This window comes from Aulostomus chinensis, chromosome 11 (genome assembly GCF_037954235.1).
Source record: "Aulostomus chinensis isolate RoL2024-O1b breed Wild chromosome 11, RoL_Achi_v1.0, whole genome shotgun sequence".
Lineage (NCBI taxonomy): Eukaryota > Metazoa > Chordata > Actinopteri > Syngnathiformes > Aulostomidae > Aulostomus > Aulostomus chinensis.
The window spans coordinates 1352265-1413212 of NC_141330.1; the positions used below are offsets into that span (position 1 = coordinate 1352265).

Here is a 60948-nt window from a genome sequence, read left to right on the forward strand (position 1 = left end):
GAAACAGTCATCACTTTAATCAGCCTCTCAGATTAAATATTTCTAATCTAAATATTTTATATATATATATATATATATATATATATATATATATATATATATATATTATTAAATATGACTGAATGAGCTGCTGAGCCAATAGACAGCACATCGAATGTCCCCTGGACAGTTTTACACAGCTTTCACAGTTGACAGTTATGCATGAATGTGGAAGCTCCCAGGCGGAGCTGTGTGATCCGTGTTGAAGGGTGCAGCCTGGTTGAAGAACCTGTTCACGTTCGTGAACCTCAGGCGCTGAGCACGGCTCGGTGTTGCTGTAACACTGATTTGAGCACATTCTAAATGTCGAGTTGCCCAATCAGATTCCTCGGTTGGTACAGTGATACTTGAATTATGTGATTTCTACTCAGCTGCTTTCACAGTTTAATTTCTAACACCTGGAAATCCTGTCTTTTCTTACCAGACTGTCTTCATATTTCCCAGACATCAGTGAAAGGTCAGGCGTCACCCTCTCATCCTGCTAATCCGTTCTGCTGCACCACCTGAGGTGTCACCGACAGGTCGGGGGAATCTGCACTCGTGGACCCTCCCCTGACCAGAGTTACAAGTGCATACCTGAGTTTGCCTGCAAAGTTTGTTGATTTATGTGAGACCTGTAACTCGACCTGCTGAGATGAAGCGATGGGGAACGAGAGCTCTTATGGAGGAGGACAAGATGAGACACGTCTGGATGTACGGTAGCTGAGATCTTTCATGCTGGAGGTTGAGACCTAGAATAATAGGCTTCCTCCAAAATGAAGGTAAATAACCTGTAACCAGTGGAGGCGCTATTTCCAGTCAGAACGACCGGGGGTGCGGCGTTCCTGTCGCTGCTGAGTTCACGGCTTCTCTTTGACGCCTGTGGTCTCAAATAGTTCAGATTCCCCCAAATCAAAACAGCATTCCATCTTTTACGTTTGGGAAGAAAAGACAAACTCCGATGATGGATGTTGATAGAACTGTGACATCTCTTATCTGACTTCAGAGCAGCAGGTGGAGGAGGCGCTCAGAGGCAGGCAAACGCCTCCCCCAGCCCAGTCTCCTGTTACAGTGTCTCCTTGTTCATTCAAGGCACCTCCACACCCCGCATCCTCAAACTGAACAGTCTGGACTCCTCAGTTCACTGACGCCAGACAATAATAGATGAAGAAAACTGCCGGCATTCTCTTCTTTTTACTCCTCAAATAATCGAGGAAGCGACTGAATCCTGTGGTGATTTGGTTCCACGTTTCCTCCACGTATCTGCTGTGTTGTCTGCACAGTCACAGAAAATGAGGCAGTGATATTTTTCTGATCCGTGCACTCGCTCATGGCTACCGCCTCGTTTCCACACATGCATCTGGAGTCTGTCACTCTCACATCTATAATTCACAGCAAATCTGTTAATTTCCCATGAAAGCCTCCTTGATCGCTGGTGTGTTTACAAAGCCCTTTTGTTTATTTACCTGTACATTCTGTATCTCTATGTGAAAAAAAACATTACTTTTGCATTAGATTTCCGCGAAGCAATGGATAGAGTGCTGGCAAAAACAAGCTGATGGGCTACGAGTGAGCTAAGAGGCTTCTGCGATCTCTCCAAAAACACATATTAGCTTCTCTACCGGGCTAATAAGCATTTCTGTCACCTTGCGTGGGCGTGTCCTATATATTCTTCTTTACTGTGTTGACAGTGATTAAAGGAACATACCAACTTTTAGTGAAAGTCTCTTATTGTTCATCTTCACCAGAGCAAGACCAGAAGATGGAGACCCTCTAGGAAGCTTAAATACAGGCTAGTTAGCTTAGCACAATGGCTGGTAGTGGGTGGAAAGTGTTAGTGTAGCTCCGTCTCTAGAATGAGGAGACGTTGTAGTGGTAGAATCAGACACGTAGCCGGAACTACTTTCCTGACTGGGAGCAGTGATTTGACGCAGCACCTCCAAAGCTCCACTGGAACTTGGGTCAACAGAACCAAAGGTTTGTTGAGGACTAGAAGAGCGACTGCTGCTACTGATGATGAGGAGGAGGATTCCTGCTGGACACACCAGCATCCTGGACCTGAGCTAGCTGATGCTAACACTTCCACCCACTACCAGCCATTGGGCTAAGCTAACTAGCATCCTGGACCTGAGCTAGCTGATGCTAACACTTCCAACCCACTGCCATTCACTGTGCTAAGCTAGCTAACTTGGACCCGAGCTAGCTGATGTTAACACTTCCCACCTGCTACCATTCACTGTGCTAAGGTAACTAGCGTCCTAGATCTGAGCTAGCTGATGCTAACACTTCCAACCCACTGCCATTCACTGTGCTAAGCTAACTTGCCTGGGTCTCAGCTCCCTGGAGGTGGGGCTCTGGGATGATGGACAGTAAAAGTTGGCATCTTCCTTTAAGAGTAAGTTGTTGATTTCTAACTTTTTTTTTAACTGAGATGATGATAGAACCCAACCTGTCACACCCTAAGCTGGATATTTTGGATAATTTTATGCCTTTAATGGATAGGGTTAGACGAGTTCAGGACCACCTTAACAAGCACAATCCCTGGGGGCGGGGCAAAGAGTGACCCTGCCTTACACACTGAGGAGGCAGGTCTGGTGGGTGTGACCCAGCAGAGCAAAAGCGCAAATGTAAGACTCTGTCACCAAGCTTCCTTCCATGCTCACACACTCACACTCACACACACACACACACACACACACACACACCACCCGTCTCTGCACTGAGGACACCCGGGTGTGTGTGCGCGAGAGAGACAAGTGTGTCCAACTTCCTCTGCTGGGACTTTTCCTCCAACACAGCCTCATTCAGCTTCTCCTCCTGCTGGCACCGGTCAGGAATCATGACAGACGCAGCAACCAACATGCGGCTGAAGCTGCCGGTCACCTGTTTCATCCTGCAGATCATCCTCATCATCCTCTTTGGCACTCTGGTGCAGTACAACTACGAGACAGATGCCAAGGAATGGCACCATCAGACGAACCACTCTGACTATGAGAATGACTTCTACTACCGCTATGCAAGTGAGTTCAGGGGTCAGGGGTCACGAAACCATGCTGGGATGGATCCCGCTCTTCTGACACGATGAGTAAAGATGTCAAAGTTAAAGCTTAACAACGAGAGACTCAATTTACAAGAGCTTTACATTAAAGTCACTTGTAACTTTATTGGAGAAAAAAGTGAACTACAATTCTCATGATGCAACTCCACCTCTGTCCTCAGAGGAGAAGTAACTCACTTTGATCTAAACTGTAAACTAAAGACTTGAAATCTCTGAGGGTGGCAGGTTTTGGTGGTAAAATAATGAAATACTTCCTGATTTATTTTGACAAAACCAAACCAAAAAAAGACTTCTTTGAGCTTTGAATTCTGCGTGATGATTAAAAGGTTGACAACACGCCACATTTGAGGGCTGACAACTTCGGTACAACGTTCATAAACTTTCTTTTATAGCATCTTTCCTACAGAAATTCCAGCTCAGGATTTTTTTAGAACAACTGGAAAGAACAGAAATAACATGCAAAAAGAAAATTAAAATTGTGAAAAGAGAGTAAAACACTTCATGATTATAAAGAATTTAAAATAAAATTGCAACTAACACAAGACTGAAGACTAAAATACATCAAATAAGTAAAAGGTGCAGCGTTGGGCCCAGGACTCGAACCCAGACAAAAGGGTGTGTATTTTATTCAGCAGGACTGCAGTTTTTCAGCAGCGTGAATGAGAGTTCCACTCATCAGAGGGAATTATCTGTGTTTGCTGCCAGGAGGGAGACGAGTTTTCTCATGATAGCGAACTCGTTCCTCGAGTCCACTTCACTCACAAAACCCACGTTCGTGGACAGAGAATGTGATGCTAGCACTAGCGGCCAGCGTCAGCGCGCTGTCACAGCTGTATATGGCTCTTGAAATGGCTGTTGCGGGCATCGTCATGGTGACGTCCAGTATTTGCTGAGCCAGAAGTACCAACTGAACAGTGTGGAAGCTCGCAGGTTTACAGTTTATACTAATTTCTGTGTGAATTTTCAGCTGAAAGTCTGGTGTGAAACGGCTGGAACCCATAAACCCTTGTTTTAGTCATGGCCTCTCATTCCATGTGACCTGCAAATCGGCGTATCATCGGTATCCTCGGAATCTGGTCATTTTATTCCAATATCATGCGTCTCTAACAAACATGGTCACTGGTTCAGCTCTTGTTCTCTGGATGGGAACATTGTGTTGCTGAGCTGCAGTTCTGTGGTTAATTGGACCGGTTCTGTAGTCTTCCAGTCCGCTGGCGACCCGTTGATCTCGTTAACGTCCTGATTTACATGGTTTGATGGTGTAGACGAACAAAAAAAACCAAAACTCTTTTGAAAAGGAAATACTCTGATTACAGAGAGCTCCTCATTACCGGTGTACTGGTTTCATTGATTATGTTTATCCTGACACACAAAACCAATCTTGTCCCTAAATCAGCCGTTGTGTCTGGGTCGTAATTGCACCACTGCATCGTTGACATAACGGCTGTGGGACTGTACATTTATCATTGGTCTAGTCATCGCAGTAACACTTGTTCTATGAAATCAGCACTGAGAGTAATAACGCTGTACAACACAGTGTAACTCTACTATCTATGCTTGATCTAGGTGGTAAATTAGAGGTCAACCCTGAAATCTGGGAGTAAAAATACTGCAGCTGATACTGCATGTTTATCCCCTCCATTGAAGAAAAAACAAGAAATATAAAATAACATAAATTTAGAAAAAAGGAGAGGAAAAAAGTCATAAAGCAAAAAGTGTGCATCAGCGTCAAGTGTTTTTGTGTCCTGAATTGAAGCTCTAAACAGATACGCGCAAATATCGACAACTTCCTGCTGCCAGTGGCGGTGGCTCCGCCCAGACGAAACGCTGCCTGTGACTGCAAAGCTTGTGTTTAGTTGCATATCTCATGTAGTACAGAGTAGTAGAGGAGGGTGGGTACTTATTCACTCAGTTCCACCTTAACAAATCCAGCGAAGCTGAGGGCGCGTGGGCGCGTCTTAACACGTTTGTGTGGTTTTCTCAGAGTGAAGGGTTCCTCCAGGCTGAGCAGACAGGAACGAGGATGAAGGGATGAATTCTGTCCTTTAATCTTCCTGCGCTCCTGCAGGCAACCCGTAGTCCTCCTCCACCTTCCTCTCAGCCCACCTGACCTCCAGGCATAAATACCGCCGCCGTGACTCCAGGAACACGAATAAACACAACGTCTGTGAGGGAGAGGAGCCGAGCAGGGGCTTACCTTGAGTCTTTCACCTCCCGGTTAGGAAAATAAGAGCAGGGTGTAAAGGTCCAGTGGACTGAATGATTTCAGATAATCTTTAACTTGATGCCTTCGCAGTGGCCAGCTCACACTCTTGAAGGCTTTGATAGCAGTCCTGGAGTGGAAACAGGTGCGTTTTCTCTGTGCATCCATCTGTTCAGGGTCCTATGGTCACATGTTGTCTGTTTATATCTTCATGGAACAGAAGACAGTCAGGTGGTGTCACTGATGTGAGCAGAGGACAATCATTCCTGCCGAGGGCCAAATATCCTCACGTCCCTGTGTTTCAGTCGCAGACGGCAACCTGAATCCCACTGTGGTGACTGAACAGTCACCAGGAAGATGTGGCTCCCGTTTTCAAAAATGTTACATAAGACAATTAAATAACTTGTAAATTTGAGTTGAGGTTTCAAATGTTGAGTTACTCAGGAACTCAACCTGACGCCGCTTCCTTCCCCTTGATGTTGTCTGTCTGTCAGCAGGACAACAAAAACCTCCGAGCACAAACTTTAGCTTGAGCTAAAGAGCATTTTCATAGTCCCCTAATGACATAAACAACCCACAGATGCTCCAACAGAAAGAAAGTTATTAAGTAAAGAAAACCTGTGACATTTTGTTTAATCAGAATTTTTAATTTTTTAATATTTTTAAACATATAAAACTGTTCTCATCATGAGAAATCTGGTGACAGTAAGACAGCAGTTGTCATTGCTTGCGCCTCCTCCTGGGTATCTCTGCCCATATCTGGGCCAGAAGGCCAGCGGGGACACTGGCAACACCTACGCCTGGCTATGCCAATTAACCGTCACCACGGCAACGGCAGCAACAGCACAGTGCAATATTGTGTCCTTGGTACTTTGGGACAAATAGAGGAGTGCTCAGCGAGCGTGTGAAGCAGGACAAAGAGGGTAGGCGGAAGGGCGAGGGTGCTAGTTGACAGGGTTCTTTCTTCAAAAATGGTAGCAAGTAATGAAGTTCCATGATAACCTCAGTATCGCTACGTTCCTAAATACCATCCTCAGTTTAGCTGATACGGGTTTTTGGGGGAGATTTATGCAACCCTGCCTCAGCAAAATATACTTTTCTTTCAAAAGATTTGGAACTTTACTTTTCATACTTAATAACTGGTATGTGAAAACAGAGTTCTACTATTACTGCAACTATGTGCTACTACTACTACTACTTCTACTACTATTACCATAACTACCAGTAGCTTTTTTTAGGCTATTTTTAAATTTCATCTAATCACAAGTAGTCAAGTAAAAGAAGATGTAGGTTTGACTGTCATAGTAGTGCAGATAAAGTTGGAACGTTGATGCAAATGCAGATAAAGTTACTGACTGTTAAAGAGTCAGCAAGCCTTGCTCTCATAGTTCTGTGGTGTTTTAAAGAATATTAGCAAATGCTGTTAACTAGAGGTAGTTAGCTCATTTTCGCTCCCTGAGCTAGCACACATACAAACAACCTAGTGAGCTAACGGACACTCTTATTATTCTTTTAGTTAAGGAAATCACAATTTTTCTCTTATAATTTGGCCGTATGAACACAAAACCATTAAAGAATAAAGTCTTGTCTGCGTAGAGGTGCAAATTCTCACGTGATTATGTGTATTTCCTATTGTACCTGAAGTAAGATTTCTAAAAAACAGTCTTGGTAGTGGACCAAGTATTGAGCCTTGTGGGACTCCTCAATTGAATCCAGTGAAATATACACAATTTACAATTTTATCCAGAAAGTAGAAAAGAATCTGAATCTACTGGATCCATTGAGGTTACAACGAACACCACGTTCTTCAGACTCAGACTTGTTTTTCCACCCTTTACAGGTTTCCAGGATGTGCATGTGATGATCTTCATCGGTTTTGGTTTCCTTATGACCTTCCTGCAGCGCTACGGCTTCAGCAGCGTGGGCTTCAACTTCCTGATCGCAGCCTTTTCTCTGCAGTGGGCCACACTCATGCAGGGCTTCTTCCACGGCATGCACGGAGGCAAGATCCACATCGGAATTGAGAGGTGTGTGTGGCGAATCTTTCCTATCATGTTGCCCATGTCCTGAACTGGATAGACTCTCTCATCGCTCTGTCGATTTCAGTATGATCAACGCTGATTTCTGCACCGGCTCTGTGTTGATCTCCTTTGGAGCTGTTCTGGGTAAAACCAGCCCAGTGCAGCTGCTGATCATGGCCATGTTCGAGGTCACGTTGTTTGCCGTTAATGAATTCATCGTCTTGTCTGCTCTGGGGGTGAGTTCTCGCAGGACAGCAGAATCTGGTGCATGAATTGATGAATCGCATCTCATCTTCAACTCCTCTGGTCTGAAAACTGAGCTAAGTTTCTTTCAGGCCAAAGATGCTGGCGGCTCCATGACCATCCACACCTTTGGGGCCTACTTTGGCCTAATGGTGACCCGAATCCTGTACCGGCCTAACCTGGACAAAAGCAAACACAGGAACAGTTCGGTCTACCACTCCGACATGTTCGCCATGATCGGTAAACATCTTGCACTGCAGGATTTGTTTAAAAAATAGTTTACTGTTGAGAAAAGAAGATGATTTTTTTTCTAGTTACATAAACTCAGATTTGAAAAATACTTCAGCTTGTGCTTCCCTCTAGTGGTTCTCTGATGTAACTGTCAATCATCAGGCTCACAAATACTGAGACAGTGTGAGAGGAGGACGAGAGATGTGAGGAGGAGTTCCAGTAGCCATCAGGGTGGGGGACTAAACAGAGGAACATTGGCAAATGCTACAAACCTTATTTTGAAGGGTTGAGAACATTCCCCCAAATCAGGTTCCCAGTGGCAACTGTTATTCACTCTGATTTTCTTGCAAAATCCATTGTGTCACACATGTTGGGCAATGGAATGAGTTCATTTTGTTCTGGTTAGTTTAGAACCCACTGGAGATCAGGAATCATTCAGAACTATGTACTAGAGAGATATGCAGTACCATCGGTACTCTGGCATATCTGGCCTGTATATGGGCCACTGAACTCTGGGGTTTACACACCCTTTTAACCAAGTATTATTATCTTGGGATGGTATAGAAGAGCTCTCTGTGGGTGTTAAGCTAATGGTTCAACTAGAGGCTGGTGAGGGCACCAGCTGGTGGGCCTGACAGAACCAAGGTCCTCTTTCACAGTGAGTTGCTCCCACCCATGTTCTTGTTATGACCAATCACTTTGTTCTTGAGAGTGAAAGCATTTATTCACATCTCGTCTGATGTTGTTGGTGTGAAACCTCTGAATCACTCACTCTTCCCCTTTTAGGTACCATCTACCTGTGGATGTTCTGGCCCAGCTTCAACTCGGCCATCACAGCTCACGGGGACGACCAGCACCGCACCGCCATGAACACCTACTACTCCCTGGCAGCCTGCACTCTGGCCACATTTGGCATGTCTGCGCTGACGGCCCACGACGGCAAACTGGACATGGTGAGAACTTTAGAGTCATCGTCTTCTGGACTAGAAGGTGTTCCTCAAAATCAGAAACAGAATCACGAGATGAATCTGTTGATGACAAAGACCTGTAACCCTCCATGCGTCCTTCCCTTCCTTCCTCGGCTTGTTGATGATTTTGTCTCCTCCTCAGGTCCACGTCCAAAATGCTGCCCTGGCCGGTGGAGTCGCCGTGGGAACGGCTGGTGAAATGATGCTGACGCCTTTTGGTTCCATGATCGTTGGCTTCTTGGCTGGAATCGTCTCGGTTCTGGGCTTCAAGTACCTCTCAGTACGTCCCACCTGGCGGGATGCTGCCCCTGTCCTGGGTGTGCTCCCCAAACGGGACATTTCCAAGTTCAGAAACTGTCTGAACTTGAAGCAACACCTTACACCAAAAACGTATTTTCTACTTTTCAGTGACTCAGTGTTAGATGTTCTGACCATTTCCCTCCTGCATCACTTCTTTGTGACTCCAGAATGCAGAAAGAGCCAGCCACGTATATATTTAGCTTAAAGCTAATCTAGCCGCAAACTAATGTATGTTTACAGACGCTCAAGGTCGCTGTCTGATATAATCAATATGTGCTCGTTCTCCAGCCGTGAGCTCAGCAATCGATCAACGGTGGACAACGGTGAACCCGTGCGTTCAGTCAAACTCGCTCATGCTAGTTAGTTTTTAGCTCAAATCAAAGAGTTGATGGATGATCGAGTATCCGGCTGGATTACGAAGACCTGGATGACGCTGGAGAGACGCTCATTCAAATGATAGTATTTAGGGAAACCATCACTTGCTGGCCTGATCATCCACCTAAATATCAGTGAGGGAGTTGGATGTGATTCCAAGAGATTTGTGAAACAGTAAAATGCTTCAAATAAAAGTGATGTCAAGTAAAAAGACTTATTCGATGTTGTCCAGTTTGATCATCTCCTCTTCCTCTCCTCCTCTCAGCCCATCCTGGAGGAGAAGCTGAAGATCCAGGACACCTGTGGGGTTCATAACCTGCACGGCATGCCCGGTGTCCTGGGCGCCATCGTAGGAGCCGTCACTGCTGCCTTGGCAACCATAGACATTTATGAAGCGGGGTAAGAATTTATCATGAAGTCATCACTGAGCAGAGACCAGGAGTAGTACTGCATCCCCTGACATCTTTTCCTTCTTTGATGCAACTTAGCAAGTAATAATCGTGAACGCATCGTATTCACGCTGTGAGACTGAAGAGCAGAAACGCGACGGCCGCTGTTAAAAAAATCAGCAATTACAATTAAAAAGAGCACCTTTGTGCAAAAGCTTAAATCTGAGTGTTTGGAACAGGAAAAGGAATTCAGTTCCAGAGTGAAATACTCAATGCTCGCCATCGGCGTGACTCTGTCGGGTCACATGGTTCCTCTAATGTCCGCGGCCCCACTCAGATGAGCTGAGAGTTGGCAGCAATTCATTTAATACAAATTAGTACTTTGTACCACTGATGTAACTGTGGACATACCCTTAAGACTTTGGTACTCGGCGTTCCCAGAAACCAATGGGCTGCATCTCATCAACACCTCAGGTAGGTGCAGCTCCGTCTCACATGACGGCTGATTAGAAGCTCAGCGAACCCTGTTGACCAATCGCACCTCAGACCAATCAGCTCTCTTCTGGACTCCGCAGGAGAGGAACTATCTTCAGCTGTAGAGTAACGAGGCTGCAAACCCACTCAAATTGTTACATAATCTTTCAATTTGGAGTGCAAATCTGTCACCACAAACATGCGAAACGCCCCGGAAATTCACAGCGTCTCCTGGTGGGCGGAGCAACAACATGGACTCGTGTTTGTGAGACTAACTGGAGGAGATAAATCCTCTCCAGTCAGGGAGACACGGCAAGGCCAAACCCACCAGCAGGCGGTTCGGCCTGAGGAGCAGCATTTCTCACTGGATCACCGGATCACTGGATCCAGTTTGAGCAAGCGACGGTTCGACTGTGTTCACAAAACTTCAGTTTAACCTCGACTTTGTCCAGATTCTTCCTGGTTTAATGTGGAAACTGCGCACAGAAGCTTTAGTTTATTAGCATGCTCACACACACTCACACACACACACACCATAGCTCAAGGTTAGTCATAGCAGGTTTACGGGATTCATCCCTGCTGCGACCTGCTACAGCTGGTGGTTTAACTCCTTCACGCCCGAGGCCAAACCCGTCTGTTGTCTCTGTGTGTCTCAGGATGGAAGACGTGTTTCCAGACGTGGCGAACGGGAGCACTGACGCATCGTTCCAAGGTGTCCGGCAGGCCATCTCCCTGGCTGTCACCCTGGGCATCGCCCTGCTGGGGGGGCTCATCGTCGGTGGGTTGCTCTCATAGGTGGAACCACTGGAGGAACCACCAGAATGCTTCAGCTTCTCAGGTGTTGTGATGTCACTGAGTTTGTCCCTGTCGTGTCTCTGTGGTCTTAGGGTTCATTCTGAAGCTTCCCATCTTTGGCGCTCCTCCTGACACCATCTGCTATGAGGACAGCGTCTACTGGGAGGTCAGTTCTTCCCCACGACCCGCGGAACAGCAGTGTGCTTCTGATTATAAAGAACAAAAGATGCACCAGAACCTGCAGGCTCTGTTAATCAGTTAGAGACTAGTGGGGCTCTTAGGGTTAGGGTAAGGGATATCCATCCATCCATCCATCCATCCATCATCCATCCATCCCTCCATGTTCCCCCTCTTCTCCTGTGAGGGTGGTGGGGGTGGAGCCTATCCCAGCAGCCTTCCCCCTGGACAGGTCACCAGTCCATGGCAGGGCCAACACATAGAGACAGACAACCATTGGCTCTCCCAGCCACGCCTACGGTCAATTTAGAGTCTGGATTAACCTGGTCCCTCTTGATGTCTTTGGACTGTGGAGGAAGCTGGAGTACCAGAGAGAACCCAGCAGGAACAGGGAGAACATGGAGACTCACCCAGAAAGACCCCGTGCTGCAGCCGGGGCTCCACCCACAACCTTCTTGCTGGGGGCCACAGTGAGGACCACTGCTCCACCCACAACCTTCTTGATGGGGGCCACAGTGAGGACCACTGCTCCACCCACAACCTTCTTGCTGGGGGCCACAGGGAGGACCACTGCTCCACCGGGCCGCCCTCGATCAAAAATATTCCTCATCAATGGCAAATTATGTTGTTCAAGTTTAGCTATGGAATTTAATTAGAAATCATTTTGAAACTAAAATGGTTTTGCTTTTCTGTGACGTCAAATTTATTATTTAAGATGCCGAGATAAAAGTGATGCTCATCACAACTTAAATGAATGAAGAGAGATTAAATATCTTATAAAAACAACAGAACAACACGGTCGTTCCAGGAACTTCATGTTTACTGCAGCAGTGGAGCGTTCATGTGATTCAGCCACTAGATGGCGGTGTCGCACCGCCAGACGTCCGTCCTGGTGGATGCAGCAGCAGCGCTGAGCAACAGGCAGGTGGCGCAACTTCACCTCCTGATGAGAGCAAATGAGAATGAAGTCTCTAGGCTGACGTCATTCAGAGTCCCCGTGCAATTCCACGACGCGACACGCAACATGTCTGCAGCTGTGACGCATGCGCCTGCTTATAGAAGTTGACCTGGTAGAAAATATTTCGAGTACTGTGTTCATATTTCATCCCATTATTTTACTACAATGAACTCGAATAGGAATGTTATATTAAATATTATCAGCTCAGACAAATTTTGTCCATGAATGACGAAGGAAAATCACAGTTAATGAAGATCACATTTATGTCAGTCCACCAGCAAATATAATTATTGTTTACATTATATATTATATTGTTTATATTATTGTTAATATAATTATTGTTATAGTTGATATCATTATTATTATTATTGTTAATATAATTATTGTTATATTTAATATCATTATTGTAATATCATTTTAATTAATATCATTATTATTATTATTTATATAATCATTATTGTTATTGTTATTAATGTCATTATAGTTAATATCGTTATTGTTAATACCATTGTTGTTATTTTTACTATCATTATTATTATTATTAATATAATCATTATTGTTATTATTAACATTATTATTATTATTATAATATCATTATTATTAGTAGTAATAATATCACCATTATTATTATTGTTAATTCATCATTATTATTATTAATAATAATAATGATATTAATAATAATGATATTATTATTAATATCGTTATTATTAATAATAATAATATCAATATTATTATTATTATTATTTATATCATCATTATTATTATTGTTAATATCGTTATTATTCTTGTTGATTCCATTGTTGTTTATTTTTACTGTCATTGTTGTTAGAAAGCCTTTATTTTTACTGGCCTTTGAGAATTTGAACTCCACCACCAAAGAATGAACAGAGGAAGGCTGCAGCAAACACAGACCTGTTAGTTGTTCATCGTTTGCTGTCAAACGCTGACGTTAAGTCAAAGCCAGCCTCCAGCCTGTTTGAATCAAAATCCAGATTCAAGAGAGACACACATGGAAAACCTCAGAAAACCACAATTAGACTGAGAGTTGTTCGGTAAAAGGTCGTGAGTTTGAGCCCCGACCAAAACTGACTGATCTGGTTCTGTGTCTCAGGTGCCTGGAGATGAGGAGGGTCCTGAAGACCAGCTGACCACCGTGAGGACGGAAGAGTTGGAGAAGCTCAACAGTTAGACACACACACAGACAGACAGACAGACACACACGCAGACACACACACACAGACACACACATGCAGACAGACAGACAGACACACACACACAGACAGAGACACAGACACACACACACACACACACACAGACAGACACACACACAAAAACACACACACACACACGCAGACACACATACACACACACACACACACACACACACACACACACACACACACACACACACACTGTGAGGTTTTTACATCCGAGCACTTGAGACGTCACCTGTAGCTTGTAAATCATCGTGTTTGCCCTCCTGCTGACAATCAGAAATTCCCTTTTTTTTTTTTTGCTCTGGAACTATGAATAGATGAGTGTTGTGTCAGCTTCAACCACTAGAGGTCGCCATGCAGGTCGCCAGGCCCGCCAAGAAGCTCGGAGGAAATCATGAATCTCTTTGATTAAAGACGCCAGTCGTTGCCTGAGATGCTGTTACAGGATTTATTTTCCTACGCAAGTTTAAACCAAAGACAACTAAACCTGCATTTGATGAATAAATCCTAATTAACCTAAAAAAAAAAAAAGTTGAAATGAAATCGTTTAAAATGGTTACACTTTTCTATTTTGTCCAGGAAAGACAAAGCGGAGGCATAATGGTTTTATGTGTTTCATCTCCAAGGTTTGGGATTTTAATGTGATTTTATTTTTTCTTATCAAACTTATGAGTTAGAATAGAAATATTTTACTTTATATCATGTGTATGTCAAATGTTATTTTAGATTGGGAGAAACATATTTTCTAGCAGCTGAATACTGAATTTCTGTCTACAAAAAGTATTTTTAAACACAAAATTGTAATTTTTTTTGTTGAATAAACGGTTGAAGTGTGTTGGCCGGGTGCTCTTCCAGGTTACCAGACCATCAAGACATCAGCATCAAGGCGAACATGTTGTCCTCTGTGGGTCCTTTATGAGGTTTGGAGGTTTCTGGAGGGCCTTCAACGCTCAGCCCTCATCTTTAGCCCTGTTTTTTGTCTTGAAGGCTGCGGGAGTTATTTCAGTCACAGCTGAAAGGGTTAAAGCCTTCAATCCAGACAGGGTTTGTCTTTCACCACTTAATTAACACAGTTTCATTTTGGGGGATCAAACGGCCAAAGGAAGCGGGTGTCCTGGTTAGATACGGTCTCCTCGGGTCCGTGTATGAGGGGTGACAAATGCCACCGCTCAGGCGGACACACGCTCCCCACGAAACGACATCTATGAATAAATATTAAAAACTGTATGAGGGATGATTCTCAGTTTGTTCAGTGACTGTGAACCATCAGGCGTAACAACATTGCGACCCATTATAGCATAAATATGAACATATTTCCCTGCTGAAGGCCGAGACGCTGGTGTGAGTTTTATGGTCCTGCTACACGCATCCAAAAATGTCCATTAAAAAGGAATAAAAAAGAAAAGAAGAATGAAAATAAAACAGCCTGTAACAGGTGGAGGAGGAAAGCTTTAATATGAGGAAAGAGCGACTGTCACAGGACGGAGGCTTCCTGTTGGAAACGAACAGAACCGTAACTTTAACGAGGAAATTCACACGTCGCTTTAAAAACTACTCCATGATGCGGATGTGCTGAATAAATGCAATTAAATAAATCTCCCTTTCTGCCAGAGATGTAACTGGAACTCATAAATACAATATTTAACCCGTTCTGCATTAAAACCTCCCATCATCCTCTGCTCCGCTCTCACACTAATCCACTAATCTCATCTGTCGTTGTCACATCCTGAATATTTATGGCCGCGATCATCCTCCTCCTCCTCTCCTCACAATGTCCTTCCTGTTGGTTGGCCTGCCTGTGCGTGGCATCAATCGCCCCTCATAGCCAGGGCCTCTCGCGGGCTGCAGGGGCCTAATCTGACCCCCCACCCGGTCTGGTGATGGTACCTCAGCGTGAACGAGCGCTGCAGCTTTTTCCCAGGGACCAGAGGACAGGTGGACAGCTGTTTACTGAATAGACGCTGGTGCTGAAGAGCTTAATTGAGCTTCATAGCACTAATTAAAATGCAGAGAAAAATAATCTTGATGATGGTAATTATTCTATTGTCTAATGTGTCTTAAAGAGATTGGCTTGTTTGCTAAACGCTGAAAGGCCCGATGACTAAAAATAGAACTCTCCCGTGGTCGTCTTTATTAATTGCATGTAGAGCAATGAACATATTACCAGAAATCTTCATGATAATTATTTTAACTTCTGCTGCCTCAGATACGTTTGGTTGTGAGCTGGTAAAATTAGAACGACTGCATAAGAACAAGCCATTAAAGACTGACAAACAAATTGTCTCCAGTTCTATTTTAATGGGTTTATGTGACACATCTGAGACAGCTTCACTACACAAAGAGTCACTGAAGAATGTGACCGATGACATCATCGCTGCCTGGACGATGGGGTCATCGGCCCTTTTTGTTGAATTTAGGTTTGAAAACTGTCCTCCTGGTTCCTGAGGACTGATTTCATCACAAACCTTTATTTTGAAATTTAAGCTCACAAAAAAATGATTGAACAAAGATGTTTTAGGATTTAAGCAGAGAAATTGCACACACACACACACACACACACACACGTGTGCGCACAATCAGACAGCAGCAGTGGAACTGGTTCGTCTGGATTGCCACGGCGAGTAAAGTTAGACTTAGACTTAGACTTGGACTTAGACTTGGACTTAGACTTGGACTTAGACTTGGACTTCCTTTATTGTCATTGCACAAAAAAACACGACAGTGAGATTTTGGCAACGAAATGCCGTTGCTTGGCTCCCGGATTCCGACAGGGGTGGAACTGCAGGGCAGTTTAAAACTTAAATTCAAAGTAATAAAAGTTGAGGGAGCCGTGAGTTTTGCTCCCCAAACGTTGCCATTAAACACATCAATCGTTTTCATCAAACCAGGGACAGAAACGTCACAACCCATGCCCAGCATGATTGTGGGTTACAGGAATACAGCCACCATCTTGGCTGTGGTGGTGCGGCCCGGCCGGCCCGGCGCCCTCCCTCAGCACCACCTGGGCCCCCCGGGGCTCAGCATCCAGCTCCCTGTGTGACGGCCGTATTTAACACTGCTGTGGAGGGGGACATAATGGGTTAATAGGCTCCCTGAGGACTCTGGGGCCCCCGGGGGAGCGTTCAGGCCGCTCGGGGCCCTGCGGAGGTTGTAACGGGCCAAGGGTCAAACCACTGAGACGCTTCGGCTCATACGACCCTTCAAACGTAGACTCCTGCGTTCGAGGGTTTTATTAGACAGGAAGAGATTTATTCCATCCTGACACGGATACGCGGGCAACACTCGTGACATCACACTGGCTCCTCAACATTGAAAACGAAAACATTACAAAAAAAACAAACGTGCAAATTTGCTGAATAATTACTAAAAGAAGAGGAGTCAAGTGCAGGTAGATGTGAGAAATTCCTTGACTTTGGGAGCGCAGCAGCTTCCTCCCTCGGCGCCAAGGAGCAGGAGTTCAGTCCTGCTGTTCAACCGGTGTCAGACTGACGCTTTCATTACGCACAGTCATCAAAATATTCATTTGGTTCATGATATTAATTGTGTTTCCATTCGTTGACAGGTGAGTTTTAAGTGAACTGTGGAAATTGTGTTCCCATCGACTTCTTTGGACGACATAAAATAGGCTGCCAGTAGATGGCAGTATAGGCAATGGCGCATAGAAGAAGGCGAGACTTTATTTTTAGCATAAACTGGAGGCCTGGAGGAACCTTCAGCTGGAGGAGCTGGAACCCCACCAGCTGCTAAATCCAACATAAATTAGGGGCCTTTAAAATAAACCTGCCATTTCTATCAACCCTTTCCAATGTGGGACTTGAAAATACGTTGACGAGAACTTGACCGTCATCATAAAAATACACCGTCACTTTCTGGAGGATTGGTTAAGGAAATCTGGTTTTGTCCCGATGCAAACATTTTTTTGTCGTTTCATTTTCATTACATCACCAACAGTCCTGGATGTTCTGGTGCTGGATGTGTTGGTGCTGGATGTGTTGGTGCTGGATGTGTTGGTGCTGGATGTGTTGGTGCTGGATGTTCTGGTGCTGGATGTGTTGGTGCTGGATGTTCTGGTGCTGGATGTGTTGGTGCTGGATGTGTTGGTGCTGGATGTTCTGGTGCTGGATGTGTTGGTGCTGGATGTGTTGGTGCTGGATGTGTTGGTACTGGATGTTCTGGTGCTGGATGTTCTGGTCCTGGATGTGTTGGTGCTGGATGTTCTGGTGCTGGATGTGTTGGTGCTGGATGTGTTGGTGCTGGATGTGTTGGACCTAGATGTGCTGGTGCTGGATGTGTTGGTCCTGAATGTGTTGGTGCTGGATGTTCTGGTCCTGGATGTGTTGGTGCTGGATGTGTTGGTGCTGGATGTGTTGGTGCTGGATGTTCTGGTCCTGGATGTGTTGGTGCTGGATGTGTTGGTGCTGGATGTGTTGGTGCTGGATGTGTTGGTGCTGGATGTTCTGGTCCTGGATGTGTTGGTGCTGGATGTTCTGGTGCTGGATGTTCTGGTCCTGGATGTGTTGGTGCTGGATGTGTTGGTCCTGGATGTGCTGGTGTTTTTGCTGCAGTTCTTTCCTGCTGACTCGTGTAACCTGCCATCAGACGATGGTGCGTCTGCAATCACACTCATCAGCGTTAATTCAGCTCTCTAACAGTTTGGAGGAGTCACCCGAGACGCCGCAGTGTCGCCCTAATCAGCTCCCGTCAACATGTCAAGTATCATCATGGAAAATATGGAAATCTGGAAACCTTCATTTAGCGCTGTGTTTATCTTTCAGGTGATATCCCAGAGCAAAGGTGCGGCTGCGGCCTCCACTGTTCTGGTGAAGGTGGAGCAGGGCTGTCCTGAGGGGGACGGACTAAATGCAGGAAGTTGCTCATCTGGAGGGTTGCAGCCTCTTGACTGAGGGGAAATTGCCTTCAGTGCTCCACGAGCACTTGGGAGTGCTTCACTTGAGTTTCCTCCTCGCCGTATGAATGCCGAATCAACAAAAGTGCTGCCACTGGCTGCTCATCCGGGGCACTAACATGTTAGCCTCCGCCAGCCGGCCCATGAATCCGGTGTGCCGGGAGCCCCCCCAACTCCCTTCTAACCACCAAAAGTCTTGAGGACTGTGATTTACTGCTGCTCAGAAATCTACTGTTACCAGCTGCTTTTGACGCTCGTGCTGCTAGAACACTTTCACACTGAGTGTTTGTCAGATTGTAGCGGCAGAATGTGTTAACTCTCATGTTCGAGGGGATGGAGGTGATATATGAGTGAATTAAACACACCATTACCTTGAATAACATTATGGATTTCTCTCAAATAAATGGACTGTATAGTCTTTTTCTACCTTTCCTGCTTCATAATGTTTCCACATCCACTCACTGATGGCGGTGGCTGTCATGATTAGGGCTTCTCTCTCTGACAAATGTCTATATTCTACACTAATAACCTTTTTTTTTAACCTAAATTAAAGATTCAAACATTCAGCGTCACATATCCGAAGGAACACTTCCTGCCACGTCCCGAGCAGCGTTCCTCTGAGGGTCGGGGTCACGCGTTCGTGTTGTTCCTCAGGCACATCTGTGACAAAGCAAATCCAAACTTAAAACCCTTCAGATGGATCAAAAAACAATGGCTGACGATTAGGAAGCTACAGAAATGACATTCATCCGGTGGCTGAATGGCCATTGTGAGGGTGCGATCTCACCCGGGGTAGAGCGGGCGGCCTTTAATCCCGGTGCTCCTGCGAGGTCCCGGCTGACTAACAAGGCCTCCCTCCGGACCCATTACAGCGCAAAACCAACAAAGGCAGTTATTACACACTTCTCATGAAAGACACCAGGGGTTAAGGGGGGCAACCTGGACACCACCAGAACAAAAGAGCACTGACCGGCTCCTCCCCTCTCCACCGCCACCATCAACCATCCACTCACACCCTCACCTCCACCAAACCCCCACCCAGCAGCCACTTTGTGGAAGTGCGTGACTCGAGGGGGTCAGAGGAGGTCGGGAGAGGTTGGGGGCTTCATGGCCGGTTAATTGAATGAGCCCATTGAGGAAGGATGTGGCCGAGAGCGGCTATAGGAAGTCACGCTAGGCTAGCGGGGAGAAGAGCGCCTCACCCCTGCTGAAGCTACCCGTGACGCCTGAGTAGGTGTAGAACTTGAACCAGGAGGATTGCCACAAACCTGAAAGGGCCCACAAAGCAACCACAAAACAGTTCATCACGTTTACTTAGAAGAAAATTTGCCTCCCACAAAAGAAACTTCATGCTCATGGATGTGTCAGAGCTTCAAAGTGTAGCAGACAAAACTAACAGATGCACGAGTCGGAGCACAGAACCTTCTAGCTGTTTTTCTCTCTTGCTCTGCCCAACATGTGACCAGTGAACACTTGTCCTTCACTACGACTGTCGGTCTGTATCGAGTCACTCCTGCAACCACCAGGGGGCACCACTTATTAAGTGGGAGGCACTGAAAGCCTTGAGAGACCCTCTCCTGGAAACAGGAGGAAGTTGTGTCCATGGTTACGTCAAATCTTGCTAGGCTACATTTCTATTTTTGCTAATCGTGTTTTCATGCTAGTTTGTGACTCTGACGAGGTCCGTCGTCTTTTTAACCGTCGCTGGAACTGCAGAAGATCCACGGAACAAAAAGCCTCCACGATAGAATAGAGGCGCTTTCAACGATGCTGCGTATGTCTGAGTCATGGAGCCACATCACCAAACATTCTGCGATACAGGCAGGAAGTGAGTTATGTCCATGTGCATGATTGCAACTAACAACACAGCAAGATGGACCTTTATGATGTTTCCTCCAGTTGCCCGTTGCACCGTGGGCTTGAGGCGTCGATGGAGCCGGCTTTGATCTACACTCGCTGACAAAGGTTTTATTGCCTGTCCGTACAACTTGGATTGACATTTCCAGCACATCCAGCACCAGCACATCCAGCTCCAGCACATCCAGCACCAGCACATGCAGCTCCAGCACATCCAGCACCAGCACATCCAGCTCCAGCACATCCAGCACCAGCACATCCAGCTCCAGCACATCCAGCACCAGCACATCCAGCACCAGCACATCCAGCTCCAGCACATCCAGCACCAGCACATCCAGCTCCAGCACATCCAGCACCAGCACATGCAGCTCCAGCACATCCAGCACCAGCACATCCAGCACCAGCACATCCAGCACCAGCACATCCAGCTCCAGCACATCCAGCACCAGCACATGCAGCTCCAGCACATCCAGCACCAGCACATCCAGCACCAGCACATCCAGCTCCAGCACATCCAGCACCAACACATCCAGCTCCAGCACATCCAGCACCAACACATCCAGCACCAGCACATCCAGCACCAGAACATTGCCCTCAATGTGGCAGACCTTCTGCAAGAGCACAAAACAGAAGCAGAGTGCAAAGAGGCCCGCTCTCACCTCCACCCTTTTCTATTGGGTTCACACATTTTGTTTCACTTTGATTTTACCGCATGGAGGAAGAAACTCTGAACGAACAGCTGATTCAGACCAGAGCAATCTGGAGATGTGAAAGCATCATGTGTTCTCTTTCTAACGGCAGCATCAAGCGAAGTGCATCATTCACGATAGGTGCTTACATCCCACCACAGAATCCATGTTTTCAGCTCGAAGCTGTGAAAGTGTCAGTAAGAATTTGTCAGTTTGGCAACATGTTAAACATGAAGCAGGTACTGCTGTCTCAGAACACGCCGGCCTTCACAGACTCCTGAGAGTAACAACCCAACTCTCAGCCATCGTGTTGGACGTCGAACCGCCCGCTCAGATGCTGCCTCTCGTTGATCTGGAGTGTTTAATACGAAGCTCCAGCTCGACAGATACGAAATGTATCTTTAAAAGAGGCCAGTCTTTCGCAGCTCTCACATCACCCCCAGCACAGCCCAGAAACCCAGTTAATGACGACCATGATGGCGCTGACAGTGATGAGCCCTCCCGCCACTCTTCTTTTGCAAGTGTGCAACAAAACCGCACAGAAAATTGAGGTTTTTGGAGATGTAAAGAGCTGAAATCCAGATCTTGACTCTGCACATGGCGCACGATTATGAATTCATTCAAATGTTCACACGTTCATATTCAGGCAGAAAGCTCTCGCTATCTGCCTTTGAAAAGGTCCCAGAGGGAATTGAGGGTTGGACCCACCCAGTCCTCCTCTCTTGCTCTCTGCGCACTGCACATTACCTCATTCACATCAGTGGAAAAGACAGAAAAGACGGCAACTGATAATAGAGAGAAAATACCCACAATCCAATACAATCGAAAGAGACGATGAGAAGAAAAGATGGGGGGCATGCGTTAATTAACAAGCGACTAATCTCAACCAAATTAATAACCGGGTCATGGATGTGAGGAAGAGAGGGATGAAAAGAAGGGAGAGGAAAGAGGAGAAAAGAGGAATGTAACATGATGGCTCTGGTACACCGATGGGAATTTAGTTGCTGTCTTTTCCCCATAACCCCTCCTAACCTCCCCTATTCTCCTCAGCTCTCCGACCACAAACCCTCTTTGTGGCTCGCCCAAAAAAACCTTCATCGGATGCCAATTTGCATAAAAGCAACAAGCAACAACACTTTTTTCTCCTCTGTGGGATCGGACACTCCTCCCCTCGCTATGGCATCGCAATTATTCTTGTTTTCGGACACACACACACAGGAGCATACGTGCAGGATGACATGGCGATGAATGCGCCTGTTTTATGGCTCCCTTGGTGAACATACTGTACGTTTGTGGACAGTGCACACGCATATGCGGCATTCACACATACATTCATAAACGCAGCGCGCGCACACACACACACACACACTCACAAATCCCTCACACGGCTCCCTTTTGAGCGTAATTAAAACAGGAGGTGCTCGCACAATAAGCTTTTGTCTTAGGGCATGGCGGGGGGAGGCGGGGCAAGGGGGAGCGCTGCATATTAATTAGGAGGCTATGGTGTGAAAGCCAATCAGGCGTGTTAAACAGATGACATACTGGGACAAATATGGCACTACTTTTTTGCTGCTCTCCCACGGTGGCGCATGGATACATCAGATGCACGCGGCGACTTCCGGCCGTGGCGCACTGCCAGTGGTTGGAAATTAGCAGCAGGAGCTGTTGGGATGAATTAGCGGCCTGAACAATACAAGAGGCTGTGTGCTACGCAGCAGGGAGACGGGAGGTGGCTGACGGAGCGGATGTCAACCCTGTAGGTGGCGATGTTGAGTCGAACACGCTCAGGCCTGCACAACAGTTCCTTTTGTTTTAATGTACGACCTGAGGTGTAATTAAATGAACGTAATCAGAAAGGTGTGTTATGGATTAGCAGGGCCGCTCTTTCACATCCAACAATGAGGGGGACGAGATCACCTGGGCCGAGAGGCAGCAGGAACCAGACATTACATTTAGACTGAATGAAAACAAAAACCCCACATCTCTATTGAGCCCCCGCCTGCCAGCGTCCAGTATTTCCCTGACAACAAAAACCGTTAGCCCAGATTTAGCGTCACATGTTCGCTACAAGCTGCACACATCTGTGTGGTTATCAATAACACCAGGACTCTTTGGCACGCCGGCAGCTCAACCCATTCACAACTCTGTTAAAGGAGAACAATTCAGGTGTTATAAATCAGCAAACGGCGAGCGAGCCAGCGAGAGGCTGACAGGCGGTACAGTGGCAGAGTGGGACCCCCAGCACCCTCCAGGGCCACCCAGCTTCATTGACATGGGCGATCCCAACCTCCGTTTCTTTGTTTTTCCTCCCCAATTTCCTTTTCTCTCGGGTTTCTTTTCTGCGTTTGCTTGCAGGGTTTGTACCCCATTTCCTTCACGTTCTTTTTTATTCGTTTCTCCTGCACACCAATTGAATTTGTCTTATTTGGTTAATCTCTCCTGCTCTTTCTCGGCCTTTCTTTTCGCTGTAGCCTATCCCTTCCTCTTTGCTTTGCCTCTCTTTGCCAACTCGCCCCTCTGTCGTTTTCACCCTCCCTCTCTCGCCAACCCTCCCCCCTCCTCCCGCCTTCCTTCGCCTCTACCCTTCCATCTCTGCCATTTCCCCGGTAAGGGGGCACTTTGCTGCTCCTGTCTTTGGATCTCCGCTGTTGGCACGCAGTTCTGAGCGGCCGGCCCAGTGTGTGCGGAGGGGAAGCTGCGTGTGAGCAAACGGGTGCCCACGCCTGCCCCCGGCGCCACAAAGGAGCCTTTCTTTGCCCATCAATGGCCTCCATTAACACTGGGCCCTCTGCCTCTGGAGGGGATGTCAGGCTTCCCGAGATGGCACACAGAGACAGCCATTAGAGGCAGGAAGCCGGCAGCAGGGGCATCATGGGAGAGCTGCCAGCACCGAGGGGGGGACAAAGAGGGCATGAGGTGGCGATGTAGCCATACAGACTTCTACATCCCCTCCCCAAAGGACACATTTATTCTCTCACACACAAACTCATGACATTCAGCTGCTGCAGGGGGGCTCAAACCAGGACTCAACTGGACATGTTTACCTATGCAAGGACAGAAATATGATGAGAAGCACTGAGATGCAGGGAAGCCAGCGGAGGAAGAAGCAGGAACATCTGCACCTCCCTCGATGCCTGGTCCCAGTCTTCAGTCTGCATACATAAAGCCCGAGAGAAAATAAAGGGAAGGAGGAGCTTTGCTAACGTCCAGGTTTCCGCCGGGAAGGAATGGACTTCCAGGGTCTTCATGGATGCATAGATGACAAACTTATTTTGATTCAGCACAGAAACCCTCCATTTAGCAACCAGTATACTGTAGATCAGCATGTGGAGGGAAGAGCAGAGACCCCGGGGGGTGCGGGTGTGCCCCCCTTAATAACGGTCTTGCATGATGGCGGTACGTCGGACAAAGAAAACACACCATCAGACGCGTGCGACATTTTCTCCCTCAACACAGTTTCATGCACATCAACTCATTCTCATGAACTAGCAGCTGTTGAGTCGGCGTAATTCTTCTTAAATATTACTAATATCTGAATAAGTTACAGAGATGAGTTCACACAGTGATTAGCATCAGCAGTCATCAGTTACATTCATTCATGGTAAAGAAAGAAAAGAGTCTGGTCTCATTTTTATCGTGAAAAAAGTGGACTTAAAATGAGGCAGAACCAGTAAACCACAGTTCCCTGAGCTTAGTAATCAGGCTCATTTACAAGAAGATATCATTTTGCTGCTGTCACTTTATTCTAACTAACACTTCAAGGAAGCAATGAAACCACAGCATTTATTGGGAGAACTGGTTAGTTTTAGCACTTGTTTCAAACATTAAGGCCACAACAGGCCTCATCATGAAACGTCACCCAATGAGGAACGCTTTGAACCCTCAACTCAGTCTCGCAGGCAGGAAGCTAAGCCTGGAGGTTACTTTAGCTCCCTGTGACATGGATTGATGTCCTCTGTTAGTGTGAACGAGCCTGACTGACAATTACAACACAAACATCAGGGAATCCTCTCGTGTGTCAGAACAAACTTGTGCAGGAGAACATTTCACGACTGAGGTACAATGAAAGGGAAAAATACTTTTGCTGTGGTCAGTTGTGAAAGCAGAGAGATGCTGTGACGGTAAAAAACAAATAAAGCAAGAAAAGTGTTTCCTCAGGAGTGTCAGCAAGGCGTCGGTGAAGGTTAGAAATGATGGATCCAAACCACACAACTACAACCAATAACAACGACAACAGCAGCAATAACGAAATACAGCTCACAACGACCTCACCTTGACACCACAACAACTCCAGAATGATACCATCATTATCAACACAGTCCCAGGACTGACACAGTACCTATTTTATACCCAAATTACTTTGATAATACTGTGTTAGTACTAATACAGATATTAATATTGATACATGGCTGCTTAGCTGGTATTAGCGTGCTAATACTGAATGCTATCCTGAAATGTTGTCCATTGTTTTTCAGACTCATCTCTAAAAAGCGGCGCCTCGCGAGGCAGCAGCCTTCCCTTTCAAACGGACCCACAGTTGTAGCATCAGTCCACTTCCTGTGGGCGGGGCCCAAGGGCGTGTAGTCAGATCACAACAGCTGTGAAAGGAGGCAGGTCGGTCTTCTTCAGGCACGTCTGAAAAGGCCGCGGCACGGTGAAAGGGGGGGTCGTCTCGGTGGGGGGCTGTGCTGTTAGAGCAGGTGGGGCGGTGGAGGAGAGATGGGGAGTGTGTGCATCACAGGGGTGTGTAGGAGCCGGGGACGGTCAGCAACCACTGATCTAATGACGGCCCGAATCCAGAGCGACGCTGGCTCTCTTTGCACAGTGCCAATTAACTCCAGGGGTGGGGACAGTTGATGGACAAGTCTATTATTAGCATGTGCAGAGCGCCGCAGAGCCTCAAAGAAATCAAAGAAAGAAAAGTCTTGAAGGAAGTGCCAAATGCAAAGTGAATGCACGTGATATGCTTCATTGGCCCAATTGTGGACGTGTTGCCCCCACCCCCCCAAACCCCACCGCCATCATTTCTTCTTATGAGCAGAAAACACGATGCAAGCGTGACCATTAAAGTACGGCCAGAAACAAAAGGACGAATAAAAGTTCTTTCAGAGACACATATCAAAGGTAGCACCAGCCCTTAAATCCTTCCAGCTGAGCAGACGTCCCACCGATGCGTGGCCCCCGGCGGGAGGCGTTCGCCCTGTGATTGAGCCTCATTTCAAACACCTTCTCATGTCCAGCAAGACGCTTCTCCAGCCGCTAAATAAACTGAGCAGCTGTTGGCCCATCCCACTGTTACAGGATCAGTTTTCATCTGGTTTTAGCTCCATCGTCACACTCAACCACACCCTCAAAGCTAACAGCAAGGCGCTCCATTTTCCCCATCGGCAAATGCTGTGAGTAGAGACCTCCATTCAATCCAACTTTATTTGTTCCTGAAGGGCGATTGGTTCAAGAGCACGAGAACAAAGGAAAATACATGAATATGAGGGAGGAACACAGACGGGAGGGGAAACCTCATCCAGAGAACTGACAAGTAGCAGCGTCCAGAGAGGGACGTAGTTTGTCTACAAGTCCAGTTTTAATCTGACAGGAAGTGCTCATCCATCAGCAGGAAGTGGTTATCTCCTGGTTCCTCCACCAACAGGAAGTGGTCATCTCCTGGTTCCTCCACCAACAGGAAGTGGTCATCTCCTGGTTCCTCCACCAACAGGAAGTGGTCATCTCCTGGTTCCTCCACCAACAGGAAGTGGTCATCTCCTGGCTCCTCCCCCAGCAGCCAATAGGATCGCTCCATGTGATTGTGGTGATTGAACCAGTAAATCAGCTCTGGTGAACAAAAGTTGATGATCTTCCAGGTTCAGTTCATCAAGATCATCTTCACTGATGAACCCTCTGATGATGCTGGAAGCCTGGAGGCTACGTTAGCAGTGCTAAGCTAACGTTAGACTAGGGTCACATGACTTCAAGGTCACCACCACTAAGCTTCAGGCTTCTTGTGTTTTCACCATGACGATGTCTGTCGTCCTCTTTTGCCACTTTGTTTCATTCCTCGAAGCAAAATGTTAAAACATCTTCAGCTCCTTTTAACCACAGGCTTTGTTTCAGCTGCACGCTCAGGAACGTGAGCTAATTGGGGGTTGGACTCATTCCTATGCTGCTCTGTTCAGCTTCATTTCATGTGCTGATTTTTTTAATACCTCCACAATTTCCTGGAAGCTTCAGGGTTCAGTCACTCTCACAGGAGCGAGGAGGCAACAGGTTCAGCACACAAACCTGCACAAAGACCAACTTCACCTCCGAGTCCAGGCTGGAAGGAGAGGAACAAAAGAACCGAGCGCTTTCACACTGAAGGTGCATGTTGCTGCTCACAGTCCATCCAGGTATAAAAGACACAGCGGCGTTTGTATTTAATGAGGATTTTTGAACTCCGACACCTCCTTTTTAGCTCTTTTCAGGAAGCTAATTAGTCGTCCTTGTCAAAGATAAACGAGCTGTTTGATAATGTCGCTGCCGCCGGCCCTCGCAGTGACTCTCGTCTGTTGATTCCCTGTAAATATTTCTGCTCCGCTTCCCTGTTTATTGGCTCCTTGTCACATCATGTGATGGAGATGATCGACGGTTCTCAGGATTATGTTTTGATTTTCCACAAGAGCCAATCAGGAGAAACTTCAAAAGAATTAATTAATTCTCATTTTTTTAATCAGGGCCTAATCTTCAAGTCTGCTCCGCTCTACGCGGGCGTCTGATAGAACATGGAGAGGGATTCAAATACTGAAAAATGCTAATAAGAAAGTCATCGGGAGGAGGGAGAGCTAACTGGCGAGTAACATATTTCTGTGTCAACCTCCCAGTTTGACCAAAAGAAGAAAAGCAGTTGAAAACATCACTTTATTGCTGGCATTAAATTAGCCCCCCCCCACTCAGAGAGAAACCCCACAACACAAAATCGAGCCAAATGATGAGCTCTGTCAGGAGTCGGCGTGCGTCAGAAGCGTCATTGCCGGTGTGCTGGGACACACGAACGCAGCACGTGTGCTAACTGTAGACGTCCAAGATGGTGGACAGAACCGCCAGAACCATCACGGCTGCTGCGGCGCGGTGCCTGTTGGACCGGCTCCTCTCTGTCAACGTGCTGAACACTCAGGTGGGCTCTTCATCCCAGCGGCCCCCCTAAATGGAATGGGGCCATAATGACCTGTGTGCAGCACTCCTGCCGTGTGTGTGTGTGTGTGTGTGTGTGTGTGTCCACTGTTTTGATGTCACGTGCAGCTCTTTTCTTCCGTCTCAATGAGATGAACTTGGTTGGATCAAGAAATAAAAGCACCAGACGTTTGCCTGCCGACAGAGAGGCTGAGGACACCATCCTGCACCAGAAGTTCCTCATCTTTCATTTAAGTCAAACTTTTTTATTCCTTGATTGTGTTTTTTCTTCCTGTTTGTCATCCTTTGTTGCTTTATGGTGGAATATTTAGCTGCATTAGACACTCACTGATAGATGGAGCCCTGGGAACAATCACAATAATGATAGTTATTGTTCATAGTACTATTGTAGTTTTTTGTAGTCTGTGATGCTTCAATTATGTTGCAAAAGTTTATGTGCAGGTAAAAAAGTGAAGTAAAGAGCAACTTTGTTGGTTTATTTCCTGGGGACATTTTTACAGAAATGACCAGAACAACTCAACTTTTCCTCTTTCGCTCGTTTCTTTTTTACACTTTTGGCTCCTTATTTTTTATGGATTTCTTGAGTAAAGAAGTTCTCATGTTTGTGTTGTTGCTGCATCGCGGAGGGAGCAGCTGATCGCCTCTTCTCCTCCTCCTCCTCTCCTCCTCCCGCAGCTGCCATGTTGCGGTTCTCCCTCTTCTCCTTTATTCATGAGGAAGAGATGAAAATGGCAGCTGTTTGTTTGCGCGTTCCCACGACGTCACGATGGTGCCTGGCTCGCCCTGCCGGCTGTCGGAGGCCCGCCGCTCCTCCGCCTGCTGAGTGACTCCTCACTCTCAGAAGGACAGAAAATCAAATAAAATGCAGATCAAAGACGCTGAATTCTCTCATTGTCTTCATTTTAGAGTTGCGACCTTCAAGCGGGAGGCGGGCCGCTGAGGCCCCGCAGTGTGAAAGCTCTCACCGGAAGATAAAGAGCCGAGTGTCGAACCCAGGGCCGCTCCTGCCTGCTCCCGTTCCTCTAACCGAGGCCTGATGTTGACCCTGTCCTGGACGACTCGATAGAAAAATGGCGTTTAAGACGTGGATTCATGAGGAAGTTTTGTTTGTCGCAGCAGGAAAAGCCCCCCAGGAACAACAGCCAAGTCGTCACAAGCGGAGCCTCAACGCCTTTAAGGTCGATGCTGCTGCTCCAAAGACTTGACCCCCCCCCCCCTCCGCGTAAATAAACACCAGAAACTTAAAAAAAAAAGAAAGAAAGAAAAGGAACAACAGAAAAGAAAAAAAATCGAGAAATATAAATATCCATTTCCAGCTTTCCCTCGAATTTCTGAGGTTTTTTCTGTGTTGGAGTTGAGGGGAGCTGTTGTCGAGTGACCAAACAGCCGCGGGTTCGAGTCCAAGTGGCAGCAGCAGCTGCAGAGTTCCACATTAAAACTCAAGCGAGTCAACAAACTGCAGCCCTAACAAGGCTCCAGTGACGTAGTGGGATCAGCTCAATCATAACAATAATCATGATAATAATAATCATAATAATAATCATAATAACGATAATAATGATAATAATAATCATAATAATAATCATAATAATCATAATAATAATCATAATAATCATAATAATAATCATAATAATAATCATAATAATAATCATAATAATCATAATAATCATAATAACTGACAATCTTTTCAGAGGAAACACGTGTAAAGAAAGACAAAGCCATCTTTGCACCTTTAGGAGTGTAAATATCCACCAGGATTTTTTTCTTTCCTTCATGCGGGCCCAACGATGACGTGATAAACGTGACGTCAGACACAAGGCTCTATTTTCATTCATGCTGCGGTTTCATAGAGAAGGATGATGATGACGACGATGATGATCCGCTTCAAGCATTGTTTTAGTTGGAGAGGAAGCAGACTGAGGCATAATATATCATTATTATTATTATTATTATTATCATCATCATTATTATTATTATTATTATTATTATCATTATTATTATTATTATTATTATTATCATCATCATTATTATCATTATTATTATTATTATTATTATTATTATTATTATTATTATTATTATTTTGTGTAGTCTGTCTTGTTGTTAAAGCTGAAATGATGTTAAATAGTAATAAAAAAAACCCTCAAAACTAAAGTTTTGGACATAGAAGAAGTAGAAATTCCTCCAGATATTTTCCTGAATGGAGTAAAAGTACAGACGTGAAATTAAAGCTGGAGGAACGCTGCTCCCCAAACAAGACTCTCCACTTCCCTCTTCTGTCTTTGACTTTGTCTTCTTGCTTCTTTGTTTTTGTTTTATTTTTCTGCCTATAAAATATGAAATAACTCAAAGCCCATAAAGATGTATTTTAGTTGCTTGTATTATTTCATGTAATTATGTAATATTTGTCTCTTGTTTGTCAACGGCAGTGGAACCCCAGTGAGCGGAGGTGCAGTACCACTAGCGGCCACTAGATGCTGGTTCCTGGCTGACCCTGATCACCTGACGCTTGCGTGTCTCAGCTCCTGCTCTCCTCCCCTGCAGCCCAGTTCTGAACACATTTATTCTCACACTCAGACACCTTTGGCTCCTGTCCTCTGATTCGGTTCATCCTGAGAACAAGAGGAGCAATGAAAGGTCTCTGAGGTTTGGTTCTGTTGGCTCAGGACCTTCACAGCAGTGAGGTGAAGCAGCAGCTCACCAGTTGCAGGAAATCTGGGTGGGAATTGAAGTGGAACAGACACTAAGCCGGGTGGAAGAAGCCGGGTGGAAGAAGCCGGGCCTCAGGTTAAACAGGCTGGGATCAGTCACCTTAGAACCAAACGTGTCGAAGCTGAAGCACTGAAGCGTTCGATCAGTCAGGATGCAGAGACGCCGGCACAAATGTCAGCGAGAGAACAGGAAGGGAAGTTTTTAGCAGATTTACTTCAACCCTTTGTCTTTTATCAGTTCATCACACAGAAACAAAGAAAAGAGAGTGAGAAGAAAAACACCCCCGGAGCTTCAAGTACAACGAACCCACTGAGCTTCCTACTCAGGTTGGTCCCGTGTGTTTTGGGCTTCTGCTCTTCCCTCTGGTGGGAGGAGACCCAACGGTCGCCGCAGGCTCTGACCGAGACTCCGCAGGCTCGGAGGAAACTCTCCTGGCACCTGTGGGTTTCACAGCGATGGTCACTGACCGGAGTCTGGGGCTCAGTGGGAGGCTCCTCCTCCTGCTTTGCGCCGCTCCACCTCTGGCTGTGAGAAACCAAAAGGCAAATTACACTTTTGGAGTGAAATATTGCTTTAAAATGTAAATTCCACCTGATGATGCTGGTGCAGGTCGAGTCTGTCCGGGCGGAGGAAGTGTGGATCCCCGCCGCCTGTCGGCCGTCTTCTCTTTGCCGGCTCTGGTGTTGTGCCATGTAGACGATGTGTGCAGGCGTTCCATGATCAGCAGGCTTCAGTCCTGCTGGCGCGAGTCTTTCCCTGGTCTCTCGGGATTGTTCAGGTCATCTCGTGTATCTGCAGTTTAAGTAGAAATACGCATGGGGCCGTTAGCTGAAGTACCTGTCAGCTGACTGTGGAATCTTGACGCGCCATCAGGGACTCTCATCGCCATCATCTCTACTAGCTACCGTCACCTGGTGTCGTTAGCACGCCCGGCATCCCAGCAAGTATTCAGGTGTTCAGCCTCGTTTTGCCTCTCAGACTCTTTTAATGAGCAGCTCTGGCTCCTCCCCTCCCTCTCGACAGCCTCTCCACCCGGACAGCAGGGCAGGCAGCTCGGCTGGAGGAGCCCCTCTCTCAGGCCCCTCAGAGGAACGTGGACGGCAGACTCGCTGCCTCTCAGACAGGCCGGATCCTGAGCCTCCTCCTGAGTGGCAGCCAGCCTGCGACAAAGGCCCAGACCAGTGTGTGAAAGAGCGTCATCCATCACCGCCTGTTGTTGGGAAGTTCGCTCTGTGGATCTTTGAACTCACAAAAACAACTTGGTGAAAGAGAAGCCAAACACCAGCAATCAGAACTGAACTGAACTCATGTGGTCTCTGTCCTCAGACCTCAACACCGGCTGGTGCTCGCAGGAACCTTCAGGTGTCAGTTGTGGAGGTTCAGGGCGCCACGTGCCACTGAAAGAGAAGCACATTTACAGACCAGCATAAATCAGTTCAGAAGTTTTTCCCAGCTGAACAAGTTATCGTCACGTGGCGTTGAGGTTGGACCAGAATCATGTGGTGGGTGATGTTCAGGCGGCAGCGTCACTGGACAGGAAGCGGCGTCAACCAGCTGACTATGATGAGGTCAACCTCACCTTGTTGCAGGGAAGTTTCAGGAGTCTAACTTCTGATGCTACACGTGTGGGTGCGGCGTGTGTTGGGTTCCTCCGAGGTGCTGCGGCGTCAGACATCCCTCCATGTGATGCTCCTCCGGCAGCCACGAGCATTCAGACTTGTTTGTGGCATTAACATGTGAAAGCACCTCCATCTCACTGCACTTATTTGACCTCTGACCTCTCCTTTGTGCCTCCCAGACAGCAAATTGCAGCGGTGGTAGTGGTGGGGTCTGTTACTGCTCGACTGACACTCCCGTCCTCACACTGGGGGGTGTCGGGTGGGTGCCTCTCAATCAACTCAAAGCCAAAGTCAATTCCCATACACCCCCCAACCCTAAAACGCACACTGTCACACACGCTCCCACACTCGTAACCAGACAGGCTGGAGGAGCAGCCTTTCTTCGCCGCCCCGCTCCCATCTGCACCCCCTTTTTCTTGTCTGAGTTTTAATGAAGCGCGGGGTCCCGGAAAGCAGTGTGATTAGGGGGACCCTGAGATCGCAGGGCCACAGACTTTGCATGTGTGCGTCTGGATTTGGAGGCTTAATCCTATAGAGTTGCAACGGGATGAGAAACATATGCAGCATATTACAGGAGGCGCATCTTATTCACCGCTCCATCAATGGCGTCCTCTGTCTTACCATCAAAGCCTGGGAAAGTCTTTGTGCTCGCTGCTGTTGCCGTATGCTAATCAACGCATCTGCTTTCGCCGCTAAAGCCGTTATAATTACAACAATGTTGTGTGTATGTGGCTCTGTTGTGATTCACAGCAGCGAGGTGTTTCTCCAGCGATGACACGGCCGGGACGGATGCTTCAGTCATTCCCTGTTTAAGATGTTGCTAAGGGGAGAACGACACACTGTTTTGGTTAGAAGCTGCAAACCACCTGCCGCCGCTTGCTGCTGTCGCTACGTCTTCTTTGCGGGTTTTTCTGTAGCTGGTTGTCCACTTTGAGAAGTCGTTTCTTCATTGGTTCTTCTTTGCTCGTCTAAAGCGGTGTGTCGTGGGACACTCCGGCTGTTCTTAACGTTCCAAAATCTATCGGAAGACTTTCTTTCCCTCGCTTGCCTGACGTTGATCATCCCGCCGGGTTCCCCCCTTCAACGGAGGTGAAAATACGTCAGAGAGCAACACGTGCAGCAGGAAAGACTCAGTCTGACCTTGTCAGAGGTCAAGTAGAGAATCAAATTAAGAGTAACGTGTCTTGAAATGGACACTCGACTTCTGATCAGTCGTCAAGGTGGAGTTGATGCTGGTGACTCACTGACCGGTGAGAACCGCCCGCTGGTTGGACCTGCACCTGCACTCAGGGCCTGAACGTTTGGGCTTTTTCTCTGGGTTTTAGGGTCAAACGCTGCACTTTTTACAGCGTCACAGGTGAGGAGGGGCAGATCAAACGCAGCGCAGCAACCCTCACACGTCCCAGCGCCGACTGACTGACTGGAGGTTCCCTCCCACTCTGTGGGGCAAAGACCAGAGGAGGAACACCAGCTTGTGCTCATGTTTTGTGTCTCAGCTGTGTCTCCGGCACCTCAAGACATTTTCAACTGGAAAAACAACTTCAGCAGATCCAAGGAGCAAAATCCTGTGCTGGTGAACGGAGGCCTGACTTCTGCGTTCACATCAGAGCTCTGCGGTAAAGCAGCAGGTCTGACCAACGCAGGACACCACGCTTTTTATTGGAATGCTAGAAATAATGAGAGCGCTGTGGGTCCGCGATGAGACGAACACATCCACGTCCCCGTTAATCCCGTTTCATAGCAACAACCACGTCTGAGGAGGTTTTTTTTAACTTGTCAACACAAACTCATAATGCCAGAAAACCTCAAAAGCTCAATCTCAGAGAAACATGCAGGTTCATCAGGCTCAGTGTGCAGCAGCCGTCTGGAGGCTCCTGAGGTTTAGCGGAGGTTCAGGTCTCCTCTGAGTGTCCCACTAATCACCAGCGCTTACTGGTGATTGCTCATTGTCCTGGGTGAGAGGACCCTGGCTGGAGGAGGCCATCACGGTGGTCCGTTCTGCGGCTTCACCCCCCGTCACACGTGGAGGTCAACTGGGACGCTGCGTGACCTCGGGGGTCTAATCAGGGAGGGTTGGCTCCCAGGAGCCCAACAAGGTCACGGCGCCAACGTTGACCTGCCGCCATGTTTTAGGGAGGAACAAAGCTCCACACACACACACTTCTCCTCTTCTTCCCTTGTTAGGGCGATAATGGCTGCTTTAGTTAAGAGTAAAATGGTTGTCATGACAACAGCAGGACAAAGTCACAGAAGACTTCCTGAGAGAGGAAGGTGCTGCGTAGAGGTCACCGGAGCGACCTTGTGGGTTTGACCTGGGTGGCGTCCTGGGTCGTTGTTGTGTGTATTTATGGGGAACAGTTTTAATGGTTCTGATTCTGAATGAGAAGGATTTTGACCACCTCAAGTGGGCCGCTGCCAGCGTGCGGGTCCAATCCCACCTCCGAGTGCGGCGGCGTGTAAGACCTCTCAGATTGTCATAAGCCGACACCGGTGAGTGGATCCCTGGAGGGACCGTTTTAATCAACAGATCAGTTGTGGCTGGCGGCAGGAGCTCAGCCTCTGGAGCGGCGGCACACTTCACACCAGCCTGTCTCAGAATTTGGATGTTATTTTATGTCTTAATGTTTATTTTTGTCACATGATTATGATTTGATATTAACATCTTTAAGGGACACAGGCAGAATCGAGGGGCCGAACATTTCACCTGGTGAACTCCACATAAAGCAACAGTGTTGGTGGACTGACGTGTTTTATTGTAAACTGATTCACTGCTCCTGCGGCAGCCGTGAAACATTATTGCCGGGTTAAACCCATGGCGATAATTCCTCCACCAATAATTCAAATTATTGTTTGTTTTCAGAGTTTTTTGGGGGCCGCTTCAGCATCATTCGCTATTTAGATTTTTTTCTTCTTTAATTTGCAATTTCTGCTCCATCGTGGATAAAAGTCCGGTGTTCTTTCTTGATTATCTCACTTTGCTAGTTGAGAAACCTACAGGAACTGAAATGAGTCTGGACAGAGATGTGATGAGTGGTGGTTGTTTTTCTGCCATCAACAATTGTGGATAAATCAGACAGATTTTCAGGTTTAATCTCTGTAAAAAGACGAGTTCATGGTGTTGAGCTGCAGCTTTAGTTTGCTCTCCAGTAGATTAATGAACCTCAGTGAAACACACTGGAGGCCTGAACTCTGGGATGAGAAATCACTGTAAAGGCACTGATATATACATCACACACACACACACACACACACACACACACACACACGTCCCCTTTGACAGCCTCCCGCCCGTATGCGCCTCTTTCACAAACGAAGGCCGATCTGTGGTGTAATCCAATCAGAGCATCTCAATGATGGTGGGCGGAGCCCAGTGTGTGGATTAAGGTGTAGAACAACCAACCTTATGGGATCAAATAAATGGACGCTGTCTCTCCCAGGAAGAGGACCTCCGTGTGGAGGCCCCCGAGGCCCCTCTGCGGCCCCGAGCTGCTGAAAGGTAGCTGGATTAACTGCATGTCAGCTGTTAATTAGCAGCTAACCAGTGAGGAATTATGGGAGGAAAATTCTGTGTTTCAGTTTGAGCTCAGGAGGTTAAAAGCGAACACAGCGAGAACCACGTCACATGTTTTATTCTCACAGATATTTAGGAGTTGGATTTGTGCTCTGTGCATTCTACAAATGAAGACATGTTCAGTCAGATCATCGGACGGTGGCATCGGTTTGTTAGTTAGGGTTGGCTGAGCCTCTTTAATCGTCCTCTAAAAAAAAAAAGAGACATTCAGCTTCATCTCAAACATTTGTGGCCACCAAAAACGTCTAATCTCTCCTCATCTGCTCAAAGCTGATGGTGCTGTGGGTTTATCTATTTTTCCGATAACCTTTATCAAACTTGGCCTGACCCTCAACAACAGACTCAGATCGCTAATCGCCACCGCGGGGAGTTCGATTAGCTTTCACTCGCTCTGGTGTTCCGGCCGGCTCAGGGTGACGTGAACCAAACCATCGGCACAACTGGACAAGTTCTGGCAAAAGGCTCCTGGAAGCCGATGTGTTCTGTGAGGGGAACATAAACAAGATGATCAAGTCAAATAAGACAGACACACCTGACCAATGAGAGGAGTCGACACTCCCATGTGGTTAGGAGTCAAGTCCTATACCGCCTCTCCTTCAGACCAGAGCAAACGACTACAGACAGGTCAGCGACATGAACCCAGCGCTGGGAATCTGTGCAAATGTCCGGGGATTTAATTAGATAATGTCTCATTTGCATATTCAAATGTGTCACACAAAACAGGTCTTAATGTAAGTAATCGGCTGGGGAAGTTTCATGGTGAAAACCATTAGTTAAAAACATAACCCTGCTCACCTGCTGTGTCACACCTGAAGGTCTCGCTCACACACACACACACACACACACTGAATTAATGCACTAAATGTCAGGTGTGGATCAAGTGTGACAAAGCCCATACATGCAGGTCAGTGGGCTTGGTCCTGGTCAGACGGCTGCAGGGTCCTGCTGAGTTTCATTCCGACCCTGTAATTAGCCGCTGATACACACGGGGGCCGGCAGGTGAATGCAATTAACTGCAATTAGCTGGTCGGACTGAAAAACAGGAGTGGTGTGGCTGCAGATCCGCTGCTACCTGTGTTGGAAGCGACAGTCAGAGCTAGCATGGCAGTCTTTGCTCATGGGAGGGAGTGTTCGCCGAGGAAGCCGTCAACGTGAGCAGTTAGCATCGGCAGTGTGGCGGAACTGAACTTCACCAAATCAGGTAGATTGCAAATTGCAGAGCAACACTGGCTGCAACACGAGTGGTCACACATCTCATTCTTGGAGGGGAAAATAAGGGTTTTATTTATTGATTAAATGACTCAGTGTGAGACGTTGCACTCTGTACTCCACAAAAAAAAGAGCCACTTGAATCCTCCAGTATACACTAAGAACTCGTACCATGAAGTGCAGCATTCACCGACTTCGGAACCATCAGTCTGTCACTTCCTGTCAGCTGACATGCAACAAAAAGTCAACCTGCCAATCATTCACCCCCACCATCACCAAGCTAATACACACTAGCATGATAGTTAGCATGTTTTCCACGCACAAACTTACACAACAGACCCAGTCACCTTGAGAAGTTGCTGCTTTTTATATTTGTTTTTTTGTTGACACAGAGAGAGAGAGACCTGATGTGGTTCCGTGGTCTGTCTCACCGTCAGGCCCCTAAAGTCGATGTATAATAAAACCAAGCATCATGCTAATCCTGCACTTCTCACATCTCCATAAATTAATTTGTGTGTGTGTGTGTGTGTGCATCCTGTGTCCTCGCCCTCGCTCTTCATGTTGTATTCGGCACAATGCCAACACACACACACACAGCCAGTTGCCAAGGCAACCAGGAGCTAGCATGAAAGCTGTGAGGAGAGGTGGAGCATGGCACCATTCTGACAAGCAACTGCCATCGTGTGTGTGTGTGTGTGTGTGTGTATTTTCCAGTGTTGACCAATAATGCGAGGTGGGGCAAGACGACATTAAGAGCCAGGAGGGTTAACTAACAAAGACGCGGCGTCCATTAAGCGTCGTCTGCTCGTCAGCTCCAGTTTGCTGTTTAAAGTGAATAATTAGAAGTCGCTCGAAGGCTGGAGACGCTTTCAGCCGTCTGGAGTTCACGTCGAGTCTTCGGTGTTTGTGCTGTGACACAAGACGAAAGCTTCAATGTCAGAGAGGAGTTTGAGCTCATGGGATGATTTCCATGATGCCTCCTCACACCAAAGCAACCGTGCGAGCCGCCCCTTTGACCCACCTGATCAGTTTCTTGAAGATGGCCGTATGCAGATATGACAAAAATGCATTTTATTGATCGGGCATTTCAAAGCAGCAGGGAGATTTTCAGTAACTCACAAATAAAAGGTTTGTCTCGACAATTAAATTGAGCTGATTCCAGATCAGACTCCTGCCTCAGGTCCAAATCTTCCAAGAGTGGGAGGAGTTTCCACAGGTACGTCAGCTGAGTCACAGCAGTTCAGCTCCCGTACGTCACTGCCACGGCGCAGCGATGGGCTGAAGGTCCAGGATGTAATAATCAATCCTCATCAGCTCTTCCTGTCTGTCTGCCACAACTTCATTCCCATTTTTTCCTCTTTTACTGCTTTTCTATTCAAAACATTGCTCAAACACGCCTTCCCGCCACCGTGATGCGCGCAACCGTGCTACGTACCTGTAAACAGGACAAACCAGGTGGTTGTGGTTTAACCGCACCAGCAGTGCTGATGCAGCTCAGCCCGTAGACGTGGGCGACCAATCCACTAGTCCTCACTACGGCGCTGACCGGGTTTCAGGTTTTTATTATGTAAAAACAAACCTTACATCACTCTTCCTTGGTCACTGGTCTGGTTGAAGGGACTGAGCCCTCCACCCTCCCCATGTCAGGGCCAGCAGGCTGAGGGGTCAGAGGTCAGCTTGTGGGCATGTTGCAGTTTGTCTAGTTTGTTTGAGGGAACCATAAAGATGCGGGAACACAGATTTCCTCCCTGTTGACCTTCCATTGAGCAGAGGTCATAGAGGTGACAAGGGGGTCAGTGGTGATGTGGCATTTTATGAGGTGACAGCAGAGGTCTGTGTGACCTCTGACCTCTGCTTGGTCACAGAAAAGAAAACAAACATATGCTCTTTTTCATTGGGCTCTAAATCACCAGGGACCAGTTCTAGTTCATTAAATGGATTTGAACTTTTGTTCTGTGGTCAAGGGTGTTCAGACCAGACCAGATCAGGAAAACCCGGGTCTGTGTTGGCTTAACGGACCCTGTTCCTGAGCTATAATCCATATGAACTGATTAACAACAAGTCAAACCCTTCACCTGAGCTCGACTTGACCTCTTGCTGCCGTCGGTCACCTACCACCTGCTGACACTCAAAGGTTCTTCTCTCTACACAGAGCTGCTGAGGCGTCCTGATGTGACCTTTGACCTGAGATAGACACAGAGTTCATTCATATAATTGACTCTAAAATCCCATAAACTCTACAGATGAACTGGTTTATGTGTCAGCACCGACGGGTGAGGGCAGGTTTACACCGTCCCGCCGGGTGGCGCTCCTCTGACTGAGGTGGTGACAGGAACATTTCTATTCTGATTATTCTTGGATTAATGGTGTAATCCAGGCTGCTGGAGAATTTCCTCACTTAGACCACACACACGGCCTCTGAACACTTCCTGTCCCTCAGTACCACCCAAAGCTCCACAGGACGGTGGCAGCGGCAGCGGCGGCAGCGATGGTGGCGGCAGCGGCGGCCGCTTCCCCAGCTCAGCGTCTCGGATGTGAGCGGATGGATCTCAACCCTGCATGTGACCTGATTCGGCACAGATGGTTTCAGATGCGGTGCTGGGGAGGAAATGCGGTTGTAACCGGACGTGGGAGCACTCGGAGGCTGCGGCGCTGTTCTTAGCACGCAGACACTGACAGTCACTTGAACTTGAACCCCCTGAGGTCCCCTTGACCTTCGCTCCTTTCCCGTGCTCCGCCCTGCCCTCACTGACGGTGGCGGTCTTTGTCGAGCTGTCTGCATTAACTCATCACACTCCCCCCTCCCACAACCTCTTCCGACACTCTCTTCTCCATCTTCCCCGGGGGGCCGAACCTCCTCTTCTTCAAACGTGTCCCCCTGTGTGGCTGATTTTTCGGGGTACACCCATCTGGTCTGTGGCAAATACCCCAGCAGGGAATTTTTTTTCCCAGAATGTTAATCTGACCCGAGGGGGTTTCATTCCCACATTACAGGATCTGATTTATTCCTTTGTTTTTGAGGGGAGAAGCTGCTGGATTCCTGTCACCTCAGCGTACGCGAGGGCGCCACCTCTGGAGTCGCCTGCAGGATTTCTATCAGTCCACTTTATGTTTGGGGCACGATTTCACTGACAGGCTCGATGGTTTTTAATGCCAGAAGCTTTGTCAAATATGCTGAGCCCTCCTGGACATTTGAACCCTCACTCAGTCATAAACGCATCCTGGAAGCTCAGATGTTGCCAAGTGATTTGATTTTACTCGACTGCGATGCCACATTGGTGCCGCTCACCCTCGTTGCAGCTGTTCCTAGGATTTGGCCCCTGGCGTGCTGCGTGCCCCCTCGCTAACCTGGACGTGTTCCTGATTTTTAGACCAGTGACTCCACAGCAGGACACGGAACACACGCCTCAGCGACACAAAGACGTTAAGCATCAGTGAAGCAGGTGTGTTCACTTGGACGGCTGCGATGGATTCACCTCAACCCTCAAGCTCATGACTTCCGCCCTCCTTGCTTGTCTGTCAGATCCGTGGGACACAGTGACAATTTCTATTTTTTCCCCACTTAGATTTTCCTACAAAAAACAAACAACCTCAAAATCTCCAGACATGTTGGTCGCTGGGTGATTCACCTGGTTGTTCTCATGATAATAATCATGATGGCGTGATCCAATTAACAGACATTTGTTGAAGATGTGGTCATTTAATGAGGCGCAGGCCTACGATGAGGAACGTCCATCAGAGCAAGTTCTTCTTGTCTCACTTCAGAGGAAGAGGTTCTCTCATGACTGCAGTCATGTTCCGTCATACGTGAATCAATCCGTTAACACAAAAAGAGGCTTGGCGATGCTTCAGTTTGAAATTGGGGAGGACGACGGGTTCTTAAGGAACTTTGAGGTTCTTTAGAAGACTGCTCAGTTCCCTCAGCTCAGATCAGCTCCAAGTCCTCAACAGTGTCACACAGCGAGACTCCAGACCAGAACCAGACCAGAAAAGTGCAGATTTAATTTTTCTGTTTAGTCTAAGTAACATTTAATATCCAGGAATGAACACTTATAGACTCACGGACCGACCGAGGTTTTGACCCCTTGCACCTTCGTGGTCGAACAGCGGCGCTGCAGCTCGGCTCGATCCATGGAGTCCCGCACCGCCATCGTCTCCACCGTCACTTCAGGGATTTGTCACCAAAGTTTTGGGTGTCACTGATCAAAGACTAATGCCACGATCAAAGGAGAAGAGGACGGGGTTTACATTTGATTATTTTGTCTTGACAGTACAACCACACGCTTGCAGGGGTGAGGAGGAGGAGGAGGAGGAGGAAGAGGAAGAGGAGGAGGAGGAGGAGGAAGAGGAGCAGAGTGATTTAATCTGCTAATTTTTCTCAGGTCTTTTGGCTGTTGACAGGCAAGTGTAATGGTCCTTCAAGTAATGGAATCAGGCACTCAAGCAACACACACACACACACACACACGTACACGCACACATGTATCCACACACACTCCCTCACAGACACATGCACACACATTCACCCGCTGAAAGCACGCCTGCTTTGCATATGAATGACATCACCGTAAAGTTTTCTTGGGGAGGTTTTGGCGGTTGGGGGGGCGGAGGGTGGCGGGTGGAGGGGGGCGCTATGAAAGGGGAAACATTAGTCAAATCACTTCCCGCTTCAGTCGCCCGCCCCGGCCAAACTACTTGACATTCCACAACAGGGCTCTTTGGCCTTCTAGAAAGCTTCCTCAGCGATCCGGCAGGAACTCGTCAGGCTTCGCTGTCTCACCGCCATCACATCACGGCTGAAGCTGCTGCGACAGTTTCAGCTGCTGAAGCTGCACCGGAGGAGTCAGGGCCCAGGCCTTGAGAGACGCACGGAAGCTTCTGCAGAAGTTGCAGAGCTTTGAGATCGGCTGAGGAAAAACATCTTGTGTGTGTTTGTGTGCTTCCAACGACGCCGGGCTCCTCATTTAGCGCTCGGACAGTAAATGAAGGAACTGCAGCTCAGACAGAAGACGTGTGTGGGAGGTGCCGACGCCGTCGCTGTCCTCCATGCTGCTTCTACTGCAGCTGCCAAAGATGGTCACTCCTTTCTGGTGCGATGACTGAGTTCATGAGAGGAGACATGGACACGAGGAGCGAGGACGCGTGCTGGTGCACCACTGGTCTGAGGCTCGTTGAGTCAAAGTGAACAGACTCGATTCAATCGGCTCCAAATGGTTTTCAGCTCCAGCCTGAATCCTCGTCCAATGAATAAACTCAGTATCAAATTCTTCTCTACTTTTACTGAAGTGGATTTTCGAACGGATACTTTGATTTTATCAGAGTATTTCTACTTTAACTCCAGGAAAGGAACTCTGAGTCAACGCGTCTGATCAGCAGGGGGTCGTTGTGATTGGTCATCTTGTGATGTCATCCCTCAGTAATGAAAGCACTCGATACAGAGCAGTCAAAGTTGTCCGCGTGAAGAAAAAAGCAACAAAAACAGAGTTCAGTTGTGCGATCGAGTGATCACATGAGTTGTGAACACACAAACAACAAACAAACACGGTTTCCTCCTCCGTCAATCATCAAACTTCCAGTAAGAGAGAATCTTCTGACCTACGACGTTCAGCCGCTCCCACCGAGCCGACGGTGGCTGTCGACAGTATTTTAATCATCATCTCTCACTAACGATTAAATGCTGCTGGGATCAGAAGACAAAGTACTGAGATCCTTCACTTAATAAAGCTGCCAATACTTTACTCTCAAATAAAAGCTCTGCATTCACACAGGCACATAAAAGTGAGTGCAATCAGCAAACAACGCACAAAATACCGAGTAAAACAACTCCTGCTATACATTATTAATAGATCATTTGATGTGTTAATATTTAAACAGTATTTTAGTGTTGTCTGATCCAGGCGCAGCTAATTTTACCCTCTTTTACAACTCTGCTTTAATCTAGTGCATGAAAACGTGAACTGCAGTTCCCAAATTGTCAAATAAAATATTTGTGTTCTACGCTGGAGTTTCCTGAAACCATTCCTGTCACTCAGGGTTTTCTTGCTAATAACACAGAACGCTGTGTTTGGAGGAGCAGGACCAGCGGCGTCTGATTCAGAGTTTATTTACAGTCTTTCGACGGTTGTTCTGTGTCTGTAGAAGCTCCTGAACGCACCATGGCAGTGTTTTCAGCCTGGTCCCAGGAGTTCAGAAGAAATCACAAAGTCAACAATCATCTCACAGATTTTTGCTTATGAAGCCAGAGCAGCCTTGGTCCATCCATGTTCTGATCATCTTGATTAATAACCGATATACACACACACAGCACGGGGTGCAGCACGGTGGCGGTGGCGGCGGTGGCGGCAGTGGTGGCGGCAGCAGCGGCGACTCACAATGGTGGACAAATCTGGACAGATGCCCACTTTTTCTTGGCACTGACCATGTTCATATCCACATCCTTTGTCCTAGCGACGGGTCTCAAGCACGTTTCCCTCCAAAATCACAGAATAGCCTCCTAGGGACACATTCCTGCATACCAATGATGATTCTGAGGAACTGGTGAAAGGAGCAGCGCCGAGCCGACCTTGGATGTGCACCAAAACCCGCCATTTCACTTGGACCCCACCCGCACCCCCGAACCCGCTGGCCCTTGCGTGCTTGTCCATCAAACCTTGTGCCAGGGGGAGCGGCCCTCTCCCTCGTAACGACCTGATCAGCCCTGAGATGTGACTGTGGCGCCATCTTGGATTCTGAGCCCTTCATTGACTAAGTGAGCAGCCATTTTGTGCCTCACGCCCCAAGCGAGCCACACCCTGAACCAAACATGACGTTCCATCATCTAGGACCTAACAAACCTCCCAGAACCGACAGCTTGAATCCAACATGGCTGCCAGTGACAGTGTGGGTGAACGGCGTCATTCCAGTGTGTTTAACATCGACTCTCAGTTCATTAGGGCCCATCGCGCTCAGCTAATGCAACTCGCCTCTTGGCAGCATGACAAAAACTGTGAATCAGATTATGAGGACCGTAACGCCGCCAAGAAACACTGAGTGCGAGAGGATCTGTCACGGCGGACTGGCGCTCGCTCTCTGGATGTTAATGTAATTGCAGCCTGGCCTGGTTAATAAGGGCACTGTAATATTTGCACGGAGCTGCTGTTTATGTGTGCGAGGGCTCGTTTGGACAAGCGCCGCAGCTGTAAACAAGAGGAGAGTGGCTTGTAAAGCCGCGGCTGCTGCTGCTGCGACGCACCCGCGGGGCTGCAGCTACGTTAAAAACCTCTGAGTGAATTACACGACACTTCATAAAAGGGCGGGAATGAATGAAAGGAGCGGCGCGGTGGACCTGTACTGTACGGGCTAACGTTCCATTAGCTTTACAGTGGGATTACACTCCTTTACATGACAATACTAATGAATTGTGAGGGGCCCATATGTCGGTGCTGGTGCGTCGGCCATATGTGGTGTCACACTCACACGGGGAAACACACAGATCCTCGCAATCCACATGCCGACGAGCGCTGACTTTCAGCCAAATGAGCAATAACAGGCACGTCAATATACCATCAGCCAGGCCTGGTTAGTCAGTCACTGCAGAGAACTTCTGATTTCTTAAACAAAAACACGAAAGCAAATCGTCCCCCCTTCGTTCAGACCGGAGAGAACGTGGACCGCCTTTACGAGACTGTAACATTTTTACTGCAGCTCAATTATTTGCCGTTGATTTCTCAGTTGAGAAATAAAACAATGCCGTTTTAATAAACTGCAGTCCAGCTCATATCTGTTGCTGTTTCCATTCCAGTGCCACCAGGAGCTCTGCTCCAGCATCAGTCCTCGGACCCCAAATGCAGCCACTAATACATAATTAGACGTGTGCTGGGGACCTTCTTTTTCTTTCATTGTTGCAAATTTTCAGGGGTTTTGTCCTTTTGCTAATTGGTAAACATTTGTTGACTAGCAGGAAGCTGAACCTGGGAACCAGCACACACGCGAAAACACAACAAAACCAACTGCCGGTAAACTACGAATCAGAAGGACAATGACGTAAAAACACAGAAAAAAAATCTGAAAATCAGGAGAAAATTCTTTCAAACATGACAACTATTCCAGTTTGTTAGTGTGTGTTGCTCAAGCCCCGCAGGTCGTGTGTGTGTGTGTGTGTGTGTGTGTGTTCGTAAATGCTTGAAATGTTGTTCAAACATGCACTATTGAGGCTGTCACAGGATCGTTTCACTTTCTTGTGACGGACAATGAAGCTTTTTTTTTCAATTTAATTAAAAGTGAAAATGCACTTCTCCTTATTTTGTTTGCGAAAACGCTCAAGGACCTCTGAGGGTCCCCCAACCCCACTTTAACACCCCCCCCCCCTCCCATTCTTGCTGAAACTTTGATCACCTTATTACCCAAAGACACACAAAACACAAGTATCAGAAACACACACACACATACACACACACGTCCTCTGTTTTCCATGTAAACATTTAATTCTATTCCAACACAACTTCTTTCCATACAAAGGCACATATGGTGAACAAATGTGGCTGCTGGTGTAAAACAATAACGTCACTCGCCGCGCCTGAATGATATATTTGATCTACATTTTAAGGAAAAAATAGATTTATTACAAGCGATTTAATTATTTTCAACCACAATTCCTGGTTTCTATGCCTCTGGACTGATATCAGAGGAGTGACTTTTAGCGGGAGATTAAAAACATAATTTCAAGCTTATCCAGGCAGATAAGTAATTGTCTCGAGCACTGGGATGTGCATGATTATCAAAAGAATACATTTTCTAAATTAGGCCAAGATAGTCGCCCTTGAATCACTGGCAGAGACTCTGCATAGACACAGATTGTTTAAAGTCATATTTAAAAGATTTGCATAGATTATCAATCGTAATGAAAAAAATTGGCCACTTCCCGAAAATTAATATAGAATGAATTAGGCTGTGATAGTACTGGCTTTATTGCATTCCTCTGTGTGTGTGTGTGTGTGTGTGTGTGTGTGTGTGTGTGTGTGTGTGTGTGTGTTAATGTCAAGGACAGGAAATTAAGACGCTGTTTGAAGCCGATGTATTTGTCACTCGGAGACGGAGCGTTACACCCAAGCAGGTAACCCTGCGATGCAAAGCCTGCTGGGAAGGTTTTGGAGTTTTCTGCTTACCAAACACACTTTTGCTCATGCTCTCTTTGACTCGCTACACAAATCTAAATCCCTCACAAAAACGAGCTGATATTACAGCATCCCTCACACACACCTATTGTCTACAAATGTGAAAAAAAAATCCACAACTGGGTTTGAAGGGAAATAAAAACAGTTGCATAGAGAGTAAAGACGACAGCTCACTCCTTCACCATTGTGTCAGCCGACACATGGAGCTGCCCAATCGCAGTGCAGTATTATTCACTGCTGCCGTGGGTCTCACATTCACGTGTCCTCTGAATCCTAGCAACTATAACAAACAGAAATCGGACAAAAACCTGGGCTACAACTTAATTAAACATGGTTTCTATGTTAGTGAAGACATATTACATCGCTTCAAATATTGTTTTCAAGACTAATAATTACAAAACGCCTCCAAAAAGCAGAAAGATGGACTGGTTTGTCCACACCTCCGTCTTCTGTCCCGGGTCCGTTCTTTCAGTCCGCGAGGCGTTCGTGGTCCAGCTTTGGCTCAATTAAAAAAAAAAAAAAAAAAAAAAAAAACAAGAAAAGAAAAAAGAAAGAAAAGCATGTTCCAGAGTCACTGTGAGCCGCCATTCTTGTTTACTCCAAGATGAAGAACATGGGGGTGGGGGTGGGGGGGTCCTGCCCGCCTCCTTCCAAGAATCTGTTTGAGACTCAGCAGCATTTTGACCTGCGAAGACAGAGAGATGGTCTGAAGCCTCAGTTCCTCCAAATGTCTTACGAATGAGACAAAGTTCAGGCAAAGCAAAAGCAGGTTTTCTACAGCAAGATTATAAAACTCAAATTTTCAAAAATGAAATAATATCAGAATGCGCCTTTATTTGTTAAAGACACCCAAAAAAAGACTAAATTAGCTGCCAAGAACCAAGAAGAGACACATTCAGCGCCACAACAAAGTAAAATTTCAGAAACTAAGCAGACCAAACACTTGTTTTGACCAAGATGAGACTGGTGCTCGGACATTTAGTCAGTTGAGATCTGACTGAATAAAACCAGGATGGAGATAATTACATATCAGTTAAATGAACAAACAGCTGTCAAAATCAACACCATGGCGTTAAACACAAATTCTTGGTTTGGCCTGTAAAACGAACACTAATTCTCGCCACATTAAAAACTCTGAGCGTGGTGCTTTTATTGTGGAGTGCCGTTATTGATTTCCCAACACAATGTGAGTACAGTTAGCTTTCATTTTAATTAAAAGGCTAAACAGCTGCCACAAAGCCATGAAGAGACACTGATAGGAGGCGGGAGCTCACAAAGATGTTTTTTCCTCCTGCGTCTCTTCTTTGTGACGTCAGAATGCAGACGGAGCCAACCTCATATGTTTAGCTTCCAGCTGATGGAGCATCGTCCCCGTTAATCCACGCCGTACGCTCAGTCATTCAGCAACAGTTTAATTTGAAAAATAATAGAAAAACGCCCCAAAAACTAGAAGCCGTCCAGTTTTGTGCTACCATGTGTGATGGGGGAGGAGCCTGAGTAGCTCCACGCATGTTCACGGTCGTGCTGAACTGGATGGATCGCATAAAGAATGGAAAAATGGGTAAAAGAGACATGCAGTATATCAAACCCTGCACTTGGGAGTTTGTAAATGAACATTTTTGGACATTTTGGCTCCTGTGAGCCATCAGTCTACATTAGCTTTACGCTAAATCTACGTAGCTGGCTCTTTCTGCTTGGGGGAGTCACAAAGAGGTGCTGCAGGAGGGATAAAACTTCTCTGTGGGTCGCATCAGCAACCCTCATGTGACCTGATGAGGGGCAGCATGCAATACTGGACTCTGGTGCCCTGCTGTTGTGTTTTAAATATGAAAATAAATGATGGTGGTATTTCTTGTGTGCCCTAAATCTGGCCGGCGTGAGCTCGGCTCCAGCTGAGGGGATTGAGAGTGAAGTTGAAAGGCCTTATCAGGAGCCTGGTACGCTACGAGCTGCTAATGCAAAGAGGAAGCATGTGACGCAGCCTAAGCTAGGCTCAACTGGACTTCAGAGGACTATCAAACCTCCTTTTTGTTCCATTATATATTTTTTTCTTTTCAAACAGCTCAGACAAGCAACTTAAAATATTACAGCGGGTCACGAAGTGCACAGTGAACCAATAACGTAGCATCGCCTGAGCTGTTAGCAAGTTAGCATCAGTTCAGTCAGCTGGAGAGGCGAGGAGGGAGGGAGCGGCGGACGATGGCATAAAAGGCAGTTTGGGGTATTGGTGTCGCTTTGAGTTATTGGCATCATGGTCTTGTTTTGTCGAGAGGACGACAGTGAATACGCTTGTTAATAGTAAATTTACAGCCGCAGCATGTGGCCCAATAAAACCAGGGGATAGAGAGGATGATGATTGAGATTGTGTGTGTGTGTGTGTGTGTGTGTGTGTGTGTGTGTGTGTGTGTGTTCAGGAGTTTGGGAGCAGGAAAGGGGTGTACCAGGAGAAATGGGGGGAGGAAAGTGGAAGGCGCCGGTAATTAAGAGTCTAAAAGAGTGTGAGAGAGGCGCACACGGCTCAAAGCAAACTCTGAGCCTGGATTCCTCACTTTTTATTTATGCACCCCGACTCAACCCCCGTCCCTCTTCACTCTCTCCCTCACTCTTTACTTATGTCCCCCTGCTGAATGAATAGCTATCACAGTGCTACGGTGTCTCCTCCAGCAGCACCCCCACCCTCCAGCCCCTTCTCAATACTCCCCCTTCCAGCTCTGAATAGGGAGTCCAATTGAGCAAACAGTCAGGCTGTCAGCTCAATAGGAGGTCTGGCCGTGAACTTGAAGTCCTTCCCAGGCCCCCAGTCTCACATTAGGGTGGGAGGGTGGTGGTGGTGGTGATGGGGGGATTTTAGCCAGACTTTTGGGGGGCCCCTACGTGCCAGTGTTAGGGGGACCTCTGCCACAGAGGTTCCCAAGGCTGGTGCAGCGTAATGGGGGCAGGGTGCCCCAGCTGCCTGCTCCCCTCCTCCTGAAGCACTCAGTCTGGGCAGGAGGGGTGCTGATGGTGGGGCTTGCACAGACGGGACAGTGTCTGCTCCTCTGCCAAAGCTCTTCTAGACCTTCACACACACACACACACACACACACACACACACACACACACACAGATCCAGACACAAGCTGCCGGCCGTGCCCACCCCCTCACCTCCACTAGCTCCCAGCCCTCCCAGGCTTCTCATCATCTCATTAGCCAACGCCAGCCACTCCACTGTCTACTGTTTGCATTGTTTTGGGCTCTGCATAATTTACACAGTAAATTGAGAACGGCTCTGGCCCCCTTCGCTCAATCTACCACCTGTTAAAGGAGGCCTTTCCGTGATTAGTGCGCTTTGGGTTTGACACAGTTACCACAGCACTTCTCAGGAGAGCCAAGCGACGCCACCGCCGCTGCCGTCAAAGACGCGAAAACATTGAAATACGGAGAGCTGAGCATGACCTCATTTGAAACCAACTTTTTGGGTGAATTTCTCTGATTATGTTGCCATGATGCAACTCTTCCTCCCCTCACCTTGACCCAGCAGCACCATGAGCTGTTAGCCACATGGACTGGCACCATAAGCATCAGCACTCCCTCTGTGACCTCCAGCCCACAAACAAAGAGTGGGCTCACGTTTGCAAGGACAATGGTGTGTATTGTTTACTGGCTGTTTTACTCAATCAACGCTAATTGGAATTTTGGTTTAAGCGGTTTTCAAAGTTGGGAGTTGGAATAATGCTGTGTAGAATGAGCTTGATCGGGAACGAACAATACTGGAGTTGTTTGAGCTCCAGCTGCCCTGCAACACTCGCGGGGAGAGCAGCTTCCTCTCTCACTCTTCACCATCTCTCTATTAATTCAGTCCTTCTTAGCTGTTGTGCCTCATGTTTTGGGAAACCTAGGACGTGGAGTCCAGAACCTTCGTCACCGCAGCCTCGACTTTTCCTCTGATCTCATTTAGGGAATTGAGGAAAAACAGAAGTTATAGAGAAACGCTGATCCTATTAGAGCAGGAACTGTTAAAAACCAACTCTCCATATTCAGGTCAGAGGGCGCCCAACTATTCAAACGTGTGTGTATCGTTTCTCCAAAATGGCTGCTGACGCCATGTCAGGCCACGCACATGAGGATGGCACAGATATTCCCAAATGAGGAAGAAAACATGGCGGTGCGGAGGACAGATGCCCACTGAAAGCCTCCTGAGAGCGGCATTGAGAGCAGAGTGATTTAATGTGAACGCACAAAACACGCCCTGCCCACATCAGCTCGCCCCCACCTCCACCCATCAGCACATGAATCTCGCAATTAACATCCGAGGTGATTAAAACAGCAGCGGTGATTGGGAGGATGCTGGGTCGAGGCGGCGTCTGGGGAAAGATGGTGGGCACAGTGGGTTTACCTGCACTGACGGGTCTTCCCACTTCCATTTCATGCCAGCGTTGCTCTAAGATGGTGGCGCGAGCTACGTCTCGTTGTACAGGAAAAAGGGGCAGTCTGCTGAGGATGAAGCAGAGGAGGAAGGGAGGAGGAGGAGGAGGAGGAGGGGAGAGGCGATGCAGAGTAGGGCGAGAAGAGAGGGTGGGCAGAATCAACAGCAACCCCTCCTCCTTCTTCTTTTCTGTTTCTCAGTCTCCTTTTGCCAGCTTTCCTTCAGCGGTGCGGCGATGGTAGCCTGCACGGAACACTGGGAGGGGAAGATCAGAGGGCAAGAGGAAAAATTTTCAGAACGAGGTTTCTCCATCAAAATGCACATGTATTGCACACGCAAATGCTAGCCATGCACAATGTGTGTACACACATGTATGCGCACACACACACACACACACACACCTTTTCATGTCTGTTCTCATGGTACTGTCTGCCCCTGAGCATGCAAATGACTTTCATTATGCAAATGCATGCAAATCAGATCCAACCATCTGAGAATCAAGGGTGGGAAAAAAAACTCGACACAGAGACTGAATGAAAGAATGAAAGAGAATAAGGGACAAGAGAACAATCCCGTTGAGTGGCAGGAGTCCGTAAATTAGGTAAATGCTCGCTGGAAAACAACAGTAGCCCAATTGGGCCATTTCTTATTGTACCAACATCATTTTTTCAAATTTGCTGCATCTTTGTTTTGTTGTTTTTTTTTTTTTTTTTATTCTTTGCCTTTTGTAGAAAAAGATTTCCTTTGTAAACACTTAAATTTAAGAACACTTATAATTTTGGCGAATTTGCATTTAACACAACGGAATAAATGCAGATTTTTCAGCAGAAGTAAAAAAACAAGTATGTTGACACTCACCAGTTAAGGCGGTACTTCACCCAAAAAGTATATTTTTTCCTTCAAGTACTCACTAATAGGAGTCTGGAGCTCACAGAGACGTTTTATTCTCTCCTGTACAACTTCTTTGTGACTCCACATTTCAGAAAGAGCCAGCTATATACATTTAGCTTGAAGCTAATGTAGACTGATGGCTAACAACAACTGAACTGCATCTGCAGGTACAATCTACACTTCTTTTTTTTTTTTTTTTTGCAACCGTGTGTTCAACAAACACTTTGAAGATGCACTCCAAAGTTTTTAAGCACATTTTTGTCACTGTTGTTAGCCATCAGTGTCCATTAGCTTCAAGCTTAATATACGTGACTGGATCTTGCAGCATTCTGGAGTCACAAAATAGTGATGCAGGAGAGGAAAAACAACGTCTTTGTGAGCTCAAGACTCCTATTAAAGGGCAAAATACACTTTAAGCTGGAGTGAATATCATGCAGCTGTAACACAGCGGCAGCAACGTTAGCAGGACTGCTGACCCCAGTTAAGCTAACTCTGCAGTGTTATGTGCATTTCTTTTTATCTTTTTATCTCAAAGTCTGCATGACAAATGCATTTATTCTCACAACAGGACACAACAAAAATGTATCAGTGCAAATAATAATCAGGACTAGCTTAGAGCAAGGGATTAGGTGGCAAAATTCTTTTAGGGCTAGCACAGACGGACCACTGTGAATGTCAGATGAAAGGAGTTATAATTGCTTCAAATGCGTCTTTACTAAATTAGCCACACCTGCCCGTGCAAGTCTAAAACCACTGTAGCACAGGGTACCTAACAAGTTCACTATGCATTAGCAGGTGGAGTCTGTATCTCGCAGGTTTAGCAGCATAGTTCCTGAACCCGTCTATTCAAAGAAATCAACAAAGAAAGCTGACTAATCAGTGGAGGGAGCACGCTGTCTGCTTTACTCCAAGCCCAGCAGAAAGGATCCTCCATTAGCCAGCGGAGGAGGGAGCCAGCTTTTGTCTCTGGGTGTCAGTAGGGGAAGACTACATCTGAAATTGGAATAAGGTGGCAAAAACAGGGGTGACTCGGAGTGTGAGAGAGTTGGGGTGGTAGGCAGGGAGGGGAAGGACGACAGGGGTGGGGTACTGATGAATGGTGGCAAACCTCTCCTAATTGGCACTTGACATTTTTTGCCATTGGCACTGGAGTGGGCCAGCTTTCAAGCCCTCTCCGGGTCCTTGTTGGAAAAGTGCCTTATGCAAATATGGCGAATGGGCTCCATTGTGAAGCCTCTGATATTAACAGCTCACGCAACAATGAAATTGTGTGCTTACTCTGGACTCGTAGGTGTGAGAGAGAGAGAGCTAGACAATGACAGCAGGAGCAGCCTCAGCCTGAACAGACCCTCCACCGGACGCTTTGCCAAGTCATTTTACCAGAATGGGCTTTTTTGGAGGCTCTCGGTAAAAGCTTTATTAACGAACAAGACAAACAAATGCGCGCAGTGTTTTGCTGTGGCTGTGAGAGTGTTTCAGTTTCTGCTGCTGCTGAATGACTTGCTTTAGTGTGGTTGGAAATACTGAAGGTATGGACACAAGAAGATTTGCTCTTTTAAAACATCACTCTCTTTTTTTGGTAAATTGTAAGAATGTATTCATGCTTCCGTGCTGAGTTGCACTCCCTCTGATATTTCTTTCTTCCTCTGTGTGCCTGCATTGTTTACCCTTAACTCGCTCCCTTGGGTGATCGCGGCTTTGAGATCTAAAGATATCTGCAGAATCCCTTTAGAGAAAACTTGGCAAATCACTGGAGAAATGTGGCAAAACTGGGCTACATTTTTAGAAGCAGCTAAAAAAGATAAGAGGCCAAGGCTGGACAGCCAGGCCAAACACTGTCTCACTAAGACGTCCATGTCGACAAGGTCTGATGGATTCTTGTCGTCTGAGAGCACAAAGCAAATTTCATCTCCAGAAATCAACAATGAGTCAAACGGGGCGTGGGGTCAGACTGTGGGCACCCCCCATGTGGTCCAAGCTCAGTCAAACTACGCCTGTTGCCAAACCTAATCTCTTTTGTTGGGGGGGGGGGGGGGGGTTGACTTTTGCAATTTAGGGTGGAGGGAAAGTTGTATAAAATAACAAGGTCTGGTCTTCTGCTTTGGCCCAACAGTGAAGCCATTTTCTAAACCCTGTTGGTGTGTTCCGTCAAGAGAAAGGAAAGCGGAGAAAAGAGGGCAAGAATCACTGGGTTTTATTCAGAAAACTGTCTGGCTGCTCGGACCCGGTGGGGCTGAAAGGGAGGCAAAGGGGTGCATTGTCCCTCAGTGACAAGTGGACTAGCTCTATTGACTGTAAAGTCTACTGGTGGGGGGGCAAGTAGGACCCGACCACAATGGCTGTTTTTCTATTTGACACTTGGATTCTAAATCTGCTTTCCTAGTGCATGAAAGCTAAGACAAACCCTCCTCCTCTGTCCTTCCTTCCTTCTCTTCGTGCTCTCTTTCTATTTCAGACACTGCCATGGGATACAGAGAGAGAGAGAGAGAGAGAGAGAGAGAGAGAGAGAGAGAGAGAGAGAGAGAGAGAGAGAGAGAGAGAGAGAGAGAGGCCCTGGGGTGGTTTTTAGGAGCTCCACCATCATGCCCATACCATTTCCAGGCAGGCAGAAGCTAAGACAGTCTCTGGGTTCCCCAGTGTGAAGTGTTAGTGATATAACTGTGCCACACGCAAGGCCAGAACAAAGCATTTGAAGACTGACATACGTCTCCCAGGGCACCGCTTAGAGTACAAACACAATCTGTCCAAGACTTCAGTTCCCATTTAGCCCGAGTACTGGAACTGACACGGAAAGGAAGAGGGGCCCACTTCAACTCTTCAAAATGGGTCGGATTTGTCCCCTCTGTTAACTTCATAAATGTTTACCTCAGAGATGCTGGCTACTGTTTCAGCAGCAGGTTTGTCGGTGAAAGGTAAAAGAAAAAGAAGTACTGTTGTACACTGTTGGACGCTGAATGCATCCTTCTCTCTGAAGGCTGAAATTCATAAATGCGAAATGGATACACACTAAGAAATCAGACGTCAGTCACTCATAGGAGATAAACCAAGTCTACAGCACAACAGAGAGGAAACTTCTTTGCCATCAAAGAACATGTCCGGCTGTCACTTCCTGTCGAGGCCCTCGTTCCTCTCTCTTACAAGCACGGAGCTCAAATGTCACCCTCAGCAGCTGCAATGCAGCAGCAGGCACCTCTGCAGGGCTCAGAGACATAGCGAGGTGCCACACATGCTTTTAAGCTTGTTTCAAGTCAGAACTATGTCAGGTGGAATGTCTGCATGCTTCAGCTGAGCCATGTTGAGGCAGCAGTGTGGAATAGCTGCTAGCCTTGTAGCTCCACAGCCCTGAGACCTTGGGAGCGATCTTTAGTGGTCTTTCTCAGCAGGAGTGACCCTCTATTTCTGATGGGCAGAAAAGAAATCACACCTTCAATCAGCCATCAGAAGCCTCGAGGTTGAAGATCTGATTGACCAATTACTCCTCACCATGAGCTCCACCAAAGAACCTAAAGGCTGAGATTGTTCTCCTTCTCTGGCTCATGGATCTTGTCACTGGGGGCACTTTATGCTTGATTGCCCCTGGACCACCGCCCCCCAAAACCCCTCCTTCGCAGCCTTGTGCGCACACACAACGGCATTCAACGAGATCCCATCAGGCCTTTCCACATGGTAGCACCTCATGCAATGGAGGCTTTGCCACGGCCCATTCACAACCAAGCCAACTGTCACGTCAAATCAAACAACGGCCAGGACCCCAAATCAAACATCTTTTCACGCAAAGGGGAGGAAGAAGTAGGTGGGAAGGAGAAAAAAATCAACAACTTAACAAAACTGGCCTCAAACAAATTCTGGTGTGTTCGCTTAGATGCCGGCAGGGCGTTGGGAGCCCGGATTAACTCAGAGGGAGCATTCTTAACTCCCATCCAAGTCAGAACATATGTATAATTCATAGCGCCGTATGCAGCTCTATGATATAAAAGGCGCACATTCTTTTCATATTGCATGTTCTCTTGATGCCAAAGAGGCTGAATTTCACGGAGCCAAATCAATGTTGACCAAGCTGGCTAGCAGACTGATTAGCCAATACCGACTTGTTAAACGACTTGTCAAAGTCCACCGGATTTGGTGAATCAGTGAGGGTCTTTTCTAGCGAGCCCGTCACTCCGGGCCATGTGATACTAAGCTCCTGCATGCAGCCCCATGCACAAGGATCATGGGGCTTATTAGATTAAAAGTGATCCTGTTTCACCAGCCATGCTGCTGTGGATCACCGCCACTGGCTGCAGGCAATGTCCCATTTATTTCTAAATGTCTAACAATGGTATTTCTACTGATATTTCCAATTATTGACGAACGGGATATAGACCGTAACCTCATAGTGATCTAAAGTCTGTGGGCTAGGATATGCTTGCACATACAGTGAAGACCAAATTCATGCGGCCTACCTTTCACTGCCTCCCTCGTCCTCTCCGATGTCCGTGTTCTTGTGTTCTTGAGTTCCGTGTTCATTGTTTGGGGTCTTCATGCCTTTTCAGGAGTGTAATGGGATTCTTGTTACTTTCGGTTATCTAGCTTTATGAAGAATGTACATCACTCATACAGCTAGATAACCAAAGATAACAACCAACCCCGAAGGCTACCCATCCTCTCAAGCCGAAGGCGGCGCTCCATTGGCCGCACTCCCACCTACGAGCAAGAGGAGAATGTTGTTGATGAGACACATCGGTTCAGTTCTACAGGACGAGTGGAAATACAACTTAGTCAAAGGTGAATAAAGTTTGGATTGAAGAAGACCAATCGGAGTAGACGCCACCGCCGCAGCTCCGCTGGCTCGGGGCCTTCTTTCATCCCGCAACATCCAGCGGTCCTTAAATGTCCTCATAAAATATTTTTGTGACGTCACCAACGGCCCCTCATCCTGCCTCATCTGTCTTAGCCAATCAGAAGCCTCCCTTTGTAATGCTCGGGTTGGACAGCCAGTGATGCCTCCGTATCCCCAACAATCACAGACAACCACCAATTTGAATAAAATGCTCACAAGTTGTTAAATGAGTCCAAACTGACCACGCCGCCAACCTCAGCATCTTCAGCCTGGCACCCGCCCCTACGGGGCCTCACCCTCCTCACCCTCCTCACCCACTCACTGACTGGCTCCGTGGGAGGCCGAGGTCCAAACGCCTTTTTAAATTAAAAGAAGATCCTGACTGTTTGACGACAAAGCAAACGGTTCTGTTACTGAAGCAGCCGGCGATACTGATGCCAAAGATGGAGGATTTAAAGATGTGGAGACGAACCGTCCTTAGACCCACGGTGATGAAAACACACACGCTTGCCATAAATCTCACAAAACATGCACAAAACACAGCTTCACGTATATAGACAACGATGTACCACACACACACACACACGCACACACACACACAGTGGCACAAGGCCCCATCTAATTAAAGCTGCTCTGTGTGCCCAGATCCCTGTTGTGGCAGGCTCCTCCCCCACCAGCACCACCACCAAGCAAAGCTCCACTGACTGAAAGAGAGAGATGGTGAGATATCGAGAGGGCGAGGCGAGAGAATGTTCTCGCCCTCCGCCCAAACCCGAACACTCCTGCACGCCCTGACATTAGCACGGACGGCTACATCCCTGCTAGCAAACACAAATCCCACTGGCATTGTTCCTCCTGCAGGTTGCAGAGAGCGAGGAGGCGGGCGAGCAAGTGAGCGAGCGAGCGAGCGAGCGGCCTCCTTCTGGGTTCCTGCAGATTAGTTGTTTTGTTGTCATTCAGGAGGCTTCGCCATCGTGACGGCGAGTTCCATAAATGTGCTTTGTTTCATCCCACAAGGACAAAGCGAGCGAGCAGAAACACAGTTCCCAGAATGCTGCTACTGCACTGGATCTCACACACACACACACACACACACACACACACACACACACACACACACACACAAACACACACACACACTTTTACTGATTATTTAGCTTAATAATCACATTTAAATTTGTAAAACAGAAAATATTGAAGAACGTGTAATTTTTCTGACGTGAAGGTTGAGGATTTCAAGTTAAAGCTACTTATTTCATTTTAAGTTGGAAAGCTACTAAATGTCATAATTCTTTTTCTTTTAAAAAAAACACAACTCACTGTTTTTTGGGTCAGAAAATAATCTGAGTGATATTTTGTTTTAGAAGGACTGAACATTACTGACGCAACATTTTTAATCTGCTGCTTCAAGACTGATTCTAAGGTGAGGAGAGGCAGATCCTTTCTTGCAGGTTGCTCTTATTTCGCCTCACTGTTGAGAGTCGTCATTCTGCTCTGTAAAATAAAATTCCAGTAAATTGATACTTTTTCTAATATTTGCCTTCTGGAGGTTTCATTCCTCAGAGATGCTTTTTAATGCATCGATGCTGTAATTGATCAAATATGAAGCCCAATGATTCAAAAGTGTCTCGGATGTGTAAAAAGTTGAGAGCAGCAGCAGAGACGACTCCCAAAAACAGGCGAAGACATCGCTGCCCGTCCTCTCTCCTCCTTTCAAACCAACCTCATCAGCGTTTGCTATTGGCCGAGACCTGCGTGACGTCAACAAACCCACCGCCTCTAATTGGAAATAATTTATGCGGAGACGCGGAGCACCTTTAGAACGAAATTGAGTTCCATTATGGAACCTGATTGGAACCACGTGGTGGGACGTTTCAGTTTCAAATCACGGACTGAAGGCAACACGAGCTGAAGTAGGTCATGTGACTGGGTCTATGTCCCTCTCTCTCTCTCTCTCTCTCTCACACACACACACACACACACACACACACACACAGTATTTAGAGCAGCGTGGTTATCTGATGAAATTATCTGGGTCAATTATTTCATCAGTTTCCGTTTGTTTTGTGTGTTACAAAATAACAACCATAAAATAACAATATTATATTAACTGTAACAAAATGAGACCACATTCTGCCCTGAAATTATGTCACAGCAGTGGTTTGAGTTCTACTCTTCCTCCAGGTTGTAACGTTCCGCCGGTGTGTGACTGTGAGAGCCGGTGTTACCTACACGGAGCCACGTGATCGGGGGCCCATGAACGTCCCTCCAGGGATGCCTGGAAAAAAGAGACGATTATTTTATTCTTCAGATGGACTCAGAAGACCGGTGTACACAATCCAGAACCTCGGCGGAGCGTGAAACCCCCCATAAGCAGGCTGCAGCATCAGGGTTGACACCACATGTACACACACACACACACACACACACACACACACACACACACACACACACACACACACACACTCTTCATCTCAGCGTTTTTGCTGTAACAATTTAAATTAGTACATTAAAAATTAAAAATCTAGATTGTTGTAGCTGTTAGCGCGCATTAAAACTGTCCTGCTCATAGGAAAGGTTGCATTTCATCATCTATCCATCTAAATGTAAGTATATATAAATAGATAGATGGATAGATATATGTTTATATATATATATATACATATACACATATATACATAAACACACACATATGTATATGCATATATTTTTCCCTCCAAACTCTCCTTAAGGCTCCTCAGCCTCCGCGCTCTCGTGTTATCCTTCGGTGCGTCCGCACGTGCTGCGGGCCTCGTCCTCGGAGCGCACGTGTGTGTGTGTGTGTGTGTGTGAGTGTGTGTGTGTGCGCGCGCGTTGGATATTTGGCCTTGTGATGCTTTTATCTGCAAACTGTGGGTGTGAACACCGCCACTTTGTCTTCTTATAATAATAATTATTATTGTTGTTATTGTTGTTCTTATTTCTATGATTATTATTTTTATGATTATTATTATTATTGTTTTTATTGCACGCGCACTGCGGGCCGAGCTGCTGCTGATCCTATCTGAGCCACATGGACGCGCACAGCATCATTTTTGTTTTGTTTTTTTAAAAAGGAGAAAAGAGACAGAAAAGACTGTCCGTCCTGATGATGTCAGAGTGTTCCGGAGCCCAGCAGAGCAGAAGTGACCCCGGAGGAGTGCGGGAGCGCGTGCCGGGTCCCGCCGGTGCTGGAAATGCACACCAAACCGCAGAAACGGGAGTCGCTCCGCCGCCGCACGTTCACGCGTGACCTTTCCCCGGACCTCAGCACCGCTCCGGCACACACCGGTCGGCCTCGAGCCTTCCCCGGAGGAGGAGGCGGCTGGGAGGCTGAGTGTTGGGAGTCCAGCCGCGTCCTCCGCGTCCCTCCGCGCTCCCGCATCATGACACAGAAAGAGGTTTTAATCGCGCAGAGGACCTGCTGCTGCTCACGCGCCGGCCACCGTCGCCCTCTCCCTCGTCCGCGCTCCCTGCACCTGCACCTCCCTCCAGGAGGAACCCCTGATCCCGGTTCATACTCACGCCGCCGCCCGCCGCCTCCTCCCTCCGGCTGGTGGGGACCGAGTGAGCCTCCGGAGGCTGCACGCGCTCTTCATGGCCGCGGCCGCCCGTGACGTCTCTGCGGCTCCGTCCATTCAGCGTCTCTCCAACGGGTTTTCCTCCTGGTTTATTATCATCCCCATTATTTCCCGCGAAGGTGGACCCCCCCTCCTCCTCCTCACACCCCCCTCCACCTGCCCTCCCCTCCCCTGCCCACCGTCCCTCGCGCCCGCCATTCCTCCTCGCGTCAGAAGCAATATGAACTTATAACGTGCTGCTGTAGCAACATATAGCGCGCGGAGACCACGCCCCCTTCATGACGCGCTGCAGGTCCGGTTCTGTCTCCACCCCCTATGGAGCCAAGTTCTCTGCCTTTACTGATCCTGAAATTGTTCATTTTTCTTTCTTTCTTCTTTCCTTTTTTTGAAATCATGTTTCTTTCCTGTTTCTCTCCAGACTTCAGACGAACCACAGCAGAGTTCTCCTGCCTCCTCGCAGGTCTCAGCCCCTCTCCTCTCTCTCATATCAAGTGTTTGGTTTTGAGGCCCGTTTTTGGTCCATGTGGGATTATAAAAAAAGATTCTTGTAATCTTGTCTGGCTACTAGTATTCGTTTGACACAAAGCCCCCCTCCCCTCCCCCCCAGCGCAGACTCTGCGGCCTCCGCTCCTGCGCCTGGATCAAGTGCGCACATCCACTGCGCTCATTGTCTGCGTCTTTGATGCGGAGGAGTCCAGGAATGTGACCAGGGGGGTGAAGACCGTGCAAATCAGCTTTTACTGTCACCGCCGAGCCCGGGGCCCGCAGACAAGAGCCCAGAAAGGAGGTCTGGGTCACTCGATTATCATAATAATCAGATCGCGGGGATAAAAATCTCCTTTGAATAAATTACTGCTTCAATAGGAGGCGCGACTGCCAAAGAGACAACTTTGTCAGCCCCCGGTTTGTTGTCGGGGGTCTCTCCCTGCCT

General features: G+C 47.3%; 3 protein-coding genes and 2 long non-coding RNA genes across 5 annotated transcripts in view; 2 read left to right on the top strand and 3 right to left on the bottom strand.

The window, feature by feature from the left end:
* hapln2 (hyaluronan and proteoglycan link protein 2) overlaps positions 1-1600 on the bottom strand; it is a 19555-nt gene extending 17955 nt beyond the window's left edge. The window contains exon 1 of the mRNA XM_086217604.1: positions 461-1600. The gene's annotated coding sequence lies outside the window, so the exon portion shown is untranslated. The remainder of the gene's footprint in view (positions 1-460) is intronic.
* A 1056-nt stretch (positions 1601-2656) lies between these two features.
* Positions 2657-14262, top strand: rhbg (Rh family B glycoprotein). The gene is made up of 10 exons (XM_086217603.1): positions 2657-3038; positions 7120-7306; positions 7386-7536; positions 7636-7783; positions 8561-8727; positions 8885-9022; positions 9683-9816; positions 10937-11058; positions 11168-11241; positions 13322-14262. The coding sequence occupies exons 1-10, from the start codon at positions 2858-2860 to the stop codon at positions 13397-13399; spliced, it is 1380 nt and encodes a 459-aa protein (XP_086073729.1). The 5' UTR covers positions 2657-2857; the 3' UTR covers positions 13400-14262.
* A 21729-nt stretch (positions 14263-35991) lies between these two features.
* Positions 35992-36893, bottom strand: LOC147252795 (uncharacterized). Its single transcript, XR_015118390.1, has 3 exons — positions 36738-36893; positions 36250-36424; positions 35992-36129 (listed from the first exon to the last, which is right to left on the bottom strand). It is a non-coding gene; the product is annotated as an uncharacterized LOC147252795 (long non-coding RNA).
* Positions 36894-37008: 115 nt separating this feature from the next.
* LOC147252796 (uncharacterized) lies at positions 37009-43089 on the top strand. Its single transcript, XR_015118391.1, has 3 exons — positions 37009-37143; positions 41423-41552; positions 41864-43089. It is a non-coding gene; the product is annotated as an uncharacterized LOC147252796 (long non-coding RNA).
* A 3016-nt stretch (positions 43090-46105) lies between these two features.
* LOC147252797 (uncharacterized) lies at positions 46106-60179 on the bottom strand. The gene is made up of 6 exons (XM_086217613.1): positions 59962-60179; positions 58651-58696; positions 56225-56282; positions 56042-56123; positions 50679-50963; positions 46106-46988 (listed from the first exon to the last, which is right to left on the bottom strand). The coding sequence occupies exons 1-5, from the start codon at positions 60072-60074 to the stop codon at positions 50930-50932; spliced, it is 333 nt and encodes a 110-aa protein (XP_086073739.1). The 5' UTR covers positions 60075-60179; the 3' UTR covers positions 46106-46988; positions 50679-50929.
* Between the last annotated feature and the right edge of the window lie 769 nt (positions 60180-60948).

Coding starts and splice junctions, on each gene's coding strand:
- rhbg (XM_086217603.1), top strand. CDS start 2,858: ATGACAGACGCAGCAACCAACATGCGGCTGAAGCTGCCGGTCACCTGT. Junction 3,039..7,119: donor CTTCTACTACCGCTATGCAA/GTGAGTTCAGGG, acceptor CACCCTTTACAG/GTTTCCAGGATGTGCATGTG. Junction 11,242..13,321: donor AGGACAGCGTCTACTGGGAG/GTCAGTTCTTCC, acceptor TCTGTGTCTCAG/GTGCCTGGAGATGAGGAGGG.
- LOC147252797 (XM_086217613.1), bottom strand. CDS start 60,074: ATGGACGGAGCCGCAGAGACGTCACGGGCGGCCGCGGCCATGAAGAGC. Junction 58,697..59,961: donor AGGAGGCGGCGGGCGGCGGC/GTGAGTATGAAC, acceptor TCTTTTTTCCAG/GCATCCCTGGAGGGACGTTC. Junction 50,964..56,041: donor GACGAGGGAGGCAGTGAAAG/GTAGGCCGCATG, acceptor TTCCCCTCCCAG/TGTTCCGTGCAGGCTACCAT.